Source organism: Eurosta solidaginis, chromosome 2 (genome assembly GCF_040869045.1).
Source record: "Eurosta solidaginis isolate ZX-2024a chromosome 2, ASM4086904v1, whole genome shotgun sequence".
NCBI lineage: Eukaryota > Metazoa > Arthropoda > Insecta > Diptera > Tephritidae > Eurosta > Eurosta solidaginis.
In genome coordinates, this window is record NC_090320.1 from 15,454,984 (window position 1) to 15,527,072 (window position 72,089).

The 72,089-nt window shown below is 35.5% G+C and overlaps 2 protein-coding genes, 1 long non-coding RNA gene and 3 other non-coding genes across 10 annotated transcripts in view; 2 read left to right on the forward strand and 4 right to left on the reverse strand.

The window, feature by feature from the left end:
* Positions 1-6,843: 6,843 nt before the first annotated feature.
* Atg18b (Autophagy-related 18b) lies at positions 6,844-58,391 on the reverse strand. 5 transcript variants are annotated; one of them, XM_067764516.1, is made up of 5 exons: positions 57,875-58,391; positions 14,523-15,247; positions 14,014-14,442; positions 12,610-12,891; positions 6,844-12,535 (listed from the first exon to the last, which is right to left on the reverse strand). In XM_067764516.1, exons 1-5 carry the CDS (start codon positions 57,916-57,918, stop codon positions 12,435-12,437), a joined length of 1,581 nt encoding a protein of 526 aa, XP_067620617.1. In that variant the 5' UTR covers positions 57,919-58,391; the 3' UTR covers positions 6,844-12,434. The 5 variants fall into 5 exon arrangements, with proteins under 5 accessions (XP_067620617.1, XP_067620616.1, XP_067620618.1 ...); XM_067764515.1 differs by having other exon boundaries at positions 6,844-12,538; XM_067764517.1 differs by lacking the exon at positions 57,875-58,391 and adding an exon at positions 57,307-57,727 and having other exon boundaries at positions 6,844-12,538.
* On the reverse strand, positions 16,765-16,905 carry LOC137242942 (U4 spliceosomal RNA). The gene has a single exon (XR_010950412.1). It is a non-coding gene; the product is annotated as a U4 spliceosomal RNA (small nuclear RNA).
* LOC137242941 (small nucleolar RNA U3) lies at positions 22,175-22,381 on the reverse strand. The gene has a single exon (XR_010950411.1). It is a non-coding gene; the product is annotated as a small nucleolar RNA U3 (small nucleolar RNA).
* Positions 31,674-31,879, reverse strand: LOC137242940 (small nucleolar RNA U3). The gene has a single exon (XR_010950410.1). It is a non-coding gene; the product is annotated as a small nucleolar RNA U3 (small nucleolar RNA).
* On the forward strand, positions 52,488-53,637 carry LOC137241991 (uncharacterized). Its single transcript, XR_010950044.1, has 2 exons — positions 52,488-52,983; positions 53,054-53,637. It is a non-coding gene; the product is annotated as an uncharacterized lncRNA (long non-coding RNA).
* An 11,231-nt stretch (positions 58,392-69,622) lies between the features above and the next one.
* The window catches only part of Pez (protein tyrosine phosphatase non-receptor pez), a 47,902-nt gene continuing 45,435 nt past the window's right edge, over positions 69,623-72,089 (forward strand). Inside the window, exon 1 of the mRNA XM_067764520.1 lies at positions 69,623-70,600. Coding sequence (XP_067620621.1) covers positions 70,516-70,600 — 85 coding nt within the window. The 5' untranslated portion in view covers positions 69,623-70,515. The remainder of the gene's footprint in view (positions 70,601-72,089) is intronic.

Below are 72,089 nucleotides of genomic sequence, written 5' to 3' on the forward strand. Positions count from 1 at the left end.
TAGTATAAGGTGGAAGATTAAATGAAGAGTCCCATTGAAAATTCCTTAAGGCAAATAGTAAAAACTGTTTTTATATTGATTGGAGCCTGTCAGTATAGACTTGAAAACGCGGATTCCAGACAATTGAGCCATACTGTAATGAAAAGCATTCTGAGATCAGGCGTTCTTCAATCGAATTCTAATATAGGGCGTTTTTGTGATAAATCCTGAACTGGGAAATTTTTTTAAATATTTTGAGATAGGACGTTCTTTGAACCAGCAACCGACATGGGGTGATACGCCGTAATGAACTGACAAAAAAATAAAAGAAAATGGCTTATTGTCTTAGAACTTTATATCCGGCCTTGAATTTGACAGAAGAGTTAAGCCTTTGTGCGGTCCTGCTATACAGGGAGTATTCAGAAATTTCGGAAAACTCTTTTCCGTTTAATTATTCATGGAAGTGTTCCGGATAAAGCGAGGTCCGAATATATCAAATAAGTATATACATAATATTCCAAATATAAACCGATTTCACAAATTCTTAAATGGAGACGAATGTTCCCAACATACGGAATGAATAAGTTATCATGCTCAATGAGTGAATTTCGTTATGGCATCTCCATTATTTACTAATGACATTTTTACGTTAATCGATTTACTAGTCGAGTTTTTGACGTTGAACGATGAATTTTGAATTAGTTTAGGTTTCGTATGTTCATAGGGTTACGAAAGTGCACGAATCCTTCGTGTCCGTACTTTTCATAAAACCTATGTTCAGCCACACTAATAGATCATGGCATAGTTAATAAATTCATCATAAAATTTAAAAAAAATGTTCTAAGGAATTATGCAGTTCAGTACTTATCGGGTACTTGTAAACTAATTGCTTCCTATTTCTACTACTAATATTTTTCGAAAAATCGCAAAGAAGCAACACAGTTAACGGATGCCAATTCGATCTGGGAGCAAAATGGCTGCAATTGTCAAAAAGAATCTCGCGATAAGCCGTGTTCTTGATGTCTCGTTGAAAAATAAAATATTGCGAAAAAGATTCTATGTATAATAAATATGTTTTAAGTTATTGTAGCAATATAATCAACAAAAAAGTCACAAGTAAAAAACCAAAGTGTATAAATATTGTCCATACAGCGATTAAGTAGGAATATCGAGAAGCTCGAGAGATTTACGTGTACTTCGAGACGCGAGAATCTCGCGAGAAGTCGACAATTACTGCCGACAAACCCCATTTTTGTGTATATCTCTTGAACCAAGCAAAATTTCAAAACATTTGTTTTTGCATTATTACATAGGCACACACTTATAGATTAATCCGCATTTTGATTCAAGGTTTCACCATTAACGGTTTAGGCGCTAGAAGGATTTATCGTTTTTCCCATAACTTTTATGCCTTTTTTGATATCTTTTCAACCAAGAAGAATCACAAAGTGTTTGTTTTTGCAAATATATAGCTCCTTATTTGTAGATTAATCCACAATTTGTTATAAAGCTCCATCATTAAACCTTCAAGGCCAAATTTTGTGTCAAAAGAACACAATTGGACCTGCACCAAAATTGCCTCATATCTCTTGAACCAAACAAGATTTTTGAAATTTTTTGCTTGCATTATATAGCTGCTTAACTGCAGATTAAGACACAATTTGATTCAGTGTTCTATCGTTAACGTTTCAAACGCTAATTAGATATCCGTTTTATCGACAATTACCGCCGACAAATCCGATTGTTCTGTATATCTCTTGAACCATGCCAAAACATTTTTTTGCATTACATAGACACACGCATATAGACTAATCCACATTTTGATATATTTCTATGCTTTGTATACTTTTCTTCGGCATAGGGTTTTGAATAGCATAGTAGGCGAGTATATTTTTCACTCCCTGAGTTTTCGTTTCGTTATTCGATGTTATACTTCACAAGCGCTTTGTACGAAAGAATGTAGAAATATAAAAATTTTTTGACTTGACTTTAGTAGAAACAGATATAATAATTCTGAAAATAATTTTTGAATGGTTTGCGACTTTTCCGTTGCAAACCTATGATGGATCAATTTATTAACTCGACAAAAACTTTTAATTTTGTATAAATACATAGCCCTATATGTATTGAACCAAGCAAAGTTTTCGATTTTTTTCCTGAATTGCATAGCTACCTAACTGAGGCGTAAGCCCCAATTTCATTCAACGTTCTATCTTTAGCGGTTCAAGCGCTATGTAAGATTTCCGATGGACGACATATACTGCCGACAAAACGGATTGTTGTGTATATCTCTTGTGAACCAAGCATAATTTCAAAACAATTTTCTTTGCATGTCAAAGCTACCTACTTATAGATAAATTCACATTTTGATTCAAGGTTCCATGATTAACGGTTTAGGCGCTAGGAGCATTAATCGTTTTTTCGATAAATTTTGTGCCTTTGTGGATATCTTTTCAACCAAGCAGAATTAAAAATTTTTGTTTTTGTAATATATATAACTCTCTACTTGTAGATTAGTCCACAACTTGCTATAAAGTTCCATCATTAACTCTTCAAGGCAAAAAATTAAATATATTGGTACATAAATGACCCAGCACATAAATTGACATATCTCTTGAACCAAGCGACATTTTTTAAACTATTCTATTGTATTATGTAGCCACTTTCATGAGGATTACTTCACATTTAGATTCAATGTTGTATTACTAACGGTTGGATTTCTGCGTGCGATTTATCGCTTGATCGATCAGTGCTAACTACCAACAGATTTTTGTGTATATCTCTTCAACAAAGCAAAATTTAAATTTTTTTCTTTTACATCCATAGCAGCGACTAATTTAGAATGATCTACAATTTGATTCAAGTTTCTATCACTAACGGTTAAGGCGCTAAATGCATTAATCGGTTTTTCGATTAATTGTGTCCTCTTCTTGAACCAATGTAAATAGTAAAGTTTTTGTTTTTGCAATATATAGGTATTTGTAGATTAATCCAGAATTCGATATATCTTCTATCATTAACCCTTCATCCGTATACAATGACCCAGCACCTAAAACGCCCTATATCTTTTGAATCCAGCTAGATTTTTTAAACTTTTTTTGGTTCATTATATTGGTACCTATTTGCAGATGAAGACACAATTTGACTTAGGGTTCCATTCGGTTTGGGTCAAGAGATATACACAAAGGAACAGTAGTAATCGAAAAGCAATTAGTCCACTTAGCGTCTTAACCGTTCACAATAGAACCTGGAATGAAGTTGTGCCTCAATCTAAAGGTAGGTAGCTACATAATTCAACACTTTTTTTTTTTTTGAATTTGCTTGATTCATACACAAATATACAGTAGTCATCTGAGTCATTGCCCTTGGAACATATAACGTCGGCCTAAAAGTATGCAATGATCGTTTTGAGTTAGAGGAAGTAACAAAATTTGACACACACATTCACACTTATTAGTGCAAATTGTCTGCTTTTGTAGTTCTGCGAGCCTGGTAATTCATCAATGTGATCAATGTAGAAAAACGAAAACCGCGAATGGAAAAAAATTGTCCGCGGCGACGACCGCATTTTTTGAATCTGTGTTCTTGGTTCGTAAAGTTGCTTAGTGGAGATTCTAGGTTCAATTGTGAGGTGGATCTTGCACAATAAATGATTTGAAAATAGCAGACGGTCAAAACTGGTTATGCCATTCTTTGTTAAAAGTCTCCCATCCATTTTTCTTTTTAATGCAGACAATGCAAACTCGCTTTATCAATTCCACAATATTCTTCCAAATAACTCTGCTGCCTCCTTTCTGCTATATCCCGGATCCATCAATTGTGGTGTCACCAGTGGTAGGCTAAGCCTGACCATCGAGCAAAAGATCTGCTTTGACGACGTGGAACCCTATCAAAAGTTGGATAAGTAGAAATCGTAAGTGGGTCGAGTTCCTGATCCCTTCAAGATCAGTGTACAGGCGTGTAACCCAGTTTGAAAACTTCATTCTGCATGCACTTTGAGTACATTTCTGCAAAGAAAAGCTTCGGAACATGCCGTTCGGAGTTGGCATAAAAACTCAAGTGTGGATCAATGTGGATCGGTGTTAATCTCATACGAGTCTTCAATCTTCATATAATGGACTTTTTTAGTTTGGGCGGTCTGAGCCATCTAGAGATTTGAGTTATTTACTGACGGTAAGTAGCGCAATCTGGCGTGTTGTGTGACCTCAAGTAATCTTTACTCGTAAGTCGTAAGGAGACGGAGCCGCAGTATGTATGCGTATTTCACAGTGACCACCTTTAAATTCTCACTGATGTAAGCGGTACAACTGCAAGCTCTGGTCAATTTGAAGGCCAGCAGCTCGTTTGATAAATTTGGCAGCCGTATTCAGCGATTCCGAAACCTATTTATTGTGCTGAGTTTGGTATCCTTTAGCCACTTCAATGCGAGGAAACAGGCAAAGCGTTTCATTTTTATCTTATGACGCTGTAAAGGCTTAGCAACGCAACCAAGGCGTTAAGTACAAGATAAGTTGTTGTTGTTGTTGTAGCGATAGGGACACTTTGTCCTTTGGCGGATGCAGATCCAGTACGCTCCGGTACCAAGCAATATTAAGGTTCTAGCCCGACCAAGTCGGGAACGGTTTGTTATGACCACCTGCGACCTTCTAGGCCATACCGCCCTCCCACCCCCTAGATCCATGCGGGGTTCGGGGTCGCCAGAGCCTCGGCTGTTGAAACAGAATTCGCCACGGATAGGGGAGGTTGACAATTAGGCTTGGAGAAGCTATATATTGCGCTGGCAACCTGAATCTACAACATAAGTAGTACTTGGGCTTAAGAATTGCAACTACCAGAGATTGGTAGGCCGTAACATACACTAGAAGACGAACTCGTTCAACTGTTTTCCCAGTCTACAACAAATGCTCCAAAGCCGTAAAAAAATTCTCAGTAAAAGCATAAACAAACCATAAACGTCATAACTAACATCCCTGGCGGCTAATTTTTTTCCATTGGCGTTTTTCGTTTTTCTACATTGGTCACATTGATGAATTACCAGGCTCGCAGAACTACAAAAGCAGACAATTTGCACTAATAAGTGTGGATGTGTGTGTCAAATTTTGTTACTTCCTCTAACTCAAAACGATCATTGCATACTTTTAGGCTTATGTTCCAAGTGAAAATTACTCAGATTACTACTGTAAATTGGTATATATCTGTTGAACCAAGCCAAATGACAAAGTTTTTGTTTTTGCAATATATAGCTACCTACATCTAGATTAGTCCACAATTTGATACAAAGTTCCAACTTTAACCATTTAAGGACAAAATGCAGTTTATTTGTACACAAACGACCTAACATCTAAATTCCCCCTTATGTTTTGAGCCGAGGAAGACTTACTTAACTCTTTTGTTGCCCTACGTATATGTAGATTAAGACACAATTTGGTTCAAGTTTCCATCATTAACGGTTCAAGCGTTACGAGAGATATCGACAACTACTGGCGACTAAACAAATTACTGTGTAATCTCTTTAACCAAGCCAAATTTCCAATTTTTTTTTTCATTATGTAGCTACCTACTCGTAGATGGCGGCACAATTATACTCGAGGTTCTATCGTTAACGGTTGAAGCGCTAAGTGGATTAATCGGTTTTTCGATTATTACTGTTGCTTTTGTGTATATCTCTTGAGCCAAGTCAAATAGAATGCTGAGACAAATTATGTCTTAATCTATTTGTTGGTGGCTATAGAATGCAAAACAAAGTTTAGAAAATCTTGCTTGTTTAAGATATATAGGTGCTGGATCAGTTGTGTACCGAAAAGCTTTGATTTTCATCGGAAGGGTAATGATGGAACCGTATATCAAACAGTGAATTAAACTACAAGGTTATACCTACATACTGCAAAAACTAAAACTTTGTCATTTGGCTTCGTTCAAGAGATATACACAAATTTACAGTAGTCATATGAGGCATTTGCACTTGTGGAATCGGCCTAAAAGTATGCAATATTCGTTTTGAGTTAGAGGAAAGAACAAAATTTTACACACACACCCACACGTATTAGTGAAAATTGTCTGCTTTTGTAGTTCTGCGAGCCTGGTAATTCATCAATATGTAGAAAAACGAAAAACGCCAATGGAAAAAATTAGCCGCAGGGATGTTGTTATGACATTTCTGTTCTGTGTTGAGATAATTTTAGGAAATATAATATATTTATTTCTGATACCGCTGTGGAATAGTTGGTAAAGATGCTTCGCAGATATTCCGAGTTCAGTAGGGAGGGTCGCTTTCCACAAAGGATTTAAAAAAAGTTCAGAGTTGTGGAAAAGTACACATTTTGATGGTACTTCTCTTGCTGAAGTACAATATAATCATCTGGATACGGTACGAAAGCCGTCATAATATACATAAATAAGTATGTGGATCGAGCCGCTAAGGCCACCTACAGTATTTAAGACAAAGGATGATGGTATAACAAGAAGGACTGGATGCAATTGAGAAGTGTAAAGTGTTACCTAATGCCATTGAGGATATATTATAGATTAGTGCATGTGTAAACGTGGTATAAGTCTCTAAAACTTCCAGTATTCTGAATCACAGTTATTGAAGTTCGCAGTTTAAAATAGTAACGGTTAAGGCGCTACGTAGATTAATATGTTTTTCGATAACTACTGTGGCCTTGTGTATATCTCTTGAACTAAATCAAACGACAAAGTGCTTGTTTTTGCAATGTATAGGTATCTGTTCAGTGCCCACTTGGTACACAAATGCCAAGCGGCAAAAACTTCCCAATATCTCTTAAACCAAAGAAGATTTAAAAATTTTTTTTTTATAATATAGCTACCTAATTGTAGATTAACCACAATTTGTTATAAAGCTCCATCATTAACCCTTCATAAATCGTACGTAGAAATTGAACCGTTAGTAATAAAGATTGAATCAAGTTGTGGATTAATTCATAAATAGGTGGCTACATAATGCAAAAAAAGACTTTAGAAAATCTTGCTTGGCTCAAGAGATATGGGGCAATTTATGTGCATGGTCATTTATATACCGACAAATTTTAATTTTTGCCTTGAAAGGTTAATGATTGAACTTTATATCTAATTGTAGATTAATCTACAAAAGGGTACCTATATATTGCAAAAACAAAAACTCTGTCAGTTGGCTTGGTTCAAGAGATATACACAAATGAACAATAGTTATCGAAAAAATGATTAATTCACGTAGCGCGTTAACCGCTACAGTGAGAACTGATCGTTAGCTGGATAGTTCTTTGGAGCGCCCTTAATGGAATTGGTGTTGTGACGCAAGAAAATTTGCGTCCAGTGCAGGTTAGCCCTGTGGGGGTCGTTCGTTTAATCCAACAAAACTTGAATCGGTACAAACATGTAATAATAAACATTTTAAAGCAATAAAAGACATTTCTTGGGTTTTGTATTGTTTTTGGTTGCTTTATTTATTTATTTTTTTTTGATCTGAAGTTTTTTAGTAGATTTTATTTTTTATTTAGTTATATTTTTTTTTGTAGGCTGATTTATTTGCTTTATGGTGACAATGTTTACAAACAAATTGTTTTTAAACTAAGTGAATATTCTTCTTTAATTTATTTTCTCAAAATTTGGGCTTATGAAAAATGTTTCGTTTGTGTACAGAGAAATTATGCAAACCAGAATTTTTTAATGAACAATTTTTTTCTTTTTTTACTCTTTTTTGTAGCATTGAATATTTTGCGCTTTCCAAATTAAATTTAAAAATAAAATTAGTAAAATAAAAAAGAAATAAAAATAAAAAATACGGAATGCGAAAATGGGGAGGCACAAAAAAGAATATTAATAAAAGTAAATGAGACCAAATAAAAGTTAGAATAAATAGGATGTATATACTTTTCTTTAGAAAGTAAAGAAATATAAAAAATATGAGTGGTAACTCTTATTCATAAAAAATAAAGATTTATAAAGCTCATTTGATTAGAAATTATGGAAATGTTATCTTAAAAAGCTTTATAAACCATTGGTACTTGAATAAGTGGGTCACTGTTTAAACATTTTAAGCGTTTATGATTTTGCAATTTTTATATTCGATTCGCTTTTTTTTGATTGTTTATAATTTTTTTTAGTCTTGCATCTTTTATTTTTTTTTTAGTTGATATACAGTAATATTTAAATTATAATATACATATGTAGATATATTTTTAAAAATATTTTTTCTTAATATATATTTTTCATACATATTTTACTGATTTTTTTTTTTCAACATATTCTTGTAATTTTTACATCCTTTTGCAACTTTTTTAATTTATTTTCTTTTTGGCCTATTCTTAATTCGTTTTTTGTTTTTTTCATAAGCTCTTTGTGTTAATTATTTTCTTTTAAATATATTTAGGTACGTTTTCTTTGAACATTTTTCAATGCTGCAACTAATACTAATTCATCTATTAACACATGTGCGGATTAGAGTGAGTGTATATGTATGTGTATGATGTCTTCGCTTAACTTTTCATTTCAAACATGTTTGCAACGAGAATTGGTTATAAAAATACTGTTAATATTCATAAGAGCACTTTCTGTTTGGAATATGATTGACGATTTGTAGGAAATGCCCATATGTATAATAAAGAGTTGAGTGCTCGGCGACCTTGTTCTATTGAGCCATGCTTGTAAAGATAAGTCAATTTGAAAGTTAAATATATATTTTTTTTTAGTACATTTGTCCGTAGTTTATTCTTTACATCAGAGTTTCAAGACTTGGTGCTAGTAAAAAAGCTCAAATTTAATTTTCCATAATAAAAATTTTACAATACTTTGAGATTGTCGAAAGTATGGACGTTTGTAAAAAATTTACTATTTGTAATGGTTATGCTACCAAAATTTTCTAGTCTATATTTTTAACTCACTAACACACAAAACAGCAAAAGTAACTGTGCAATTCTATTTTTTTCTATTTCTATTTTAACAGCAACTAACAATAATGCTTTATATGATTTTTTGAACTGCAGAGAAAAACCAATTTAAAAAAATAAATATAAAAAAAAAAACGTTGAAAACAGTTTAGAGATAAATTTAAAAAAAATTTTAAGAAAAGCTTTGCACGAGTCCATTTTTTAGTAGACTCTTGGAAGTGCAAGTAAAATCACAAAGCCGCTGATGGCTGAACTCAAAAAATCTACACGCGTTTGTAACATTGTGTATCTTATGCGTGGCAGGTTGTTCATTATGACGGTGCATAAGATCGGCTATCTTTAGCTGTTGTTACAAAGAAACGCAGGATAAGAACACGATAGTAACTTCAAAAATTGTGTGATACAATATAGTGGTTACTTGGATTTCTATGCTGAAGATATCACACTTCTCTTATCCACAATGCTTTGGAAAGTGTTTTACATTTATTTTATTTTCTGAAAATTTCGGAATGTTTGAAATCAAATGGACCGAAAGTAACATCTTACAAAAGTAAATTATACCAAATAAAAGTTAGAAAAAATAGGATGTATATACTTTTCTTTTGAAAGTAAAGAAATATAAAAAATGTGAGTTGTAACTCTTATTCATAAAAAGTAAAGAAGATTTATAAAGCGCTTTTGATTACAAATTATGGAAATGTTACCTTAAAAAGCTTTATAAACCATTGGTAATTGAATAAGTGGGTTGCTATTTAAACAATTGATGCGTTTATGATTTTACAATTTTTAATTCGATTTTTTTTTAATTGTTTATAATTTTTTTTTTGCATCTTTTATTTTTGTTTTTTTTAGTTTATATACAGTAATATTTTAATTTTAATATACATATGTATGTAGATATATGTATTTAGAAAAATATTTTTTATTAATACATATTTGTCATACATAATTGATTGATTATCGTTTTTTTTACCATATTCTTGCAATTTTTACATCCTTTTGCAACTTTTTTTATTTATTTTTTGCCTATTCTTAATGCGCTTTTTGTTTTTTTTTTTAGATAAGCTCTTTGTGTTAATTATTTTCTTTTAAATATATTTAGGTACGTTTTTGAACATTTTTCAATGCTACAACTAATACTAATTTATCTATTGACACATGTGCGGATTAGGGAACGTACCCAAACTCCGTGACCCAATTTCTACAACTTTTTATCCCCCTCTCCCCCCTTCGGTGACCCCCGGTAGTATATTTTAAGACCCCACCCTCCCCCTTTAGTTTTCACGTAGTAGTTCATAAGTATGATTTTAAATTATTTTTTGCTAACTTAAAAAAAATGTATTTCATTTATATTTGTTGTTACTAATTCGGTACGCGCCGCGTTACGCGAAGCGTGCGTGCATACATATAATTATAAGTTAATAATATTAAGAAGAAAAAATGTATTTAAAAACAGATTCTAACAACAGCTTAATTTATAGTCTTTTTCTTTTTCATTTCTTTTCATCTAATTCAACTTTAACGAATACGCTTCCAGCATCAAGCCACTGGGATACATCGTAGATTATGGGAGCAGTAGCATCAGGAGTTTCCTCAGACGTGATAATTTTTTTCTCGTCGACAGCCTCGATGTCCATGCACTTCGCGCTTCGCTCCACGATACATAAGATCTCTTTTGGTCTCCTGTGGAGGACCTGCAGAGGTCGCACGCGAGACACGTCGTCCACTGCATTACCGTGCACGTTTTTCTGATGATTTTTTATGGAAATTTTGACGCGAAATAAATTCCACAAAAAAATCCAAGATTTTCTAGAGATTATTGACTACGTGACAAAGTCTTAATCCCTCCCCTCCCCCTGTGTAATACCTATAGAAACCCCCCTCCCCCCTAAAGGGGTCACGTAATTTGGGTACGTTCCCTTAGAGTAAGTGTGTATGTATGTGTATGATGTCGTGCCTTGTTTGAAATAAAATGGTTTCGTTCCATTTATCTTTTTGTTTCATGATCTGCATACCGAACATTAAAAAGATGTCGAAAGGGATTTTTTAGAAAATGCCAATTTTTTTCAAACAATCCAAATCTTAATGTTTTCCAAGTTTCATTTTCGTAAATTTCTTAAAAGCCACAATTGATGAAATGGTTTTTTCTTCATATTTCAATGTGTTGTTTTTGTTAACTCTTAATAAATCTGTGCATAATTTACTTATTTTTCATTTCTTTTCAAAATTATAGAGTATTAAAAAATTTCAAAATCTAAAATCTAACATAAGCTTGAAAATATACTAATGATATGTGAAAACATTATAAAACATAAACTTGAAAATTAAAAAAAAAAAAAATTATATACAGTGCCAGTCACTTTAACAGCACGCCCTTTTTATTCACATTATTGAATTACTTTTTGTTTAATTAACATACATACATTTTTTTTTACAAAGGTATATGAAAAACTAAAGCATTGCATAAATTTTGCTTTTAATTTTAAAAGCATATGGAAACTTGAACGAGTTTAAACAATTTTCTAAACTAATTTTTTTTTAACGTTATTGAAGCCATATGCGGTACATCTTAATATACTGGAAAACCCAAATCCCATCCTGCTGCAGCTGTATGGAGGTTGATGTGGTGGAATCATCGAGTCACTTTATGCTTGATTGCTTAGCTTTTGCAAGAACTAGGCGAACGTATTTCGGTAGCGATTGAGTTGGACCTGCGTAGGATTTATCCAAGGTTGAGATCGGTATCAGTAGAAGCTGTATCGTTGCTACGCAACGATTTTCTAAGTAGCTATTTCAACGTCACATTTAATTTATGTGGTATCATAACGGGCCTACATGCGGTCCAAGTGAGCTTCCTCTACCAGGGCAGCTACCACCAAACCTAACCTAATCAAGCCATGTGCTTAAGCGACTAAACTACATATGCTAAACGAAGTAAGTGTAACTTAGCCTTAAATTAGACATTATTACATAAGCATAGTCGTAGCGAAACGTAATAAGTTTTAATTTTGTTAAAAAGTAAACAAATATTTATAAAAAAAAAAAAAACAACAGAAAATCTACTGGGATTGAAAATAAGGCGTGGTCTAAGTGGCCAGCACTGTACATAGCAAAATGTTGTTATATTGCATTATATTATATTCATAATAAATAAATGCTTAGAAAACTCTTAAGCGTTAACCAATTCTTTTTTTTGCAGCGCTTTTAAGCTAATAACATATATAGTAAAATTATTGTTAATACTCTTATATATGCATGTAATATATATGTATGTATATTTTTTTTCTAACACTTAAGACATTTCTTATTACTTGTCATTGGAATTTTAAAGCATGGTTCTGGAAACAATAATTACAATTAATTTATTACTAATTGATACGTTCTTTTTTTGTTTTGAATTTACTGTCAAATTTAAATTTTTAATAAATGTCACACTTCAACCGCCGCTGCAACGGCCTACATTAAACAAGTAATAATCGTTTTTCATCCTCAAAAAAAAAAAAAAGGTGCTTAAGCTTTCGCTGCAGCAGTCAAACGTTCTTTCTCTACACTGCGCCGTCGTCTTGTTGGTCAATCGCGCGCCGCAATAGCCATTGGTGGGAATTGGCATTCATCATATAGTTTGGTTGGTGTATCAATGGCGTCACAAAGTTTGCGGAACTTGTCAGAATCTGCTAAAAAGGAATGAAAAAATAAATATAACAACGTTTTTAATTATAAAAAAAAAAAAAAAAATATTACTTACCAGTTAGTGTATTCGCCTCCCTTTGACCCTTTAATATACCCGCATAAGAGTTATCGGCCACTTGTTCAGGATTTTCCATGATGCAACGTGGTGCTGTGCTCTTTTTACCCTTTCCATCGGTAGCACTGCACAAATTTGTACTTGACGTTGTTGCTGTTATTTGCAATGAGCTATCAACTGGCGCACTGCCAGCAACATTTATGGTGGGTACGTGGCGCGGACTCGTCTCCTTGTCTAATGAATCTGTTGACATTTTGTTGAGGCTATCGTGAAGATTTAGTTCTGTAAAGAGAAATGAAGTGATTTTTAGTTAAATTGTACCGCAAAGAAACCACGCTAAAACAAGATTGCATCAAGTGACTAATGCATTAAGGGGTTAGAACACTCTCATAGTAAGTATGCCTGTCTAATAGTTGACGAAAATGCACAGACCTGGTTACCTATTGCGGATAACGGTCGAGTACTCAACTGCTAAGTCTTTACTGCCCTTCTTGCCCAGAGGAGAAGGCATTTGAGGCTTTTTTGATGTATAAGTTCTGCCTATACTTATCTTTTTGTCTTGAGGATTATAAATCGGCAGAACATTTGCTGTGCGTCTGCCCCGTCTTCGCTTGGGTATCTGCAAACAGCAGATTTTGACTGATTGGACAGAGGAGGTTCTCTATGGAAAATTGAAAAAATTTGCCTAATTAACCTATATGATTTTATGCCATAATCTCTGGACGAAAGAGAAAGAACACCTGACAGCAGTAGCTCTACAAAAATGGATCATGTGTTGTTGTAGCGATAAATGTATTCTATTCTATTAGTATTCCTATATGGATTACCTACCCCAATCTCTGCTTTGTGTTTGAGCAGTGTCTTTAGATTTTTTGGAAAGTACTCCACCAATCACCAATACTTGAAGTACTCCGAGCGGTTGTCCTGCCCTAGGACATCGCTATGTTTATTATACCCTTTTCGGAGTTCATAATAAACTTCCAATATTACCGAAAGTGCACAACCGCTGATCAAAACTAGATAAAATCAATAAACTAGGAAATATCTGGACACTTTACGATGCTGGGGTCTAGCTTGAAAAATAATAAAAGAAAATCCACCACCTGTGAGCTGGTTGTGTGCTGCGAAAATCTTTAGATCGAATCGGAATAGAATTTATTTAAAAGCCAAAGAACGAAAAATATAATAATAAGCAAATAATAATAATAATAATTACTTTAGTTTAGTGGACAAAAATCGAATGTGCATTTGGCTAAATTTTCCACCTATATCCAAGATAAGAAGACGCGCATTCAGGAGCATCAGAACTGGCATAGTTGGCCAAAAGAGCTACGTTTTCTTCAATTAACTTATTTGTAAAAGAACCCAAAATGAGAAATCTAAAATTTAATAAATCTCACTTACCCACGACACCGTCTAGTGCACCCCTCAAATCATGCACCGCCTGCAGTTTGCATACACCACCACGCTCTTTATTGAAATCGTGAATATAAAGGAAACCCTCTTCGCTGGCGATCAACACCTTTAGTTCTTTTTGTACATAAGTTATACCACAAATATGACGCATGCCTGGCTGTGCTAGTACTACAGTAGCGAAGGCACGGTCCTGCGCAAGCACATCGCTAACCTGTGTTGGTAAAAGATATGATGATACTGTCTTCGATAGATAGTCGGACCAGCCGCTACTCGGCGAAGTAGAGATGACCGTTGTGTCGGTGGGAGCAGTTTCAACAGCAGTTTCTGACTTTGCATCATCCGTACAGTGTGATGAATGCTTTTCTGCCTTTTCCAATTGCTTGGCGGCAGCAATTTTTGCTGCTTGTAAAGCTTCAGCTGTAATGCAAATAAATAGATGGGTTAAAATGGTAAATAGATGGGTTAAAGTGGTTTTCGTATGTTATGCAATAACTCACCCTCTAATGCCATAATCACAGCCTTCTCGTCGATTTTGAATATGTGTACTGTTTCCGTATTCGAAGTGGCTCCTAAGAAATATCCGTGTATCGAAAATACCAATGATGCTATACGCACACAACGCATTGTACCACGTCGAAACTCTTGCACACGCTGTCCATTCTTTACACAGAATACACGTATCACAGTACCACGCTCAGAGGCTGTGGCCAAAAGTTGACCACTTGGTGAGAAATTTAGTGCTGATAAGCGACTTTCATGAGCTTTTATTGTAATGCTTGGCTTCAGTTTGGTTGCATTGAATATGCGTAGCTCACCGCTAGTACTACTAATGGGATAAGCTAAATGGGAGTTCAACGATAGCGTACACAGACCCAGTTCATTTGGTGCAATATTTTCGATTTGATGTAACATTTTCATATCTCGTATATCATGAATATGTATACTATCAGCTAGGCAGACAATTAGGCGCGTCCGATTCATTCGTATACTGAGTATATTTGAGCCATACGCGCAATGGCAGATATTTTGATTCTTTTTGAAGTGTAACATTTGTAAACAATTGGGTTTCTCTGCTGTCACCTTCACCACTAGAGAGCTATTGAAGAGACGCTCGATCAAGATAATATGTGGCGATTCACGCGCATAGATTTCTTCGACCTTGTCAGAGTTATTGATGGAGAAAATTCGAAAACCATCTTTACCATCCAATACCGAAATTGATCTGTAAAGGAAGAAACATTTTATAAAATGCAATGAAATCAAAAATGATAGTTATGCCAAAAAGGGATAAAGTATTGTATGTAAAAGTATAGGAAAGGTTCAGAAACATGTACGAAGGCTTCTCGTAAGATAGGTATTTTAAATTGCCAACGCCTTTTTTGCAATAAATTCAAAAAACTTAGGTTCAAACCGAATGAAATTGAAAAGTGAGTGACAAATGCCATTGCAATACATATTTATAAATAGCCGCGGGTTTTTGAAGAAATTGAATTGAAAAATGATATAAATTCTTAATTTTTAATTTTAATAATATTCAAAAATATGTCGTGCTAAGCACTGTTCTAAAGAAAAGCGAGAACCCATCAAAACTTTATCAAAAAAAAAAAGAAAAAAGGGACACCAAATCCCGAAACAGGAGGGCAAAATGAAGCTCCTTCGCGGTCACACTTGTGGTTTTAGCTCAAGATATACCTTTTTATAGCCAAACTTTATACCCAGACATAAGCACTTCTGATTCTTCAGACGGGGAATATTTTATATAAATAATTAGTTTGTAATATTTTTTTTATAAATATACACATATGCATTCATTTAAAGTAATTCCATGTGCTAGTCAAAGAAAATGTGCCTGATATGTTTTGAAACAGGAAGTTATGTTTATAAGTTTTTATTTACAAATGTGTAAACTAAAATATAAAAAATAATTTTATGAATTATGCGGCAGTTACCCACGAACGTACGTAGAAAAAACGTGTCAGCTGACACGACCTATCTTATGAGTGTGCAATGTAAACGAAAACTCACCGACGTGCAACGCCCGTACGTACGTAGCCCGGAACGTAGAAATCAAAACAATTTTGATTAAGAACGTGTCAGCTGATCGCTCTCTCACTAGACAGAGTTGCCTAGTAAACTTTTGTGCGCTAATTTTTGACCGTTTGCAATTTTATGCAAAAACGCCTAATTAAAGTTTGAAAAATTGTGGAAATAATTCGAAATAATTATGTTAAAGTGCTGATTATAAATATTTAATCTATTTATACTTATTTAATATGTATTACGGCCTTTTACAATATCAAAAATTAAATTGGAAAAAGTTGATGTTTCCATAAGCATACATGCAAAATGGTCAATGGCAACAGTGCTTATCTGTAAACAATACACACACAAATATCTTATGTACATGTACACAGACGCACACATTGATTCCTACGGGCTTGAGAGTTCGGTCAAACGTGCTTCGTACGACAAACGTCCTTACGTACGGCACACGTCGGTGGGTAACTGCCGCATTAACCAAAAAATGTCTGGTTTTTTTTAGCTTCTTTTTTTTTGCATCACCTGGCAACACTGAAGGCGATGTTCCTCGCGTTTATTTCGCGGCGTCAGTTCATTGTTTCAAGCTTAAAATGTAGCTATGTTTTCTTAAAAAAAAAATTTACAAACTTTTCTTTTTAAAAATCCGTGCACTGATACTATAAAACCATTTTTAAATTTTTTGTATTTATTAGCAAACAAGCCTTCTCAGGCTTCCAAAAATTGCCTTGGCGGACGGTATTTCACGTCCTCCACGGCGGGGTATTGGTTAAAGTTTTCAACTAGCAATAATCGCACCTCGGTAGAACCTCATTGGTTACGATATCGCCTCTGCGCAAAGCTGATTTTGGTATGCCAAGAAATTTTATTAAATTCCAAATATTTATAAAACGTTTGAGAATTATGCGAGATGACTGTGCACGAAACGAGCGCCAGAGTTGCCGTGAATGAAATGGTAAAATAGAATGAATACACAAAGGCTAAGCAAAGCGAATAGCAGGTAAACATGTGTAGCATATTTTAGGGGGTTGGTTGATACGCGTTTGGTCTATTTTTAGCACAATAATGCACAACTCACCAGCCAATACTACACCAACAAAAATTAATGAGGTAAATAATTTTTTTAATGAAAAGAACTAAAAATGCTTGCTCTTGTGCTGATTATTATTATTATTTTTTAAATAAATATAAAATAATATTTCATTAAAAATAAAGTATATCATTGATAAACGAATGGAACCGAACCATCAACAACATACTACTCACCAAATTCACTACCGCCTGTGCTACTTTACATTAAATAATTTCGTTGTCGAATACTATACCTACTTGATTCTACGTATTCACGTTTCCAGCCTGCAAAAACCTGTTATTTGCCAGCGAGCATTCGCTTTTAATAATGCATTCGTACATATGTACATTAGACAGTTTCATTTTGAGCGGAATTTTTATCATCTGATATATGACCTGTGCTAGTGTGCCAAATTTTTCGCTGATCTATAAGTGTTTTAGGTTTTTTTCTTTTACTACTAGCGAACTTTTACGACGGTATGTGCTTGATCGTTTCCTCCTGCAACTCGCACTTCATACATCTGCTTACACTAATGAAGCCTTATTCGAAAGCATGATACGTCAGAAGGCTGTGCCTAGTCAGAATACCCATCGGAGTAATAACTGAATTCAGTAAGCCGTCTGTAGTCACTATTAGAGACTATTTGGGGTGAAAATCACTTTTGAGGCAATTTGCCATTCTGTAAGCTGTCTCGCGTCTCCAGCCTCACAAAAGCAATCACTAATTTGTGAGCTTGGCCGGGCAGATCACAAATGGGAAAATTTCAGAAAAAGTATGAAAATTATTTTCGAAAAACGCCTTAAATATATTGTTTTATTCCTCAAATTAAAATAAGCATAAAAAAAAAAAAATAAAAAACAGAAAATACTTAAAAAAAAACATAGAACTCTATGTGACTCCGCTGAGATTCGAACCTTTACGTTTTTTTCTATACAAAGTTATGAACAACGTCTTCGCAAGCTCAGCCACAATACCACCTTAACATATGTTGACAAAATGCAATGCTATATTATTTGTTCATTGCATGAGTAAATTGTCTTTTTGGTGAATTGTTTTTGTGACTTTCGTTTACTGAATACCGAAATCATCTCACAAGTCACAAAAATTGTCTCCAACGGAAATCTCAAATTTAGAGACTTGAGATGAGACTGAATTATTCACAAGAACTTGGGAAAAATAATCAACTCCTTTCCTCTACAGCAAAAGTATTAATTATTTATATTAAACTTAAAAAAAAAAAACATCAAAAGCAATTAAGTTTTTTGAAGATCAAGTAATTTTTTATTTGTAGTCAAAAAAAAAGAAATACTTTGTGCAAATGTACATAAGTTCTGCCCTAATAATTTTTAAAGGAATTCAATATATAATTGAATATTTTCGAATTATACAGATTTTACACAGAAACTTAATCGAATCACAATTTTGTTTTTGAAAAAGCCATATTATCTTTTCCTGCAAATGCAACGAAAATAAAATTTTTAATTTTAAGCATAGATTTTATCGCGGGCTTGGCGACTAAATCAAGAAAAACCGTAACGGATATTTGTCAAAAAAGGTCGTAAAGTTTCGAAAAAGGTTCGGTGTTAGCAACAGGCCAAATACATAAAATTGGATCTCTATCATAAAGTTAAAGTTAAGGTTAAAGTTGAAGCCAAATTTAAAGTTAAAGTTAAAGTGGAAGTTAAAGTTAGTGTTAAAGTTAAAGTGAATGTTAAAGTTAAAGTGAAAGTTAAAGTTAAGGTTAAAGTTGAAGTCAAATTTAAAGTTAAAGTTAAAGTGGAAGTTAAAGTTAGTGTTAAAGTTAAAGTGAGTGTTAAAGTTAAAGTGAAAGTTAAAGTTAAAAATAAAGTTAAAGTTAAAGTCAATATTAACTTCTCATTTATTCAATAAAAGTAAAAAATTTGTTTTCTTATCGGTCACCACGCTTAAAAAGTGTAACTTGAATTAATATCAAAGACAAAACTTGAATGTTATCTCATTCGTGTAGAAGCAGTTCGCAATGGCTCAAGACCAACCTTAATGACAGAAATTAGCATATTGTATAGCTCTTTTCTTTTGTCAATTTCCGAACTTAGTAAAGCAGTTAAATGCTGCTCTGAAATCAAAAACTTTAATTTCGCTCGCAAGTAGTTTTTAAGCAGATGGAACCGCCTATTGAATCGAATGGCAAGCACACGAAACTAAACCGCTATTAGATATTCCTCGATTTCTGCCTACTATAACGCTAACATTATCTGTTTTTACATGCCAACCTAATAAAACTGCACTGTGTTTTTTTAGCGCACGCAAACAACCGGCGTTTTTTTCCCTAACCCAAATATGCATGCGTTGCGACAATGTAAAGCATGTGTGCAAACGTCAAATCTAAATGTCACGCAGAACAAAAATTGGAAATCGAGTTATGCTTGAAACACAATGCCGAGCGACGATGATATACGCCGCGTCGGGCGATCACATTTTTCAAATTACGCCCAGACATTTCGTCTTCTTAAAACACAATGCCGGGCGAAAATGACGCTGTTTATTCAGAGTGGCCCTTATTTACTTTTTTAATTCTCTGCTTTAGCACTTGACTACTAAAATACGACCAAAATGTTAAGAAATTAACAAAACAAAACAAAAATGTTAAGAAATTAAATTAAAAGAAAAAAAAATGTGTTTTTGGATATTTTTTTCTTTTTTTATACTTAAAAAATTGAACAGCAGCAACCTTTGGGATGTTTGTCGTCATCGCCCGGCGGCGACGATAGAAATAAATCTATCGTCGCAAAATGACGTTGCGTACATTTCGCTCTTGGCGTTCATTGTGTTCACCTTCATGTAATTATGGGGATTCTATTTTTGACCAGGCGATGTGTTCGTCGCGTTTATTTCGCGGCGTCAGGGCATTGTGTTTCAAGCTTTAGGTTTTCACGCAGCAAATTCAATTTGGGTTGTTCTCATACAAGTTGTATGTGCATGAGACATTTTTGACAGAAAATGACTTGCGTGCGTTTATATTAGGTTGGCATGTTAAGCACCTCAAAGTTCTAAAATCCAGCACAAATTCATTTAATGTTCCTGAAATTTAACCAACACCAAATGTTCATCTAGATTTTCAAAAATTTCTGAAAAAAGTTTTAATCACAATTTTTCTAAGATAAACGGAGACAAAACAAGTAAGGAAGGTTAAGTTCGGGTGTAACCGAACATTACATACTCAGTTGAGACCTATGGTGACAACATAAGGGCAAATAACCATGTAGGAAAATGAACCGAGGGAAACCCTGGAATGTGTTTGTATGACATGTGTATCAAATGAAAGGCATTAAAGAGTATTTTATGAGGGAGTGGGCCATAGTTCTATAGGTGGACGCCATTTAGGGATATCGCCTTAAAGGTCGATCATGGTTGACTCTAGAATTTGTTTGTACGATATGGGTATCAAATGAAAGGTGTTAATGAGTATTTTAAAAGGGCATAAAGGTGGACCAGGGGTGACTCTAGAATGTGTTTGTACGATATTGGTATCAAATTAAAGGTATTAATGAGAGTTTTAAAAGGGAGTGGTGGTAGTTGTATATGTGAAGGCGTTTTCCAGATGTCGACCAAAATGTGGACCAGGGTGACCCAGAACATCAAATGTTGGATACCGCTAATTTATTTATATATGTAATACCTGCCAAGATTTCAAGGGTTTTTTATTTCGCCCTGCAGAACTTTTTCATTTTCTTCTACTTAATATGGTAGGTGTCACAACCATTTTACAAAGTTTTTTCTAAAGTTATATTTCGCGTCAATAAACCAATCCAATTACCATGTTTCATCCCTTTTTTCGTATTTGGTATAGAATTATGGATTTCGTTCATTTTTTATACCAAGATAAAGTGAGTTCAGATAAGTACGTGAACTAAGTTCAGTAAAGATATGTCGATTTTTGCTCAAGTTATCGTGTTAACGGCCATGCGGAAGGGCAGACGGACGACTGTGTATAAAAACTGGGCGTGGCTTCGCCCATTTTCACAGAAAACACTTAACGTCATAAAATCTATGCCCCTACCAAATTTCAAAAGGATTGGTAAATTTTTGTTCAACTTATGGCATTAAAGGTATCCTAGACAAATTAAATGAAAAAGGGCGGAGCCACGCCCATTTTGAAATTTTCTTTTATTTTTGTATTTTGTTGCACCATATCATTACTGGAGTTGAATGTTGACATAATGTACTTATATACTGTAAAGATATTAAAGTTTTTGTTAAAATTTTACTTTAAAAAAATTTTTTTTTAAAGTGGGCGTGGTCCTTCTCCGATTTTGCTAATTTTTATTAAGCGTACATATAGTAATAGGAGTAACGTTCCTGCCAAATTTCATCACGATATCTTCAACTACTGCCAAATTACAGCTTGCAAAAGTTTTAAATTACCTTCTTTTAAAAGTGGGCAGTGCCACGCCCATTGTCCAAAATTTTACTAATTTTCTATTCTTCGTCATAAGTTCAACTCACCTACCAGTTTCATTGCTTTATCTGTCTTTGGTAATGAATTATTGCACTTTTCCGGTATTTCGAAATTTTCGATATCGAAAAAGTGGGCGTGTTTATAGTCCGATATCGTTCATTTTAAATAGCGATCTGAGATGAGTGCTCAGGAACCTGCATACCAAATTTCATCAAGATACTTCAAAATTTACTCAAGTTATCGTGTTAACGGACGGACGGACATGGCTCAATCAAATTTTTTTTCGATCCTGATGATTTTGATATATGGAAGTCTATATCTACCTCGATTCCTTTATACCTGTACCAACCGTTATCCAATCAAACTTAATATACTCTGTGAGCTCTGCTCAACTGAGTATAACAAATTTAAATCTGCTAGGGGGGCCAGTAGTGAAACTGTATAAAAAAAAATTAAACCCTTGTTTGCGTTTTCCCAACAAACCAAGACTTTGTTGAATAACACTTCTTTACAAATAAAACAGGCGATACGTATTGAAAGATTATATATGATACATACTATATGTTAGATGAAATTTATTAAATTAAAAATTTTGTATGCTGACCACTCAGAAGTCGTTTTATCCGTAATACCGAGCGATCATCGAAGAAAACTTCATCTTTTTTCAGTTATGAAATGAGACGAAGTTCATAAACCTCACGCTACTAGATAAAACGATATAACTCCTCATCGCGGATGCAGATGCTTTCATTTTGTAATGAAAGTAAATGAAGACTGACTACAGAAATGATCCTTTGAAGTATAGTCTTAAAGTTGAAAACGTTCAATATCACATATAACAGGCAAACTATTTATAAAGTAAGTAAGAAGTGAAGTAAAAATATAGAACATTAAAAACAGCATAAAATCGCTAAAAGAAATTTTCATATAGAAATTAGTTAAACAACAACAAAGTATTCATATGCATAGAAACAGTCAAGACGAAAAGGCAAATAAACAAACAGACGCACAAACGCCACACTAGCGCGCTATTAAATTCATTGTGTCTGGCACAGAACAAAAACAGCACGAAGCACTTCAGAACAAATAGCGAATAGCTGTTAACAAGTAGGTAGATAGATGTTACGGGCAAAGGCCCGAAATGTCATCAATGACAGCTTAATCAATGGTTGGTAAGAAATTCTCTCTATCGACTATTTATTAGAGATGCCAGGAATAGTGAATTGACCGAATACCGAATATTCGGCAACGCTGTCGGCCGAAGCGCCGAATATTCGGCACGAAATACATGCTTGTCTGGGCGCGTTAGCTGGATTAAGACAAGTGGACACCTGTTTTCCTGCTTGTACATAACAGATCATGAAATTTTAATAAATCTGACAATGGGAAATATTGGAACAATGTATCAAACTCCTCAAACCATTCGAAGAGATTACAAAAATAACGAGCTCAGGTATCTGTTGCATCTCTGAAGTGATTCCACATGCAGAAAATTTATTAAAATATCTGGGAAAAGCAGAGACAGCTGAGAAAGTACCAAATTTAGTAACAATGAGATCTTCACTGCAAGGCGAGTTTGAAAAGCGATTCAGCTTCGATGAAAAAAACAAATATCTGGTCGCTTCAAACCGTGTTTCCTAAGATTGGTTCAAGCAGAAAGAGCAAGACAAAAAATTCTTCTAGAAGCCCTGAAAATAGTACCGATGACGATTCTTCTCCAATTCGTAAGAAAAGAAGCCTGAATGAAAATGATAGGAGTACTGAAATACACGACAGTTTCTGGAACTGCTTTGAGGAAGTCGCTACAGATAATTTGCGAAATGCTAATGATGAGGAGAACGTGGAGAAGAATGCTGTGGCAAAGTTTAAAAGTTTGCTAAAGTTTATCTTTCTTCTCCTGGAGACCTTATTTTCTGATGCTGGTAACATTTACGATGAAAAGCATAATCGTTTACTACCCAAAAATGATGAAAAGCTTATTTTTGTCTAACATAACTTACCACTGATCAATTTTAAATACTAAAGTGTTGTAGTTTGGAAATAAGTACATAATTTTGAGTAATATAGCGTGTCTTTTTTACATGATATGGTATTCGGTATTCGGCCGAATAGTAAGTATTATTCGGCCGAATACCGAATAGCAAAAAAAGTGGCCGAATACCGAATAGTTGCCGAATATTCGTGACAACTCTACTATTTATTCTATATATCGCACACTAACTACAAAAGAGTCACAACTTGAAAAAATGTAAATGTGTAAAATTTTTTTTACAGTGTATGTTTCGGAAGCCGATTCGAATACCTTTCCAATGGTACCAAGATCTTTGAAATCGGTTGAGCCATTCCTTAAGCTGGAGACATTGGTGCTTTATCGGTAACCGTATCGGTAACCTTTTAACAGCTGATTCGACCAAACTTACGAGAATCAATGCAATCGATTATTGGTGCCGCTAAGGTCGTAACCGTATCGTAGCCAACCAATTGGGTTTTGGTTTACCGTCGTAACGATAAACAGCTGATTACGTTAGGGATACGACTACAGCGATACGACATACGGCACCAATGACTCCGGCTTTAGTTATCATGGCCCAAAAGTACCTATTACCGTAATTTTTCACGCATTTTTCACAACTTTAGACACCTGTAATCTATTGCCCGTTTTGCAAAACTCAATATATACTTTGTTTTCTATCATGTATGAACTATAATGGTATTTTATTTTTCTCTTTGGGTCTTTATACAAATCAGGCTTATTTATATGTGTACATTAGAGTGCCTCATTAAAAAGATGTCGAGATTGTTTGTACAAATTATTTGAATTTATTTCATAATTTCGATTACGTTTGAGTGCCCCAGCAAAATATTACTAAAAAAATTTTAAGATTCGCATCCTAGTAAACATTCAGGCTTGATTCACTTTGAGCCCAAGTTGAGCCATAATATATTTCTCAAATATCAAGGGTTGTACCCCGACAACCCCTTAACCAATGATGAATGGATTTGCAACTCTTTGTATCGAGAGAGCGCTGTCAAAATGCACATTTTTTATAACATTTGTCAATGATGCCACTCCAAACAAAAATTAATAGATCTGAATATGGGGATTTTTGACATACATTTCGGCGATTATATTTTCAATCATTTAATAAAATGATAGTCGTAAAATATTCATTTCTTTAAACTTATTTTACAATAATACGACTAGTTAGAGTCAAATATAAACAAATCTAAGTAAAATTTACATTTTGATTAAATTAGTCAAATATTGTAACGCATTTTACTCACAGTGAAAACCATATATTCTTTTGAAATTTCAGTAAATCGGACCTATGATATAATAGTTAACATCATTTAATGGATAGGGCTTATCCTACATGTCTGACGTTCCAGGTTCTGTGGTCAAAATGGACTGGTTCCATCAAGACTTCATATTTACAAAACCTGTTTTTAGTGATAACTTTTGAATAGGAAATAATATTTACCCTCCGCCTTCGAACTAATAATATTTACACTAAAGCAAGTATTTTTATCCCTTTTCCCATAATTTTTGAACGCATTTCTACAGTTGTAGGTCAAACTAAAGTTTACCGAAATTTTTGGCCCGTTTTTCATTTTAGCTGGCACATTTTTTGATCTGGCACCCGCTTCAGCTGGCGCGAGGGATTTATCTGTGATTATTGCCAGCTCCGTGGTGGCCACCGTGGTGTGATGGTAGCGTGCTCTGCCTACCACACCGTATGCCCTGGGTTCACACCTCGGGCAAAGCAACATCAAAATTTTAGAAATAAGGTTTTTCAATTAGAAGAAAATTTTTCTAAGCGGGGTCGCCCCTCGTCAGTGTTTGGCAAGCGCTCCGGGTGTATTTCTGCCATGAAAAGCTCTCAGTGAAAACTCATCTGCCTTGCAGATGCCGTTCGGAGTCGACATAAAACATGTAGGTCCCGTCCGGCCGATTTGTAGGGAAAATCAATAGGAGCACGACGCAAATTGGAAGAGAAGCTCGGCCTTAGATCTCTTAGGAGGTTATCGCGCCTTACATTTATTTTTTTTATTTATTGCCAGCTCAAATTTGAGATAAATCCCTCGTGAGAGCGAAAAAAATTAGAGAGTTTCGTATCAAGTCATCCTTGCCCTTAACTTGAGAATCGTAGTGTTCTCAACGAAATGCACAATTTTTTATGGTAAAGAATGTTGTTTTAGAAAAAAAATATGGTTCTCAACTTGTACTAAAATGTGACTGTCTAATTGGACTCAACAGCTAGGATTCAATATTGTAGTAGACAAGCACCTTCATATAGTATATTACCAGTGTTAGTAGTTTTGTAAATGCCAAAAGGTTTTGGAGAAATTGTTAATTTTTTACTAAATATTTCATGATAAAGATATTGCTCCGTTATTAATTCAGAATTTGTTTCAATAACGCCGTACTTCAGAGTAATAATCTAAAAAGCCCTATCTCAGAATTTGTTTCAAAACGTTCCATCTGAGAACCATTTCAATACATTTGAAATGTGTAAACACCCTATGTTTATAAACAAATTCTGAGATATGTGATTATGACAACATAAGGGCAAATAACCATGTAGGAAAATGAACCGAGGGAAACCCTGGAATGTGTTTGTACGACATGTGTATCAAATGAAAGGCATTAAAGAGTATTTTATGAGGGAGTGGGCCATAGTTCTATAGGTGGACGCCATTTAGGGATATCGCCTTAAAGGTCGATCATGTTTGACTCTAGAATTTGTTTGTACGATATGGGTATCAAATGAAAGGTGTTAATGAGTATTTTAAAAGGGAGTGATCCTTAGTTCCATAGGTGGACGCTGCTTCGAGATATCGCCATAAAGGTGGACCAGGGGTGACCCTAGAATTTGTTTGTACGATATGGGTATCAAATTAAAGGTATTAATGAGGGTTTTAAAGGGGAGTGGTGGTAGTTGTATAGGTGGTCGCCTTTTCGAGATATCGCCATAAAGGTGGACCAGGGGTGACTCTAGAATGCGTTTGTACAATATGGGTATCAAACGAAAGGTGTTAATGTGTATTTTAAAAGGGAGTGGGCCTTAGTTCTATAGGTGGACGCCTTTTCGAGGTATCGCAAGAAAGGTGGACCAGGGGTGACTCTAGACTTTGTTTGTACGATATGGGTATCAAATGAAAGGTGTTAATGAGTATTTTTAAAAGGGAGTGGGCCTTCGTTCTATAGGTGGTCGCCTTTTCGAGATACCGCCATAAAGGTGGACCAGGGGTGACTCTAGGATATGTTTGTACAATATGGGTATCAAATGAAAGGTGTTAATGAGTATTTTAAAAGGGCGTGGGGCTTAGTTCTATAGGTGGACGCCTTTCCGAGATATCGCCATAAAGGTGGACCAGGGGTGACTCTAGAATGTGTTTGTACGATATTGGTATCAAATTAAAGGTATTAATGAGAGTTTTAAAAGTGGTGGTAGTTGTATATGTGAAGGCGTTTTCCAGATGTCGACCAAAATGTGGACCAGGGTGACCCAGAACATCATCTGTTGGATACCGCTAATTTATTTATATATGTAATACCTGCCAAGATTTCAAGGGTTTTTTATTTCGCCCTGCAGAACTTTTTCATTTTCTTCTACTTAATATGGTAGGTGTCACAACCATTTTACAAAGTTTTTTCTAAAGTTATATTTCGCGTCAATAAACCAATCCAATTACCATTTTTCATCCCTTTTTTCGTATTTGGTATAGAATTATGGCATTTTTTTCATTTTTCGTAATTTTCGATATCGAAAAAGTGGGCGTGGTCATAGTCGGATTTCGTTCATTTTTTATACCAAGATAAAGTGAGTTCAGATAAGTACGTGAACTAAGTTCAGTAAAGATATGTCGATTTTTGCTCAAGTTATCGTGTTAACGGCCATGCGGAAGGGCAGACGGACGACTGTGTATAAAAACTGGGCGTGGCTTCGCCCATTTTCACAGAAAACACTTAACGTCATAAAATCTATGCCCCTACCAAATTTCAAAAGGATTGGTAAATTTTTGTTCAACTTATGGCATTAAAAGTATCCTAGACAAATTAAATGAAAAAGGGCGGCGCCACGCCCATTTTGAAATTTTCTTTTATTTTTGTATTTTGTTGCACCATATCATTACTGGAGTTGAATGTTGACATAATGTATTTATATACTGTAAAGATATTAAATTTTTTGTTAAAATTTTACTTTAAAAATTTTTTTTTTTTAAGTGGGCGTGGTCCTTCTCCGATTTTGCTAATTTTTATTAAGCGTACATATAGTAATAGGAGTAACGTTCCTGCCAAATTTCATCACGATATCTTCAACGACTGCCAAATTACAGCTTGCAAAAGTTTTAAATTACCTTCTTTTAAAAGTGGGCGGTGCCACGCCCATTGTCCAAAATTTTACTAATTTTCTATTCTTCGTCATAAGTTCAACTCACCTACCAGTTTCATTGCTTTATCTGTCTTTGGTAATGAATTATTGCACTTTTTCGGTATTTCGAAATTTTCGATATCGAAAAAGTGGGCGTGTTTATAGTCCGATATCGTTCATTTTAAATAGCGATCTGAGATGAGTGCTCAGGAACCTGCATACCAAATTTCATCAAGATACTTCAAAATTTACTCAAGTTATCGTGTTAACGGACGGACGGACATGGCTCAATCAAATTTTTTTCGATCCTGATGATTTTGATATATGGAAGTCTATATCTATCTCGATTCCTTTATACCTGTACCAACCGTTATCCAATCAAACTTAATATACTCTGTGAGCTCTGCTCAACTGAGTATAACAAATTTAAATCTGATAGGGGGGCCAGTAGTGAAACTGTATAAAAAACAAGTAAGGAAGGTTAAGTTCGGGTGTAACCGAACATTACATACTCAGTTGAGACCTATGGTGACAACATAAGGGCAAATAACCATGTAGGAAAATGAACAGAGGGAAACCCTGGAATGTGTTTGTATGACATGTGTATCAAATAAAAGGCATTAAAGAGTATTTTATGAGGGAGTGGGCCATAGTTCTATAGGTGGACGCCATTTAGGGATATAGCCATAAAGGTGGATCAGGGTTGACTCTAGAATGCGTTTGTACGATATGGGTATCAAATGAAAGGTGTTAATGAGTATTTTAAAAGGGAGTAATCCTTAGTTCCATAGGTGGACGCCGTTTCGAGATATCGCCACAAAGGTGGACCAAGGGTGACTCTAGAATGTGTTTGTACGATATGGGTATCAAATTATAGGTATTAATGAGGGCTTTAAAAGGGAGTGGTGGTTGTTGTATAGGTGGTCGCCTTTTCGAGATATCGCCATAAAGGTGGACCAGGGGTGACTCTAGAATGCGTTTGTACGATATGGGTATCAAATGAAAGGTGTTAATGAGTATTTTAAAAGGGAGTAATCCTTAGTTCCATAGGTGGACGCCGTTTCGAGATATCGCCATAAAGGTGGACCAGGGGTGACCCTAGAATATGTTTGTTCAATATGGGCATCAAACGAATGGTGTTAATGAGTATTTTAAAAGGGAGTGGGCCTTAGTTCTATAGGTGGATGCCGTTTCGAAATATCGCCATAAAGGTGGACCAGGGGTGACTCTAGAATGTGTTTGTACGATATGGGTATCAAATTAAAGGTATTAATGAGGGTTTTAAAAAGGAGTGATGGTTGTTGTATAGGTGGTCGCCTTTTCGAGATATCGCCATAAAGGTGGACCAGGGGTGACTCTAGAATGCGTTTGTACGATATGGGTATCAAATGAAAGGTGTTAATGAGTATTTTAAAAGGGAGTAATCCTTAGTTCCATAGGTGGACGCCGTTTCGAGATATCGCCATAAAGGTGGACCAGGGGTGACCCGAGAATTTGTTTGTACAATATGGGTATCAAAAGAAAGGTGTTAATGAGTATTTTAAAAGGGAGTAATCCTTAGTTCCATAGGTGGACGCCGTTTCGAGATATCGCCATAAAGGTGGAGCAGGGGTGACCCTAGAATTTGTTTGTTCAATATGGGCATCAAACGAATGGTGTTAATGAGTATTTTAAAAGGGAGTGGGCCTTAGTTCTATACGTGGATGCCGTTTCGAAATATCGCCATAAAGGTGGACCAGGGGTGACTCTAGAATGTGTTTGTACGATATGGGTATCAAATTAAAGGTATTAATGAGGGTTTTAAAAAGGAGTGATGGTTGTTGTATAGGTGGTCGCCTTTTCGAGATATAGCCATAAAGGTGGACCAGGGGTGACTCTAGAATGCGTTTGTACGATATGGGTATCAAATGAAAGGTGTTAATGAGTATTTTAAAAGGGAGTAATCCTTAGTTCCATAGGTGGACGCCGTTTCGAGATATCGCCATAAAGGTGGACCAGGGGTGACCCTAGAATTCGTTTGTACAATATGGGAATCAAATGAAAGGTGTTAATGAGTATTTTAAAAGGGCGTGGGACTTAGTTCTATAGGTGGACGTCTTTTCGAGATATCGCCATGAAGGTGGACCAGGGGTGACTCTAGAATAAGTTTGTACGATATGGGTATCAAATTAAAGGTATTAATGAGAGTTTTAAAAGGGAGTGGTGGTAGTTGTATATGTGAAGGCATTTTCCAGATATCGACCAAAATGTGGACCAGGGTGACCCAGACCATCATCTGTTGGATACCGCTAATTTATTTATATATGTAGTACCTGCCAAGATTTTAAGGGTTTTTATTTCGCCCTGCAGAACTTTTTCATTTTCTTCTACTTAATATGGTAGGTGTCACAACCATTTTATAAAGTTTTTTCTAAAGTTATATTTCGCGTCAATAAAACAATCCAATTACCTTACCATGTTTCATCCCTTTTTTCGTATTTGGTATAGAATTATGGCATTTTTTTCATTTTTCGTAATTTTCGATATCGAAAAAGTGGGCGTGGTCATAGTCGGATTTCGTTCATTTATCATACCAAGATAAAGTGAGTTCAAGTAAGCATGTGAACTAAGTTCATTAAAGATATGCCGATTTTTGCTCAAGTTATCGTGTTAACGGCCATGCGGAAGGACAGACGGACGACTGTGTATAAAAACTGGGCGTGGCATCAACGGATTTCGCCCATTTTCACAGAAATCAGTTAACGTCATAAAATCTATGCCCCTACCAAATTTCAAAAGGATTGGTTAATTTTTGTTCAAATTATGGCGTTAAAAGTATCCTAGACAAATTAAATGAAAAAGGGCGGAGCCACGCCCATTTTGAAATTTTCTTTTATTTTTGTATTTTGTTTCACCACATCATTACTGGGGTTGAATGTTGACATAATTTACTTATATACTGTAAAGATATTAAATTTTTTGTTAAAATTTTACTTAAAAAATTTTTTTTTTTAAAAGTAGGCGTGGTCCTTCTCCGATTTTGCTAATTTTTATTAAGCGTACATATAGTAATAGCAGTAACGTTCCTGCCAAAGTTCATCATGATATCTTCAACGACTGCCAAATTACAGCTTGCAAAACTTCTAAATTACCTTCTTTTAAAAGTGGGCGGTGCCACGCCCATTGTCCAAAATTTTACTAATTTTCTATTCTGCGTCATATGTTCAACTCATCTACCAAGTTTCGTCGCTTTATCTGTCTTTTCTAATGAATTATCGCACTTTTTCGGTTTTTCGATATCGAAAAAGTGGGCGTGGTTATAGTCCGATATCGTTCATTTTAAATAGCGATCTGAGATGAGTGCTCAGGAATCTACATACCAAATTTCATCAAGATACCTCGAAATTTACTCAAGTTATCGTGTTAACGGACGGACGGACGGACGGACAATGCTCAATCAAATTTTTTTTCGATCCTGATTATTTTGATATATGGAAGTCTATATCTATCTCGTTTCCTTTATATATGTACAACCAACCGTTATCCAATCAAACTTAATATACTCTGTGAGCTCTGCTCAACTGAGTATAAAAATTAAACCCCTGTTTGCGTTTTCCCAACAAACCAAGACTTTGAATAACACTTGTTTACAAATAAAACAGGCGATACGTATTGAAAGATTATATATGTATGATACATACTATATGCTAGATGAAATTTATTAAATTAAAAATTTTGTATGCTGACCACTCAGAAGTCGTTTTATCCGTAATACAGAGCGATCATCGAAGAAACTTCATCTTTTTTCAGTTATGAAATGAAACGAAGTTCATAAACCTCACGCTACTAGATAAAACGATATAACTCCTCATCGCGGATGCAGATGCTTTCATTTTGTAATGAAAGTAAATGAAGACTGACTACAGAAATGATCCTGTGAAGTATAGTCTTAAAGTTCAAAACGTTCAATATCACATATAACAGGCAAACTATTTATAAAGTAAGTAAGAAGTGAAGTAAAAATATAGAACATTAAAAACAGCATAAAATCGCTAAAAGAAATTTTCATATAGAAATTAGTTAAACAACAACAAAGTATTCATATGCATAGAAACAGTCAAGACGAAAAGGCAAATAAACAAACAGACGCACAAACGCCACACTAGCGCGCTATTAAATTCATTGTGTCTGGCACAGAACAAAAACAGCACGAAGCACTTCAGAACAAATAGCGAATAGCTGTTAACAAGTAGGTAGATAGATGTCACGGCCAAAGGCCCGAAATGTCATCAATGACAGCTTAATCAATGGTTGGTAAGAAATTCGCTCTATCGACTATTTATTAGAGATGCCAGGAATAGTGAATTGACCGAATACCGAATATTCGGCAACGCTGTCGGCCGAAGCGCCGAATATTCGGCACGAAATACATGCTTGTCTGGGCGCGTTAGCTGGATTAAGACAAGTGGACACCTGTTTTCCTGCTTGTACATAACAGATCATGAAATTTTAATAAATCTGACAATGGGAAATATTGGAACAATGTATCAAACTCCTCAAACCATTCGAAGAGATTACAAAAATAACGAGCTCAGGTATCTGTTGCATCTCTGAAGTGATTCCACATGCAGTAAATTTATTAAAATATCTGGGAAAAGCAGAGACAGCTGAGAAAGTACCAAATTTAGTAACAATGAGATCTTCACTGCAAGGCGAGTTTGAAAAGCGATTCAGCTTCGATGAAAAAAACAAATATCTGGTTGCTGCTTTTCTGGATCCTCGCTTCAAACCGTGTTTCCTAAGATTGGTTCAAGCAGAAAGAGCAAGACAAAAAATTCTTCTAGAAGCCCTGAAAATAGTACCGATGACGATTCTTCTCCAATTCGTAGAAAAGAAGCCTGAATGAAAATGATAGGAGTACTGAAATACACGACAGTTTCTGGAACTGCTTTGAGGAAGTTGCTACAGATAATATGCGAAATGCTAATGATGAGGAGAACGTGGAGAAGAATGCTGTGGCAAAGTTTAAAAGTTTGCTAAAGTTTATCTTTCTTCTCCTGGAGACCTTATTTGCTGATGCTGGTAACATTTACGATGAAAAGCATAATCGTTTACTACCCAAAAATGATGAAAAGTTTATTTTTGTCTAACATAACTTACCATTGATCAATTTTAAATACTAAAGTGTTGTAATTTGGAAATAAGTACATAATTTTGAGTAATATAGCGTGTCTTTTTTACATGATATGGTATTCGGTATTCGGCCGAATAATACTTACTATTCGACCGAATACCGAATAGCAAAAAAAGTGGCCGAATTGGCCGAATACCGAATAGTTGCCGAATATTCGTGACAACTCTACTATTTATTCTATATATCGCACACTAACTACAAAAGAGTCACAACTTGAAAAAATGTAAAGGCGTAAAATTTTTTTTACAGTCTATGTTTTCGGAAGCCGATTCGAATACCTTTCCAATGGTACCAAGATCTTTGAAATCGGTTGAGCCATTCCTTATGCGGCAGTTACCCACGAACGTACGTAGAAAAAACGTGTCAGCTGACACGACCTATCTTATGAGTGTGCAATGTAAACGAAAACTCACCGACGTGCAACGCCCGTACGTACGTAGCCCGGAACGTAGAAATCAAAACAATTTTGATTTTTTCCGTAAGAACGTGTCAGCTGATCGCTCTCTCACTAGACAGAGTTGCCTAGTAAACTTTTGTGCGCTAATTTTTGACCGTTTGCAATTTTATGCAAAAAAGCCTAATTAAAGTTTGAAAAATTGTGGAAATAATTCGAAATAATTATGTAAAAGTGCTGATTATAAATATTTAATCTATTTATACTTTTTAATATGTATTCCGGCCTTTTACAATATCAAAAATTAAATTGGAAAAAGTTGATGTTTCCATAAGCATACATGCAAAATGGTCAATGGCAACAGTGCTTATCTGTAAACAATACACACACAAATATGTTATGTACATGTACACAGACGCACACATTGATTCCTACGGGCTTGAGAGTTCGGTCAAACGTGCTTCGTACAACAAACGTCCTTACGTACGGCACACGTCGGTGGGTAACTGCCGCATTAGTTGTCATAGCCCAAAAGTACCTACTACCGTAATTTTTCAAGCATTTTTCACAACTTTAGACACCTGTAATCTATTGCCCGTTTTGCAAAACTCAATATGTACTTTGTTTTCTATCATGTATGAACTATAATGGTATTTTATTTTTCTCTTTGGGTCTTTATACAAATCAGGCTTATTTATATGTGTACATTACAGTGCCTCATTAAAAAGATGTCGAGATTGTTTGTACAAATTATTTGAATTTATTTCATAATTTCGATTACGTTTGAGTGCCCCAGCAAAATATTACTAAAAAAATTTTAAGATTTGCATCCTAGTAAACATTCAGGCTTGATTCACTTTGAGCCCAAGTTGAGCCATAATATATTTCTCAAATATCAAGCGTTGTACCCCGACAACCCCTTAACCAATGATGAATGGATTTGCAACTCTTTGTATCGAGAGAGCGCTGTCAAAATGCACATTTTTTATAACATTTGTCAATGATGCCACTCCAAACAAAAATTAATAGATCTGAATATGGGGATTTTTGACATACATTTCGGCGATTATTTTTCAATCATTTAATAAAATGATAGTCGTAAAATATTCATTTCTTTAAACTTATTTTACAATAATACGACTAGTTAGAGTCAAATATAAACAAATTTAAGTAAAATTTACATTTTGATTAAATTAATTAGTCAAATATTGTAACGCATTTTACTCACAGTGAAAACCATATATTCTTTTGAAATTTCAGTAAATCTGACCTATGATATAATAGCTAACATCATTTAATGGATAGGGCTTATCCTACATGTCTGACGTTCCAGGTTCTGTGGTCAAAATGGACTGGTTCCATCAAGACTTCATATTTACAAAACCTGTTTTTAGTGATAACTTTTGAAAAGGAAATAATATTTACCCTCCGCCTTCGAACTAATAATATTTACACTAAAGCAAGTATTTTTATCCCTTTTCCAATAATTTTTGAACGCATTTCTACAGTTGTAGGTCAAACTAAAGTTTACCGAAATTTTTGGCCCGTTTTTCATTTTAGCTGGCACATTTTTTGATCTGGCACCCGCCTCAGCTGGCGCGAGGGATTTATCTGTGATTATTGCCAGCTCCGTGGTGGCCACCGTGGTGTGATGGTAGCGTGCTCCGCCTACCACACCGTATGCCCTGGGTTCACACCTCGGGCAAAGCAACATCAAAATTTTAGAAATAAGGTTTTTCAATTAGAAGAAAATTTTTCTAAGCGAGGTCGCCCCTCGGCAGTGTTTGGCAAGCGCTCCGGGTGTATTTCTGCCATGAAAAGCTCTCAGTGAAAACTCATCTGCCTTGCAGATGCCGTTCGGAGTCGGCATAAAACATGTAGGTCCCGTCCGGCAGATTTGTAGGGAAAATCAATAGGAGCACGACGCAAATTGGAAGAGAAGCTCGGCCTTATATCTCTTCGGAGGTTATCGCGCCTTACATTTATTTTTTTTATTTATTGCCAGCTCAAATTTGAGATAAATCCCTCGTGAGAGCGCAAAAAATTAGAGAGTTTCGTATCAAGTCATCCTTGCCCTTAACTTGAGAATCGTAGTGTTCTCAACGAAATGCACAATTTTTTATGGTAAAGAATGTTGTTTTAGAAAAAAAAAAATATGGTTCTCAACTTGTACTAAAATGTGACTGTCTAATTGGACTCAACAGCTAGGATTCAATATTGTAGTAGACAAGCACCTTCATATAGTATATTACCAGTGTTAGTAGTTTTGTAAATGCCAAAAGGTGCTTTTGAAAAATATGCTGGTATACTTTTTGAAAGATATTTAGAGATAAAGAGATTTCGAACTGGCAGGGTAGTCGACTAGATTGCACAAAAAAAAGCCTAGAGCTTTTAATTCAGGCTTTGACTTTGACACAGGAGCTCAGCTTGGCTCCGGTATTGATACAAATGTATTGCATTTTACCTATGTATTTTGAATCTTCGGAAAGCTCTTTTCCGTTTAAGTATTCACAGAATTGTTCTGGATAAACCTTTTATTTAGAATATTCCGAACACAATCCTTTGATCCTACCTCACGCGGCCTAAATATTTTAAATGTACATATACATAAACAATATACCAATAATAAAAACGATTATTAACGATATGAACTAATGACATTTTTACATGAGTTGATTTTCTAGTTGACTTTTTGAAATTCAACCACAAATTTTAACTTTGTTTTTTAGGTTTCGATGTTCGTTGGTTTACGGGGGTACATGATTCTTTATTGTCATTCAATTTCCTTTGTTCAGCCACACTAGTAGATCCTGGTTTATTTAATAAATTTAAGGAAGTTTTCGTAAAATTTTATAACGTTTTCATAAAATCATAAAAATAATACTTAGCAATTATGTAGTTACGTCTAATCTGGAAAATTTAAATTGTTTGCCTCCTAGTTTTACTAATAATTTTTTTTTTCATAAATTTGCAAAGAAACATTAGTTAATGGATGCCAATTCGATTTGGGATGATGGCTGCTGTCAAAAATTTTGTCAACCGAGCAAATCTTTAGTGATTGAATCATGACGCCAATCGATCTTTTGTATTTACATCAATTTAAATTTTTTTCTGTAAAATTTATAAATTTTTTTAAGATTGGAGAATAATTTCAAACTTATGTTAAGGATCGACTTCAAAACCAAAGTAGGAGATGAACTCGTGTACTATATATTTCAATTTACTTCTGCACGACAAAGTTGCACCATCTTTAAAATAACGAAACAAATCGAATTTGTTTAAAAAGTAGTTTTTGAAAAAAAAAGAACAAAAAAAAAAAAACACCTTAGATGATATATGCGTGAACGTCAAGTATTGAAAGCCTAGGAAAATGTCCTTTCGACATGAGAAGTGCTAGTTCGATAGCTTTAAGCCAAAATTATCTAAAAACTAGGCGCAATAAATCCAAGATGGCTTGGGCAGAAAATGTTTTCAATAACATTGGTCTTTCTTGGAAACTCTAGATATAAGTCAAATTTCGAACAGGCACTATTCCCATAACTGTCGATGTAGCACACCTGAGCACCAACCACAACAAATGCTAGAGGAATAATTCAATAACTTAATGCCCAATAGTGGCGAGATATTAGTTTTTGTCCTGGTAGAATATATAATAATCTGACTGTGAAGCCAAGTTATATAGAACAATACCCATAAATAGGCAAGCTTGTGCTTTCAATTCTTGAACCTGTCCAGGGATCCTTGGAATGCAAGTGCATTTATTTCGACAGTATTTTCTTTTAAGAAGAAGATTACTTGTACTTGAAATTCTTGTAAAACGGGCTCCAAATATTAGACAAAGTGTATCATATAGTTTATCTAGCCAGGGCATAGGGGATGTGTGTTTTTACTTAGATTCCAAGGTCAGCTTTGTTTTTACTCGGAAATACGATCTAAAACATTTCTTCAGTCCGTTTCATGATATTTAAGGATAGTATGGTATAACGAATTAAAAAGTTAATATCAGTAGGTATATGAATCATAATTTACAAGCTCTATAGAATTACAAGCTACAAATGAGCAAAATACAGTCTTCGTAATTTGGAATATCAATTTTGATTACAGGCCTAATCAGCTAAGCGAGTAATGCATTCAGATTTTTACAAACAGCTTAGTCTTTTTCTTTTTTTCTATAAAAAAAACAACGTCTAACAACAAAGCACCCTAATGTACATCCATACTTGTTACTTCCGATGTAAAAAAAAAATATATATAATGCCACTAATGAGACTTGAATATTTAATTAAACAACCTAATATAAGGCGATACCGTAATCTTATCTAAATAATATACATATAAATAAAATATGTAGTTTACATAAATGTATGCCAAATTACCCTGTATGAATATTTTTAATAAGTTAACAGGCAAACGTTGAAATAAATGTACAAAATTAGTTTGCATGAAAAATTAACAACATTGACCCTGTACATATACAACTGAAATCGAACAACTTAAATATAAAGCTCAAGCGTTAATCACACGCGACCCTGTTGCGATCAAGTTCATCAGCTGTTCATCAAGCATATGGCGTTGGCATACAAATATGGTATTGAATGGCATACTGAACATTAGAGCGTATCATTAATAAAAAAGGAAAATGTGCCAGGTTATTGTTGTTATGTTAACTGGGCTCGAATACTCCCTGGAGATTGCAAAAATTAAAACAAATTTTTTCCCCACCCTGCAAAAAACAGTGAAATAATATTTTTCTTCATAACTTATCTAATTGATAATTCATTGCAATGAGTGATACATTGTTGTAAAAGTGTTCAATCAGGGCACAATTCGTCCTAAGGAGTCATTAACACCTCATATTCAGCTTTTACATTTTTAGTATTTATCACAGTGCGAAAGTGAAAATCGAAAATTAGAAACAGAAAACAGAGAAACTTTGCTGCTTCTACAGAATGCTGTTGTTGTTGTTGTTGCTGCTGTAGTGAACAAATGCGGTTACACTGAAATGACAGCCCTTGGTCGGGAAAAATCCAGAGTCGCTCCGGTACATAGAACCGGCTGCCTTGGGAAGCGTCTACAGAATGTCGAAAATTTATTTTTTATATTTCTTCAACTCTGCATAAGGAATTGTACAATATCGAGGGAAACATATTTAACTTTTTACAGGTTTCATTTGACTGATTTTGGTCGAGTACAACAAAGAGTTTGTATAGGGGTTCATAAATCTTTCAGATGCTTGAAGGATCATCGAATGATATCATTGCAGGGCCCATTCGTTGGCTTAAGCAGTTTTTAAACTTTTTTTGCGTTTTTGAATTCCTTTTAGTTTAAATTTCAAACTTAACTGAACAATAAGACTAAAATCTTAAAATGGTTTTAAAACAATCCAAAAATTTAAAACAAAAACTAAAAATGGAAGCTTGTAGACATTTTCGGTTTTAAAATGAAATCAAATCCTTAAACTTTCTAATGGAAATTTAGCAAAAAAAAGTTTTGTTTGTATTATTTTGTGGATTGGTATAGAGAACGGCTTTGATCCAGAGAAATTCGAGTTAAAAAAGTTTTGGATTGCGTCTAACAAATACTAACAAAATATAGTTCAAAGAGTGAGATCACTCGCTAAACGTCGCTATCCATTTACAGCCAACGTTTTTATTGCGCATACGAGGATGAACCGATAAAACGCTAATTTAAGAAATGAAAAAATTCTTCTTAGCTAGGCCTTAATTAAAAGCTAAAGACTACAGCAAATAATGTAACAGCGTTGGTACACGAAGCTACTTAATTGTGTTATATCAAGCAGTTAAAAAATTCTAGACTTAGAATTGAACTTCCATCTTGGCGCTGCACCTTCTGGCTTAAACAGATACAATACGTCACTAACTTGGCGGACAAGGAATAATCGATAAGCAACGTATCAGTCATCGCATCCGTCATACTTTGCCGACTTTCGACATACGTTATACGTCAGCTACGTCACATATGTTGCACTTTTTCTTTGGCGTTTATAGTACACGATACGCAAAAATAGTGTTTAAAATTAAAAACTATTAGTCGACAAACTATTGTTATTTTGATAATGAAGTCTAAAAATGTATTGCTTAATAAAATTATTTACGACAGTCGTAATGTCTTATTTTATTCCAAGTACGTGCTGTCAGTGGAAAATTACGAACGTATTGTATCTGTTTAAGCCATTCCGCGTTTTGGGATAGGTTAGGTTGAACTGGCCAATAAATAAAGATCGCTTAATTACTAAACGTGTCTATTGTTTCACAGAATTCGTTTGACGCTCGAACAAAAGGTTTTTTCGGGCAGATCTACACTCAGAGTGCTTGCTAAATCACGCGACCCCACTTCGAAAAACTTTCTTCTAATTGAAAAAACTTGTTTCTAAAATTTTGATGTTGCTTTGCCCGAGGCGTATTTTAATACTAAAGAAAAAACTAGTAAGGAAGTCTAAGTTCGGGTGAAACCGAAAATTACATACCCAACTGTACACTTGAAATGCTTTTGTTTGTTTTGTGTGCTTAATAATGTTACAAGGCTGCGCAATAATACATATACACATGGTTCTATTATGAACTAATTTTCGTTTAAAAGAAGCAAAAAGGATACAGAGCCTAACACCAATGACCTTGAGCCGGTAATAATGCAGTTTTCCTTCAGATATGGGGATTTCCCCACTGTTTATTTTAAAATAAAGATATAACAGAACAATAAACATAAACACACAAGTGCCACTCTACTAAAAAGCGGTATTACAAAAAAAGGGCAGGGTTATTAGCGAAAGTTTCCGCTAAGATATAGCTTATTATTTTCGTCTAAGACTCTTTTAAAAATCTTTTATATAAAAGTGACCATGGTCTTTAACCGATCTCGCTCATTTTTTCTAGAAATATTTCCTGCTATAGGGAAAATTTGTGTACCCAATTTTATTACGATCCGTTAATTTTTCTTCGAGTTATGGCTTCCGAAACATAGAAAATTGCTTAGTCATAACAGGGGCGATGCCACGCCCATTTCTTAAATTTGAAGTTTTTCCTATTTATTGTTATAAATCCACGTGATATTGACAATTGATATAAAGCTCCTTTTTGCAAAGATATTGCTTATTTTATTCGTCCACGACCCTTTTAAAAGTCTTTTATATTATAGTGGGCGTGGTCCTTAACCGATTTCGTTAATTTTTCTTTAAAGCCTTATAGTAAAGGCAACCTCTCTGCCGAATTTTGTTACGATAGGTTTAACGTTTTTTGATTTATGATTAATAATATTTGTAAAATTGATTTTATCACAAGTGGGCGGTGCCACCCCCATTTAAAAATTTTTTTCAAATTTTTATCAAGAGTCAATATCAGTTCACACGTCAAGTTTCAACATTCTAGGTGTATTATTTACTAAATAATCAGGTTTTTTGTGTTTTCCAAAATGTTATATATATGTATAAAAAAGTCCACTTTTTATCATCCGATTTCGTTCATTTTCAATACCAATCTATTCTGGGTCCAGATAATCTCAAATAAAAAAGAAGATATCTCAATATTTACTCAAGTTATCGTGTTAACGGACGAACATGGCTCAATCAAATTTTTTTTCGATACTTATGATTTTGATATATGGAAGTCTATATCTATCTCGATTCCTTTATACCTGTACAACCAACCATTATCCAATCAAAGTTATAATACCGTGTGTACAAGTACAGCTGGGTATAACAAAGCACTGACACATCTACATAAATGTATGCCGAAAAATGTCCTCTTAGCAAGGAAAATAAAGATGATATTTCGCCCTAAAAAGATTGGTTTTTTATAGGGTTCCTTTTTTAGACTGTCGCATGGGTCTCTTTAAATTTTTCTTTAATTTTTAAGGGCTAACTGTTCCACCCTCATTGGTGTTGATATTATTGACTTTTAAGCCAGTGATGAGTTCATAGGTTTTTGTTAGACTCATTTATATGTATACTGGATAGTTGTATGTACTCGGAACGACGTCATCGAATTACCTTTCGGTTTATACTCGTATTATGCTTTTGTGAATTTTTTATGTTTACGTTATAGGTAGCTGTTAGATATTTGCAAAAAACCGTGTTTTTAACACAATTTGTTTTTTCCATATTTTTTTTCAAGATAAATACATATGTACACATGTATTTTGCGTTTTTATGAGACTATGTCATAATATACGCAACTGTTTAAATGTGATCTTTGTTAACACCTTTGATTTAAATGGCTCTTTATTTTTAATTAGAGTAGTTACTACTTAGATCACTTAACTATCTAAAACTGGTCCATTGGTTAGTTTTCAAAATTTCATATCTCATCTAGAGCAAGAACACAACACTCTTGGCTCCCTACAAGAAATAACTTTACTCGATGGAGTAACACGCAAAATTAGCACATCATGAATTACGTTGGCTTCACTATGGATCATACTCAAGCAAACGGTACAAAAATCAAATTCGTTCAGTACTGACCGGAAAATTTATTTAATAAATAAAATTGATAGCGTTGTTATTGTTTATCTCGGCCATTTAAAGTGTTTAAGAAAACATTTTCGAAAGCATCATCATCATTATTTGGCATCCCTTTTCGCGATAACTGACGCCAATCGTGAGCACCACTAAGATCAAGCTCTCCTTCATCTATCTCTCCCAACGCAGTGGATATCTGTTCTTCTTCTGCTTTCAAAATACGGGTGTCGACAAATATATTTCCTTGCCCGGAGCGTCTTCGGCAACTCGTATAATATGACGCAGCGAGCGGAGAATTTTGGGTTTTATTCGTTGCCCTCTCTTTAAATTTGCGTAAAGTTCATACTACTCATTATTATACCTATTCGATACTCGGAGCCGGCAACACGAACAGGCCAATTAATCTTTCGAAAATATTTACTCTTGAACACTCTAAAGGCCATCTCATATTCACTGACTTTTGTTCGTCGAGAAAGGACTTAACATTTCAATTGCCTGCTCAGTCCAAAGTAGCATCTGTTGGAAAGCGTTATTCGTTTGATTTCTAAGCTGACATGGTTTTCGCTGTTAATTAAAGTCCTTAATAGTCTCAAATTGATGTACGAAGTTATATGTTTGTTTAATTGTGTTATTATTTGTTTTTCTTCAATATTGTTGGATTGAATCGGTTTATTTTGTAGTCCCGGACGGTTTTTGTAATTTTCGTTGAAGTTGTTGTCGTATGTTAAGCCCTATTCCGCCAGACTTCTTGAGCACCCTTGGTCGATACTCTAGCCTTTCCTTTTTGTGAAAGTGTATTAGCAATGAGATCAATAAACTACGAAAAGAGCGTTACTGTTGCTCGTTCGTAGGCATTGAATTATTATTACGTATACGTTTAAAAGTTTGATCCTAAATCTGAAAATTTTTGCTATACATATATGACCAAACCAAATTTGATTTAAAATTTAGATTTTACTGTTCTTCCTGAAAAATAGAGAAGTCTCTAATTGTAGTTATATAAAAAGAAAAATCTAGTGGGCCGTAGCCTATTTTCTATCCGACGTGCCCCTGATTGCAGTAGCGTCACTTTTAGCAGTAAGTTTAAACTTTCGGATTTTTTTTAAACCAGAAGTATATACATAGGTATAAGTTTTTATATTTTTAGATTTTTGAATATTTTTGGTTTGGTTTCAAAGCCAGAAGTGTCTAAAGTTTCCACTTTTCGATTTTGCAAAGTTATTTGGTTTTGTTTTAAACAGTTTTGAAAATCTAGATTTATTGGTCAGTTCGGTTTACATTTTAAACTAAATAAAAGTAAAAAAATGCAGTAGTAAATGGAGAGGTTTCTAATTTAGGTCAAAAAAGTTTGAGAAATTGCTTAAGCCGATGAATGATTTAAAATTTTGGATCAAAACGTGTAGGTTAGTCTTGTCCTAAAAACCCAGTCCTTGTCAACACGGGACCACTTTGAGAACCACTGCGTAAATACTTGTGGTGTTTCAGTGACAAGTTAATGCTTACTCGTGCTTTTTGACGTACAATGAAATCATCAACAATGCGCGACAGCAACAAAAAAAAACAATAAAAAACTTAATTGTTTAATCAATTTTGCTGTTCGTTCCTCATTCGTCATTAGTAAATAAAAAGGTATACAAAATACAAAAATTTGTACACGAACTAAAGTTGAAAAAAAAAATAATAAACTAGTAACTGCGTCGAAAATGCGGAATAAGTAAATAAATAATAAACAATAACAAATTGGAAGGAAACGAGTGATAAAACAAATAAGGGACTGATTCGGGAATGTTTTCGCATTCAATGCCGCATTCTTTTTAGGGATAATTTCCGAACTATTTCGGTGTTATTTAAGGATTGTTTCCGGATCATTTTGGGGCTATATCCTACACTTTTCGATATTGTACTCGTTTCGTTTTGCGTCTATTTCGAGATAATTTGAGACCTGAAAACAGGTTCATAATACTTAATAATAATACTTAATATAAATAATTTATAGATCATATCATATATCAATAGGTCGGGGAACAAGCCATTTTGGAACTAAGGTATAAAAAAGTTTAACTTTTGGAAAAAATAACTTTCACGAAAATTTAAGTTTTGTTTTCCTCATGCGGATGGAGCTAGGATTTATATAACAAAAAAAGCAAAGATTGTGATAACAAAAATACAAGAAAATAAGCTTAGATTTTTTCATTAATTAACAAAGAGTTAGCGAAAATTATTTGTTTGCCTTTTATTCTGCAGATTAATTTCAATCAGCTGATTCATCAGCTAACGAAGTAGATATGTATAAAATAAGTCAATAAAAATATTTGTCATTACTCAGTCAACTGCATAGGGATGTTCCATCGTTACGGGTGGACAATTGGCAATATTTAATTTTTGTTAAAGCATTCTGATAAAAACGGCTGGAGATTTAAGGTTCTAATTGGTTGAGACAATTGACATTCCGTCAGCACTGTTATGTAAAAGCACTTACATTATCTTAGCATATATGCAAATTATAATAAGTTTTATTATTGTCACGGGTGGGACAAAAAAAAACGCTATCCGTTAATGATCTTATATATTATAAAAGCTCTGCGGATATATGAGTTGGTTTTTTTTAACACTTGTATGTAGGCTTGTTAGTAACTCTCTAGGCTAGTCTAGCAAAGGAGAGTTAGACCCATTTAGCTGTAATTATTGACGACTCGCGACAGTGGTTAAATAACTCGCAACAAAAGGAGTTGTGCTTAATAGCGGAGATCCGAACCTTTGTGCTACGTTTTTTAAACTATATTTATTACTTGAATACTTTAAGATATACGAACATTTGGGGAATCAAACGCTGTAAAAGTAATAAATTTTTCTTAAATGATTTTATGATTATAATCAAATATACTAGTGTCACGGGTGCGACAGCAGTTGTCACGGGTAGGACGTTTTCGAATTAAAAGCATTTAATACACTTTTTTATAGTAAATAAAGTATTCTAAAGGTTAAAAATATGGTTAATGTCATGAAATCATTTCATGGCCTACAAAAAATTGAGTCTCGAAAAATTTTAAGAATTTTCACTCTAAATCGTTGACTGAGATTCAAGCGCCATGAAAAAACCTACTTCATAGATGTCGTATTTTGTTTTAAACTTTCTACTTGACGTAATTAGTTGATATCACTATTAGGACTATAGGGCGTATTAGTAATGCCTACTCATTTCTAACAACTGTTTCTGCCTGGTTGTCACGGGTGGGACATACTTCATTCTTGAATAATTCCTTAACAACCTCGAAGAAGTAAAAACTGAACTGAATTGTTGGTTATATTTCAAACGAGTTTCTTACATTGTATAACAAGTTTGAAATAAAAGAACGACTTGCAAAATAACAACTTCCAACTGTTTTTGTCACTGGTGAGGCAAAGCTAATACCGCCCTATAAATCAAATAATAGGAAAACAGGGTTTTTATAATTTGGTATTTGAATCAGCTTCATTAATTAAATATGAGTTACGGTAGTTATTTTTCTTATTAATCACTCGAGTGGTAAATCACAAATCGTTTGACAGCTTTTTCAAAACGAACCATTTCAACTTAATTAAAATCGTTAATTAGGCACTTTTACTTGAAGCGTAAAAAAGGTATTGAAAATTAGTTTTAAGCTTAAATTTAATATTTTTGGGTTGATTGAAGATTTTAACAACAATAGTATCAACACCGTCTCCAGTTTTATAAGAAAAATTATCGTCGCCCCAAGGTTCACTTTCTTATGGAACCTCCCCATAGTAAATTTCGCAATTATTTGTAAACATTGCAAATATAAAATGAGAATAGCGTATGCAACTACAGCGCTACTAATGATATACGTCAACTCAATATTAGTAAGCAAAATAAACCACAAAGTATGTACATACTTTGAATAAATGAAAAATGACGACTCGTGTACAGGTAACCAGGTGCTAAATACATCTAAGATAGAAGTGCGAGGTTCAAGCGCAAAGTTGTGTAGGGGTGGAATGAAGAAGACGATATGCATTTGAGCTTTATAATCAAGTATGAAATAAATACGTAAATACTGCGGTTTGTAAATACATTTGCATGTAAATTGTTCATACAGAACTTAAATTAATAGTGTCACGGATATTACCACCCCTAAGTTATCCCATCACTAAGGCGATGCTAAGGCCATGCCAAGCAGTATTTACGTTAATAATCAAATCAAGTATACACATATATAAGGCAGCCCAGAGAGATGTCACACACAGATGCATTTACTTATACGGCTATGTGCGCGCGAGAGACTGTAAACTACAAACATTCACATCAATAATTCAATCTTTATGTGTTTACATAAACGAATAAATAATTGCGTCTACACATATGTACGTATACGAGCAGCGGAGCGGCAATGCACAAACACATGCATATATCTTATCTCAGTGGTCACAAGAGAGGGCAATAATTTGTGCACGTAGTTGTGGCTGGCGATTTTGTAGCCGAAACAACTAGTAACTTCTGGAAATCGAAGAGCCTAGAAGTATGCAGCGTAAACTATAAAAGCGGTGCAGGCGAGTAAGAAGTAATTCAGTTTGATTTGAATTGTCAAGCAGTTACGAGTAAGACGATATCTAGCGAGCAATAGCACTATTATTTTGAAAGTCAGTTTCCTTTAAGATATCAGTTTGGTTATTAAGCTATTCGTTGCACAGTTTGAGTGTTATTGTGAAGTATTTTAATAAAGGCCATTTTTCCGTTATTCAATATTGGAGTTATTTATTCAACAGTTTAGTGATTCGAACTTAGCAGAGGATTGCAAATAAGAGGATTTGCAAGTAAATTCGTTACAATTGGTGTCAGAAGAGGAATTGTTGAATAAATTCCGGAGGGCAACAAGGACATGACAAAGTTCAGTGAATTGAAGATCCAGCAACTAAAGAAGGAGTTGGAGAGCCGTGGATTGAATACAAGCGGCGTTAAACTTGAACTTCAGGCACGGCTACGAGAGGCAATGGAAGCAGAAGGAATTGATGTGGAAGAGTATGTCTTTCACCTTGATGGGGAGGAGACAACAAAAATTGAAGAGAAAAACGAAACATCGCAGACGGTTACCAGCACAGATTTGAACATGATTTTGGCTGCAATATCTGCTCAAACATCGACAGTGGTTTCTCAACTGGAATCGCAAAAGACAGATATAACATCTCAACTGGCATCTCAACTAGAAGAACAGAAAACGTATATGTCATCACAGATGGAATCCCAAGAGACACGAATAACATCGAAGATTGAAGCACAAGAAACGCGAATGTCAGAAATGTCGACACAGATTACATCCAAGATGGAAACGCAATTGGAAGAACAGAAGACATATATGGCATCCCAACTGGAATCGCAGGAGACACGCATAACATCAAAGATGGAAGAACAAGAGGAGCGCTTATCATTGCAGGTGGCACAAATGTCTTCACAGTTAGAAGCACAGGAAGCAAGGGTAACATCAAAGCTGGAAGCGCAGGATGCAAAAATCGCTCAATTTCAGGCAGAAGTCGATGATTTGAAGGGTCGTATGGAGCAGTTACAATTAAATCGTCCAGCAGTTTCAGCGAGTAATTCAAAGGTAAAAACACCATCCTTTGACGGTTCTGTTCCTTTCCAGGTCTTTAAGCTACAGTTTGAGAAGACCGCAGCAGTGAACAACTGGAATGCGGAAGATAAAGTTGCTGCACTGTTCGTGGCATTGAAGGGGCCAGCAGCGGAAATTCTACAGACGATTCCCGAAGGAGAGCGGAACAATTATGAAGCATTGATGGCTGCTGTAGAACGACGTTATGGAAGCGAACATAGAAAACAGATATTCCAAATTGAGTTGCAAAACCGCTACCAAAAAGCAAATGAGACATTGCAAGAGTTTGCTTCAGATGTTGAAAGGTTGGCTCATCTCGCAAATGCGGACGCACCCGTGGAATACACCGAGAGGGTAAAAATCCAGAGTTTTATAAATGGCATACGAGACGTGGAAACGAAGCGAGCCACATACGCGAACCCAAAGCCAACATTCGCAGAAACGGTGTCACAAGCTCTGATTCAGGAAACGGCGTCGCTTCTGTGTAAGCCAGTTTTCAAAGCACGCCGTGTGGAAGTAGAAAGGCCAGAGTGGGTAGACGCAATATTGGAGGCACTGAAAGGATCGCAAAAGCGAAGTGAAAAAGTTATCAAATGCTTCAAATGCGGGAAGTCCGGTCACATAGCACGTCATTGCGATGTTGGTCTTAATAGTTCCAACAATGTGGGTGGCCATAAACGCAAAGCTGGAGGAGATGAGCAAGAGCGAGTAAGAGGTAGAGAGCTAGATCCAGCTGTTGAATGTCCTGTGATATCTGTGTCGCAAATCGGAAGGAAATCAAGCAGTCTTACCGTCAGAGGGAATGTGGATGGTAAAGAGCGTGTACTGACTGTAGATACGGGGGCATCTCATTCCTTGATTCGATCTGATTTGGTCTACAGGAGAGTAAAGTCATTACCTGGAGCAAGGTTGCGTACGGTAACAGGCGAATATAATCAAGTCCAAGGCGAAGTGGTATGTGAGGTATTAATTGGAAAAGTCATGGTTCTACACAAATTCGTTGTGGCGGAGATCGTTGATGAAGTCATATTGGGAGTGGACTTCTTGGTTGACCATGACGTCAGGATCGATATGCGGAGGAAAATTATGCGCTATAAGAACCAGGACATACCACTTAACTTTAGTTTGGGAAAAGGGTTCAGCAGTAATCGGGTACTGGTGGAAAAGACTCGACAAAGACCACGAAAGTCAAAGGCAAAGGTTGATAGATCGAATGGGCCAAATAAATCAAAATCAAAAGTACCTACGAGAGAAACACTGGCATTGACAAAACCTAAAAGACGCAGGAAAACGAAGCAACGAATTTTCGAGAAAGAATGCGAGGGTAGTTTCAAGCCGGAGCGCACTACTCTTGTGAAATGTGGGAACGATACCGATTATGCAAAGCAAATCCGTCCAGCGCAAGCTCTACGAAGTGGTTCATTGACCAAACAACAGAGTGTGAAGGAACGGCCCAGGGTAATGAGTAGTAAGATGAAACACTGGCATGACAAGAACTTTAATTCGGAAGGTTTCTTGGCGGGAGATTTGGTACTGTTAAACAACCCACAACGTAAAAAAGGTTTGTCCCCGAAATTGCAGTGTAATTGGGAAGGCCCATACAAAGTTGTAAAACGGATCAACGATGTAGTGTACCGCATACAAACCATCGGTAAACCACGAACCAAAATGAAAGTGGTCCATTTGGAAAGGCTGGCAACGTTTAGATCGAGAGATTTGTCTGATCGGGACGATCAGACTTAGGTGGAGGGCAGTGTCACGGATATTACCACCCCTAAGTTATCCCATCACTAAGGCGATGCTAAGGCCATGCCAAGCAGTATTTACGTTAATAATCAAATCAAGTATACACATATATAAGGCAGCCCAGAGAGATGTCACACACAGATGCATTTACTTATACGGCTATGTGCGCGCGAGAGACTGTAAACTACAAACATTCACATCAATAATTCAATCTTTATGTGTTTACATAAACGAATAAATAATTCCGTCTACACATATGTACGTATACGAGCAGCGGAGCGGCAATGCACAAACACATGCATATATCTTATCTCAGTGGTCACAAGAGAGGGCAATAATTTGTGCACGTAGTTGTGGCTGGCGATTTTGTAGCCGAAACAACTAGTAACTTCTGGAAATCGAAGAGCCTAGAAGTATGCAGCGTAAACTATAAAAGCGGTGCAGGCGAGTAAGAAGTAATTCAGTTTGATTTGAATTGTCAAGCAGTTACGAGTAAGACGATATCTAGCGAGCAATAGCACTATTATTTTGAAAGTCAGTTTCCTTTAAGATATCAGTTTGGTTATTAAGCTATTCGTTGCACAGTTTGAGTGTTATTGTGAAGTATTTTAATAAAGGCCATTTTTCCGTTATTCAATATTGGAGTTATTTATTCAACAGTTTAGTGATTCGAACTTAGCAGAGGATTGCAAATAAGAGGATTTGCAATAAAATCCGTTACAATAGTTTTTTCAAATGTACGAATGTTTGTACATACACTAAACAAAATTTTCAAAATTGGATTTATTTTTCGCCATGGAAGTTTTTTCCATGAAAACTTTCTAAGGCAAGTTAATGGATTAATTAGCCAAGTCTTCTAAATTAAAGCCCTTAGTGAACTCAATCTTACAATCAAAATATAAATTTTTATTTATTTCGTTATTGCCTTATTGAATAGAAACGGTTGCTTCCGATTAAATAAAGGTTTCGTAAAATAACTAATATTTTCTTGGGGCTGCTTACCGATGTGCGTTAATGGAGTGGCACTGTGTGAAAAGGAAAAATTAATTATTTCATTTAACATATATAATTCTGATCCCATTAAGCTTTTGTGTGAAATTGGATATATATATATATATATATATATATATATATATATATATATATATATATATATATATGTCTACGGCGAAAAATCAATCGCATTTTCTATGTTCTGTGTATTTATTTTTCCACATACATTCATTGAAATTTATAGTATAGATGTATGTATGTATGTAGCTCAAAGCTTAGACTCGTGCTTGTTGTTCTATATTGTTACTTAGTTTTCTACAGCTTTATATCGGCTGCAATGAGACTTGAGACTTGAAGCCGATAATTTCGAGTACTTAGTATGTTGTTTTTTAATAATACAAATATATGTAAGTCTTCCAAATTTATGTAAGAAATGTATGCAAGCATAATTAGTACGTGAAAATATTTCAACTCATCTGTGAACGACATATTCCTAGAAGCAGGTTTAAAAGCTTGAGTCTTAATCTGAATTTTGCACTGCATACATATACATATATATGACGAAACCAAAATTAATTTAAAATGTAGGATATACCAGTTCTCGTGAATGTGCGATCCGTCGTTAAGTTCTAGGTCGACGTTGTCTGAATCAGGGTGGTGTGCTCTACATATTGAGCTATCAATCTGTTTAACAAAACATATCAGAACAAAATGTTGACTTGCAGCACTTTCCTCAAATGAAATTTTTTGTTTAATAATTTTGGAAAAATTTAAACAACATGACATCAGGACGGACAAGGCGACAGCTGTTTCGATTATACCTTGTAAATCCCTTGTTGTTGTTGTAGCAGTGTGTAAATCCCTTTTATACCCGGGAGTGGTATTCGAACCCAAATTCCTGCGATAATTTAACTGTTGACAAAGACATTGAGCCAAAGCCAAGCCGTTGTTTTTATGCAAGGTGCCCCCATTGCCTTTTTTTGCATGTTTGCTTGTACCAAAGCTACGCTTTGTTGTTGGCATGTTAATTTTATGAACTGGTCTTGCTTTGATCTAAAATTAACCAGTGAATGTTTTTTGTTTTTAGATTTTCAGCACCAAGCTTTAACTTTTGGGATTTGTATTAAAACCAGAAATGTATATAAATTTCTATTCAAGGCGAATTCAGTACGAGGTGTTGTTATCCCAACAGAAGATTGCTTTTTGTTGGTTATTTTCCATACAGTGCCTTGTACTGTAGTCAGTTAATCGAAATCCATTAAATTTTTCTTTTGACTTGACATTCTTCTGCACGGCTAATTGGTTGAATTCGCTATGCCACCGCCTGGTATGGATTCGCTTTGATTTCTATTATTAGATTTTTTAAACTTCTTGGTTTTGTTTTAAAACTAGAATGTCTTTAAGTTAATATTTTTAAATATTGCTTTCAATTAAGTTAAAAATTTACGTTTACGTAAAAACAGTAAATTGCGCGGTTTTAAATTAAGTGAAAAAAGTTTGAATAATTGGCTAAACCGAAATATTTAGGATCAACTTTTTAACCGAGTAACGTTGATAAATTAAATTGCTAGGCCGATACGGATCCAGATGAATTTTAGATGAGAAGCTTTTCATAGCAGAAACACATTTGGAGTATTTGACAAACAATTGTCGAGGTCGCACCCCCTTTAGAAAAAAACCTTTACCGCGACCACTGATACGAGAAAATTTTAGCTCTTTTCATAGTACTTCTTAACCTATTAGCTGAAGGCCAATGTATCTCCTACATTAATAATATTATTAATTAATAATACAATAATCCAAAGATCAAAAACGATAAGTTTCTGCATATCAGTGATCTATATTTCTCCGGTTTTCAGATACACGTGTTGATTTAAGTCATAAAGCAAAAATTGTTAGCCATGAACTAACCCAGTCCAATTACGATTAATATAAATAAGTCAACAAGTTTGTAGAGTAGAGTAAAAAATAAATATTTATATTTAAATAAATTAATTGTATTAAAACTGAAATTTAAATAATAATACCAAAGAGATAACTTGCCATTAGGAGGTGATTTGAAATTTCAGACGATAACAAATTGAGGCAATCTAAATCACGTGTCATTAAACTAGGAAATCATACATAACTCATCATTGCGGAAATTATATACGACTTTGTACATTATGAATGAGTTAATTATTAAGATTTGTATAGTTATACTCGTAGATGTACATATATGATCATTCGGATTGCTTGTTTTAGGAAAATAAAAAAATTATTAAGAATAGCAAATATAAACAATAGCACTAGAACCGACAATACCTGAAAGTTGAAAATGTTAAGCCAAGTGTCTACAGGTTACACCAAAGGAACTGTTGCATAAACTAGTCTTTAACACGTTATGTGTATATACATATATAAGACCAATAAAGGAATATTTTAGGTCAGTTAATTTAATGATTGAAAACGAAAGATTCACCCACCTCAGTCAATGGAAAGACCTTAACCAACGTCATCAAGTGATAAGCAATAGCATTTATGAAAATGCTTTAAATAAAATTAAAATAAATGAATAAAACATAAAAGGTACAATGCACGTAAACCCGCAATTTAAGACAGGTGCATTCGTCTTAGAAAGTTGATAGCTTGCGCGCTAGGTGAATTCGCATTGTATGTTTGACGATTTTTGTTTATACAATTGTTTGCTGTCTGTATTTGAATAATTCTTTTATTTTTTTAGATTGTTTTATGACGCCCATTACATTAAAATGAATTGTCGTACGAACTTCTGCACAAGCGTAGGATGCATAATGACAAGCTTTAACTGAATGTCAGACGAGTTTTCGACAATTGGTTAAAAATATGCAGTAGCGCCTCGCTGGCATAGCACTCCCCAAAACATTCTTGTAGTGTCTCTATCGCTACAACAACAACAACGAACGATTCGAATGGACTACTTGAAAGCATATCACGACATGGAGAAATCAATATTAAGCCTCTTTGAGTGCTTATTCGAGAGGCCGCGCAAAATTTGATTAAATAATAAGTGGCTCTACAAGAAAAGGTTAAAAGGAGTGAAGGCATCTTCTAGGCATTAAATTACATTCTTTGAAGCAGGGTCAATACAGTCGGGTGATTGCAGATAAGCATTCATCGTGCGAGGTAGGATGGAATTGGGTTATCAATGAGTTGCATGCTTAGACCAAACAAGATATACTTTCTTTAAATCCTCTGTAGTCTGTATATATGATTCCAAATTATGGAAGCATAATCTAGTTTCGAGCGTAATAAAAATAAATACAACTTTTCTGATATTTAATTTAATCACAATTGTGTAAAAATCAACCCCTAAATCAACAACGCTTCGTTTGCAGAAGGGAAGAATCTAATGAACTATTAATTTTAGACAAAAGCTCAATATCATCAGCACCGAAGGTTGTCAAATTAGACTTTTTGCGGATGACGCATTAATTATGATCGGTGAAAATAATATTAATATTGCAATTGCCAAAGTGCAACATGAACTAAATAACTTGTATAAATGGTTGTGTGGTAATAGACTGAAACTAAATATATGATAATAACAAGGAGGAATATCAATGAGGATGATATAGCCGAGCTAAAAATAAATGATGAAATCATACAAAGAGTTAACAGTATAAAATACTTAGGAATAACAATTGATAATAAACTCACATTTGAAGATCATATAAATTATACAATTGAAAAATTGTATTATACAATTCAAAAAAGTACAAAATCTAATATATAAAATTCTTGTGTCACGGTGTTAGAGGCTTAACTCCTCCGAAACGGCTGAACCGATTCTCATGAAATTTTGTGAGCATATTGGGTAGGTCTGAGAATCGGCCAACGTCTACCTTTTTTTCGCTATGTGCCTAGGGTGTTGAGATCAAAATGTGGACCCGGGTACCCCTAGAAGGTGCTTATACAATATGGATATCAAATGAAAGCTGTTGATGAGTGCTATAGTACAGGATAATTTTCATACCCCTGGTTGACTAGGGTCTGGAGATATAGGCCAAACGTGGGCCCGTGAACGCGTAGACAATGTTTTTACATTGTGGGTATCAAATTGAAGCTGTTGATGAGTGCTTTAGTACAGGGTAGTTTTCATACCTATTGGTGCCTACTTACTTACTTAATTTGCGCTTAACCGTCTAAACAGTTATGGCCGTCCAACAAGGCGCGGCAGTCGCTCCTTCGCTACGCCAACCGGCGCCAATTGGTCACACCAAGGGAGTTTAAATCGTTTTCCACCTGATCCTTTCAACGGAATGGGGCCGCCCTCTACCTCTGCTTCCATAGGCGGGTTCCGATAGAAACACTTTCTTGGCCGGAGCATCATCTTTCATTCGCATAACATGGCCTAGGCAGACTATGTTGATGTCTGCGTATAGCTCGTACAGCTCATCATTAAATGTTCTTCGGTACTCGCCATCGCCAACGCGTAGAGGTCCATAAATCTTTCGAAGAACTTTTCTCTCGAACACTCCCAAAGCCGCTTCATCTGCTGTTGTCATGTCCATGCTTCTGCCCCATATAGCAGGACGGGTACGATAAGTGACTTGTGGAGTATGATTTTCGTTCGCCGAGAGAGGACTTTACTTTTCAGTTGCCTACCTAGTCCAAAGTAGCATTTATTGGCAAGATTGATTCTTCGCTGGATTTCAGTGCTGATGTTGTTGCTAGTGTTGATGCTGGTTCCCAAATAAACGAAGCCTTTTACTATTTCGAAATTATGGCTGCCAACAGTAGCGTGGTTGCCAAGGCGCATATGCGCTGACTCTTTGCTCGATAACAGCAGGTACTTCGTTTTCTCCTCATTCACCATCAAACCCATCTTTACCGCTTCTTTTTCCAGTTTGGATGATGATATCAATGTCATCAGCATATGCCAGTAATTGCACGTTTTTATAGTATATTGTTCCAGTGCGGTTAAGTTCTGCAGCTAGTATAATTTTCTCCAGCATCAAATTAAAGAAATCGCACGATAGGGGGTCACCCTGTCTGAAACCTCGTTTAGTTTCGAACGGCTCGGAGAGGTCCTTCCCAATTCTGACTGAGCTGATGGGGTTGCTCAACGTCATTTTGCACAGCCGTATAAGTTTTGCGGGGAAACCAAATTCAGACATAGCGGCATATAGGCAGCTCCTTTTCGTGCTGTCGAAGGCGGCATTAAAGTCGACGAAGAGATGTGTGTCGATTCTTTTTTCACGGTTTTTTTTCAAGATTTGGCGCATTGTGAAAATCTGGTCGATGGTAGATTTACCAGGTCTGAAGCCGCACTGATAAAGTCCAATCAGCCGGTTCACGGTGGGCTTCAATCTTTCGCACAATACACTTGAAAGGACCTTATATGCGATATTGAGAAGGCTGATTCCACGATAGTTGGTGCATTTTGCAGTATCCCCCCTTTGCAATCTGGTTATTGCTATTCTAACTTCGCCATAATCGGGCGGGGGGACATATATTCCATCATCATCGATTGCGGGATCGGGTTCTTCATCTCTGCGCGGTGAATTGCTGCCTCCATTTAGGAGAACAGAGAAGTGTTCCCTCCATAATCTAAGCAAAAATAGCATTAGTTGAGCAAACTCACAACATAAATACGAGGAACAAACATAATTTCAAATTGCCGTTTTTTAGAACTGAAATTGATCAACAGAATATTTTCTACAAGGGTCTGAAAAGTTACAATGATCTGCCTATGGATATAAAAAGTTGCAACCAAATAGCAGTCTTTAAAACAAAATTATATGAATATCGTAAAACCTTAGCTATAAGATAAAACACTATAATATTTTCCAATTTACGAATTAGGCTTCTGGCCGTAATAAATAAATAATAATAAGAATAGAGAGGAAAACTAGCATGCTTGAAGTACGAACCTATATCATTGTTAAAAAGAGCAAACAGGAGAGGACTATACAGGACAGAATACACCCTTAAAGCACTGCTGAAGTGCCTCGCTAAACGAGTGAGATTTACATTATTCGATTTCGACACACAGGACTTTATTCGTCAATTAAGATTTCAACCAACATTAAAACATACTTCCCCTGTATACTCAAGTTTAATCTGGTGAGCGACTTGATGACAAATCTTTCAGTAATGGGTATATATGACATAAACCTGAAATCCATCCTTGAAGGCCCATATAGAGATTCACGACGGTTGACCGTCCGGCAACAAAAGCTAATTGGTGGGACTCAAAAATTCTCTGGATTTAAAAAAACATTTTCCCTTTTAAGATTTTTTCGAAAAGCTTCGTGCATACTGTTCCAACAAAAATCAAAAACTCACCATTTCATTTATATGGGACAAACGAAAGTGGTGGTTGTTGTTGTTGTAGCAGTGTACACTAAAATGACAGTCCTTGGCCGGGAAAAATCCCGAGTCGCTCCGGTACATAGAACCAACTGCCTTGGGAAGCGTCGCGGACAAGCACTGCTTAACATTAAAATTAGAAGCTAAATTGTTTACAGGCAAACTTTCTAAACAAAATTTTTACCAAGTGGAAATTTTTTTTTGTTTATTTGTGTTATCCTAATGAAATGTTATGAGCACCCATAGAGGGGCGCGTGTTGATTTGTACAAATGCGTTTGACGTCAAAAAGAACTAACAAATGGTTGTTGTTGTTGACGACTAGTCAGATAACAAAAAACATAAATAAAAACGAATGGCATGAACTAAAAAATAACAGATCCACAAACACGGCGCATTTGAGGCATTCAAGACTAAAACTTGTTTTTTTTTTAAATCAACGTAAGAAAACAAAACAAAAAAGAAGTGCTCAAGAACAACAAATGACTTGTTACTTAGTTTGTTTCATCAAGTCGTCGCTAACCAGCTGAGCAACAAATATGTAAGTACCATGGCGGTTATTCTATGGCATTCTGGTGGCCCACTCTAAAGAGTAATGGCGCTATATTGTTTGAAAAAAAAAAAAAAAAAATTCTTACGCTTACCAGTGGCGTAGGATGCCTATAAATGCAGTTCATTTTATTCCATTTAGAGACATGAGTGCTTGATTGCAGCTTACAAGACCGTTCTAAACTCTGTGTTGCGGATTGTAGATTAATCTTCATCTCGCTAATTACCGGAGGAATAAATCATAAATCCACAAGAAAAATCCGCTCATCGAATAGATAATGGCTGTTACATAGACGTCGGAGTATTTGCTGCGCATCTATCTTTAGGCTACGAAATTGAATGAACCACCAGCTCTTAGAGAAAGTGGGATTCAACTATGGCATAACTCACGTTCATAATTTGCCAAAAACTCCACCATTGCTTACGAGCTTTTGAGTACTTTAGTGGCCCGCTTAGACTTTCTGTGCACGTCTGTGTACATGCGAAGATTACTCGTTTGTTTTTTATTCAACTTGTTTACATTGCTATTCGCACTTATGCATATTTACGTTTTTCAAGGTTTTCACAAGCAAAAAAATAATATTCGAATGTAAATACGTGAAGCTATTTGTACATGACTGCATTTGCTTATTCTAGTTCGGAGTCAATTTTTTCTGCACTTACGTAAAATCCTGATTGAAATTTAATTTATATCCTGAGGTAGCCATAATTAATGATTTTTCTCGTGCTTGATCGTCCGCTGTTTATTTTTCAATAGCAATAATCAGCACTTTTATTGATTTCTGCTTTCACTTTTATGTATTCTCTTAAATTTTATTGCGCTTTCACTTTGCTTTTCGCACAAAAGTATAGTATTTTTTTGTTTAAATTGATATTGAATCACTGCAATTAAAATTTTCTGTATTTCTTTATTTACTTTGTGTTGTATTTCTTCTTCTTCGCTTGCTGTAAAATTGACTCTATTGGAAAATTCTCTGATGCTGCTTCTTCACACACAATTTTTGTTAAGTTCCAATTTTTTTATTTCTACTCGGAATGCGTGTGCTTTTTTGTTGTTTTACTACAAATGCTAATTGCTTAATTGTTTCCAATTGCACTTATCCGTTTATTACTTCGTTTGTACAATTGTTACCAATTTGTTTAAATTCACTCTTGTTTCTGAACGTCGTTCTGTATTTGATTATTCTCCGTTTTATTTTGAAGTCAGTTTCTATTTTGTAAAATTGTGTTTGTTTTATTCTTGTGTTCGTTTTGCTTGCACGCCACACTTTCCAACTGCGACTTTGTGTGTCGTGCTGCCACTTTATCATTCTTACTAAGCAAACTTCCACTATGCAGCTAAGAACAATGAGCGGCGCGACATGATCAACATTGCGGCTCATGGCCGCACACGCAGTGCCGCTAAACCCCTCGACGGTGATTTGGAAAATACATCGAGTATATTTCAGCCATGGAAAGCTTCCCGGTGAAAATGCATCTGCCTTAGACGAAATGCCAAATACTTTTATCAATATAATTGAATCGTATTTTTGAGCAATAAAATTAATTGTGTCTAAAGCCGCTTCACATATGCAATTTTTCAAATGGACGGGTTTAACGCATTCTTATGCATAACGAATAGATCGCACGTTTTTTTAATCGAGAGCAGCACATCGAGCTACACTGGCACCAAGTTTTGATGCAAGCAAAACATAAGAACATTTATTTAGTTAAATATTTTCCTAGCACAACAATTTGGTAAATTATTTTACAGTGCTAGTCAGGAATTGTAAATAGTTAAATTTAAAATGAATTAATACGAGTTTTACAGCTCCGGCTCACGCTCAATTCTCACGGGAATGCTCTGGATCATTGAGAGACTTGAGAAGCAGATGTCGTAAAATTTTCGCACACGTGAAATGTGATAGGCAGATGTCGCCGCTGTTTTTATACTCAGTTGAGCAGAGCTCACAGAGTATATTAAGTTTGATTGGATAACGGTTGGTTGTACATATATAAAGGAATCGAGATAGATATAGACTTCCATATATCAAAATAATCAGGATCCAAAAAAAATTTGATTGAGCCATGTCCGTCCGTCCGTCCGTTAACACGATAACTTGAGTAAATTTTGAGGTATCTTGATGAAATTTGGTATGTAGGTTCCTGAGCACTCATCTCAGATCGCTATTTAAAATGAACGATATCGGACTATAACCACGCCCACTTTTTCGATATCGAAAATTTCGAAAAACCGAAAAAATGCGATAATTCATTGCCAAAGGCGGTTAAAGCGATGAAACTTGGTAGATGGGTTGACTTTATGACGCAGAATAGAAAATTAGTAAGATTTTGGACAATGGGCGTGGCACCGCCCACTTTTACAAGAAGGTAATTTAAAAGTTTTGCAAGCTGTAATTTGGCAGTCGTTGAAGATATCATGATGAAATTTAGCAGGAACGTTACTACTATTACTATATATGTGCTAAATAAAAATTAGCAAAATTGGATGAAGAACACGCCCACTTTTTAAAAAAAATTTTTTTTTAATTCAAATTTTAACAAAAAATTTAATATCTTTACTGTATATAAGTAAATTAAGTCAAAATTCAACTCCAGTAATGATATGATGCAACAAAATACAAAAATAAAAGAAAATTTCAAAATGGGCGTGGCTCCGCCCATTTTCATTTAGTGTGTCTAGAATACTTTTAATGCCATAAGTCGAACAAAAATTTACCAATCCTTTTGAAATTTGGTAGGAGCATAGATTCTATGACGTTAACTGTTCTCTGTGAAAATGGGCGAAATCGGTGGAAGCCACGCCCATTTTTTATACACAGTCCACCGTCTGTCCTTCCGCTCGGCCGTTAACACAATAACTTGAACAAAAACCGATATATCTTTACTAAACTTAGCCCACGTACTTATCTGAACTCACTTTATCTTGGTATAAAAAATGGCCGAAATCCGACCATAACCACGCCCACTTTATCGATATCGAAAATTACGAAAAATTAAAAAAATGCCATAATTCTATACCAAATACGAAAAAAGGGATGAAACATGGTAACTGGATTGGTTTATTGACGCAAAATATAACTTTGGCAAAAACTTTGTAAAATGGGTGTGACACCTACCATATAAGTAGAAGAAAATGAAAAAGTTCTACAAGGCGAAATCAACAGCCCTTGGAATCTTGGCAGGAATACTGTTAGTGTTATTGAATATATAAATAAATTAGCAGTACCCGACAGATGATTTTCTGGATCACCTGATCCACATTTGGTCGATATCGCGAGAACGCCTTCACATATACATCTAAGGGCCACTCGCTTTTAAAACCCTCATTAATACCTTTAATTTGATATCCATATCGTACAAACACATTCTAGAGTCAACCCTGGCCCACCCTAATGGCGATATCTCGAAAAGGCGTGCACCTATAGACCTAATGCCCACTCCCTCTTAAAATGCTCAGTAACACTTTTCGTTTGATACCCATATCGTAAAAGCATTCTAGAGTCACCCCTGGCCCACCCTAATGGCGATATCTCGAAAAGGCGTCCACCTATAGACCTAATGTCCACTCCCTCTTAAAATGCTCAGTAACACCTTTCCTTTGATACCCATATCGTACAAACATTCTAGAGTCACCCCTGGCCCACCCTAATGGCGATATCTCGAAAAGGCGTCCACCTATAGACCTAATGCCCACTCCCTCTTAAAATGCTCAGTAACACCTTTCGTTTGATACCCATATCGTACAAACATTCTAGAGTCACCCCTGGCCCACCCTAATGGCGATATCTCGAAAAGGCGTCCACCTATAGACCTAATGCCCACTCCCTCTTAAAATGCTCAGTAACACCTTTCGTTTGATACCCATATCGTACAAACATTCTAGAGTCACCCTGGCACACCCTAATGGCGATATCTCGAAAAGGCGCCCCCCTATAGACCTAATGCCCACTTTCTCTTAAAATGCTCAGTAACACCTTTCGTTTGATACCCATATCGTACAAACATTCTAGAGTCACCCCTGGCCCACCCTAATGGCGATATCTCGAAAAGGCGCCCCCCTATAGACCTAATGCCCACTTTCTCTTAAAATGCTCAGTAACACCTTTCGTTTGATACCCATATCGTACAAACATTCTAGAGTCACCCCTGGCCCACCCTAATGGCGATATCTCGAAAAGGCGTCCACCTATAGAACTAAGGATTACTCCCTTTTAAAATACTCATTACCACCTTTCATTTGATACCCATATCGTACAAACACATTCCAGAGTCACCCCTGGCCCACCCTAATGGCGATATCTCGAAAAGGCGCCCCCCTATAGACCTAATGCCCACTTTCTCTTAAAATGCTCAGTAACACCTTTCGTTTGATACCCATATCGTACAAACATTCTAGAGTCACCCCTGGCCCACCCTAATGGCGATATCTCGAAAAGGCGTCCACCTATAGACCTAGTGCCCACTCCCTCTTAAAATGCTCAGTAACACCTTTCGTTTGATACCCATATCGTACAAACATTCTAGAGTCACCCCTGGCCCACCCTAATGGCGATATCTCGAAAAGGCGTCCACCTATAGACCTAGTGCCCACTCCCTCTTAAAATGCTCAGTAACACCTTTCGTTTGATACCCATATCGTACAAACATTCTAGAGTCACCCCTGGCCCACCCTAATGGCGATATCTCGAAAAGGCGCCCCCCTATAGACCTAATGCCCACTTTCTCTTAAAATGCTCAGTAACACCTTTCGTTTGATACCCATATCGTACAAACATTCTAGAGTCACCCCTGGCCCACCCTAATGGCGATATCTCGAAAAGGCGTCCACCTATAGACCTAATGTCCACTCCCTCTTAAAATGCTCAGTAACACCTTTCGTTTGATACCCATATCGTACAAACATTCTAGAGTCACCCTGGCACACCCTAATGGCGATATCTCGAAAAGGCGCCCCCCTATAGACCTAATGCCCACTTTCTCTTAAAATGCTCAGTAACACCTTTCGTTTGATACCCATATCGTACAAACATTCTAGAGTCACCCCTGGCCCACCCTAATGGCGATATCTCGAAAAGGCGTCCACCTATAGACCTAGTGCCCACTCCCTCTTAAAATGCTCAGTAACACCTTTCGTTTGATACCCATATCGTACAAACATTCTAGAGTCACCCTTGGTCCACCTTTATGGCGATATCTCGAAAAGGCGCCCCCCTATAGACCTAATGCCCACTTTCTCTTAAAATGCTCAGTAACACCTTTCGTTTGATACCCATATCGTACAAACATTCTAGAGTCACCCCTGGCCCACCCTAATGGCGATATCTCGAAAAGGCGTCCACCTATAGACCTAGTGCCCACTCCCTCTTAAAATGCTCAGTAACACCTTTCGTTTGATACCCATATCGTACAAACATTCTAGAGTCACCCTGGCACACCCTAATGGCGATATCTCGAAAAGGCGCCCCCCTATAGACCTAATGCCCACTTTCTCTTAAAATGCTCAGTAACACCTTTCGTTTGATACCCATATCGTACAAACATTCTAGAGTCACCCCTGGCCCACCCTAATGGCGATATCTCGAAAAGGCGTCCACCTATAGACCTAGAGCCCACTCCCTCTTAAAATGCTCAGTAACACCTTTCGTTTGATACCCATATCGTACAAATATTCTAGAGTCACCCTTGGTCCACCTTTATGGCGATATCTCGAAAAGGCGCCCCCCTATAGACCTAATGCCCACTTTCTCTTAAAATGCTCAGTAACACCTTTCGTTTGATACCCATATCGTACAAACATTCTAGAGTCACCCCTGGCCCACCCTAATGGCGATATCTCGAAAAGGCGTCCACCTATAGACCTAGTGCCCACTCCCTCTTAAAATGCTCAGTAACACCTTTCGTTTGATACCCATATCGTACAAACATTCTAGAGTCACCCTTGGTCCACCTTTATGGCGATATCTCGAAAAGGCGTCCACCTATAGAACTAAGGATTACTCCCTTTTAAAATATTCATTACCACCTTTCATTTGATACCCATATCGTACAAACACATTCCAGAGTCACCCCTGGCCCACCCTAATGGCGATATCTCGAAAAGGCGTCCACCTATGGACCTAATGCCCACTCCCTCTTAAAATGCTCAGTAACACCTTTCGTTTGATACCCATATCGTACAAACACATTCTAGAGTCACCCCTGGCCCACCCTAATGGCGACATTTCGAAAAGGCGTCCACCTATAGACCTAATGCCCACTCCCTCTTAAAACGCTCAGTAACACCTTTCATTTGATTCCCATATCGTACAACTAGAGACACCCCTGGTCCACCTTTATGGCGATATCTCGAAACGGCGTCCACCTAGGGAACTAAGGATCACTCCTTTTCAAAATACTCATTAACAGCTTTCATTTGATACCCATATCGTACAAACATATTCTAGAGTCACCCCTGGTCCACCTTTATGGGGATTTCTCGAAAAGGCGTTCACCTATAGAACTAAAGCCCATTCTCTTTTAAAATACTCATTATCACCTTTCATTTGATACCCATATCGTACAAACACATTCTAGAGTCAGCCCTGGTCCACCTTTATGGCGATATCTCGAAACGGCGTCCACCTAGGGAACTAAGGATCACTCCTTTTCAAAATACTCATTAACAGCTTTCATTTGATACCCATATCGTACAAACATATTCTAGAGTCACCCCTGGTCCACCTTTATGGGGATTTCTCGAAAAGGCGTTCACCTATAGAACTAAAGCCCATTCTCTTTTAAAATACTCATTATCACCTTTCATTTGATACCCATATCGTACAAACACATTCTAGAGTCAGCCCTGGTCCACCTTTATGGCGATATCCCTAAATGGCGTCCATCCATAGAACTATGGCCTACTCTCTCTTAAAATACTCTTTAATACCTTCCATTTGATACACATGTCATACACCCACATTCCAGGGTTACCCTAGGTTCATTTTCCTACATGGTGATTTTCCTTATTTTGTTTCCATAGCTCTCAACTGAGTATGTAATGTTCGGTTACACCCGAACTTAGCCTTCCTTACTTGTTCATTTAACTCATACGGCGAAAGGCTAAGCAGCGACATCTATTTTTGAAAAAGTAGGTTTATTAAAGGCAGCGTTGCCAACCTAAAAAGAAGTAATTAACAAATTATCTGGCTCACAAATTGAACCAGACAATCTGGCTTTATCTAAGCTAATAGCTATCATCCGGTGGCAAAATCCCGAGCCAGATAAATAATTTTGCATGTAAATGCAACAACAACGATTTGAGCCAGATAAAAATCGGACCTTATAGAGATTTTTATGCTGATTCCAACGGTATATTTCTTTTTTGGTGCAAATGAATGGTTTGGGGGTAATTCCATGTCAAAAGGCGAAATTATGAATTTTTCAAATCAAAATATGTCCGAAACTAGTGGATGGATTTCAAAAATTAAAAAATCGAAAAATAACTTATAAAAATACCTTTCATCTGATGTATATATATCTTTAACTTTTCTAGTCTTTATTTACAAAAAATTTGAAAAAGCTCTTTTTTGGTGGACATTTTTTAAATTTTAATTTTAATTCTGCGTAGAACACCTTTCTGCATAGGCGGTCTTCGGCCGCGCTTATAAAATATAACCCTGGGCTACGCCATGCCAAGTCCGGGTATCTGGTAATGTCCATCTGCGTAGTCTGCAGAAAACATACATTTGTCAAATTACAAAAATTTATATGATTATCGGTAGTGTTGTTTATGGTGAGTTCAACTGTATAATTTTTTTTGGTGTGCAAATAATAACTATAGGGGTAATTCCACGTCAAAAGGTACGTAGAAGGGTGTACTACGCAGAAGGACATCACCACGGTTATACCACACACCCGGACTTGGCATGGCGTAGCCCAGGGTTATATTTTATAAGCGCGGCCGAAGACCGCCTATGCAGAAAGGTGTTCTACGCAGAATTAAAATTAAAATTTAAAAAATGTCCACCAAAAAAGAGCTTTTTCAAATTTTTGGTAAATAAAGACTAGAAAAGTTAAATATATATATACATCAGATTAAAGGTATTTTTATAAGTTATTTTAAAATTTTTTAATTTTTGAAATCCATTCACTAGTTTCGGAGATATTTTCATATTCATATTCATATTCATATTCATATTTATTGAGTCAATGGCAGAAACCTTACTGACTAGATTTACAAGTTTGCAAATTAACTTAAAACTAAGCAACTAAAATTAATTAATTCAAGGATGAGATAAATTTTCTCGATAGTAAGACTCAATCCGTAACTTAAACAAAGGCCTGGGCATTGCAAAGTCAAGATTTAGCATTCTGGAAATTTTATTAAACTCTCCGAGACCTCTTGTGAGAGGGGCAAACCTAAGGTAATTGGTTCTCAGAACTTCACCGTAGAATATATTATGAGAGCGTAGAGATCTACTAGGAACTAGAAAATTTAACTGCTCCAACAGAGCTGAGCAATCAATAGTACCAGAGATAATATCGTAAATAAACATTAAATGTTGTACTGAGCGTCTGACATGCAGTGGCATAACATTTATAAGCATGCACCTGTTTATATAAGGAGGTAGGGGATTAACAAAATGAAGGGGTAGGAGGGCGAATCGAATGAATTTACGTTGAACCCTTTCAACCCTAAACAGTTTTAAATCATCAGCATAAAGTAAATAATTTGAATGCTTTAAATATAAGCCGACGTCATTAATGAAGATAACAAATAAGATTGGACCGAGAATACTACCTTGTGGCACCCCAGAAGTTGCCAAGAACTCATACGACCTCATATTCTCGATTTCAACAAATAAAATTCGGTTTGTCAGGTATGACTTTAACCATGACAGAAAAGCTGAATGGAAACCAATGTACTCAAGTTTCTGAAGAAGTATCTTGTGGGACACTGTGTCAAACGCCTTAGAGAAATCTGTATATATAGTATCAACTTGATACCCATCCTTAAAAGCAGAAACACAGTATTGCGAAAAAACAGCTAAGTTTGTCACTGTTGAACGACACGCAACAAACCCATGCTGACATGGATCGATTATTCCTTTAATAGCAAAAGCCAACTTCTCCTTTACTACTTTCTCAAACAGTTTTGAACAGGTTGATAGTTTAGAGATTGGCCTGTAGTTTGCTACCTCGCTCTTATTTCCAGACTTGAAGATTGGAGTAATAGAAGCCAATTTCCATCGATCAATGAAAACGCCAGTGGACAATGACACATTAAAGATATGGCACAACGGCACGCATAGCGAACTACTACATTTTTTAACCAAAAAAGAAGACAGCCCATCAATATCTTTTTTAAAGAAGATTGTAGGGACGAGATGCCAATAATAATATCTGATTCCGATACCAATAATGAGCCAAAGTCCAAGGAATTAGCTGTATCAGAACCAACCCTAACATCAGAAATATTAGAGTCAACAACAAAATTAGATTTGAAAAAATCAGCAAAAAGGTTCACTGTTTCCACTAAACTGTTTGAACTAATGCCATTAAAATTGACAGAGGTTGGAATATTGGAGCAACCTTTTTTTGTACGGACAAAGTTCCAAAAGGCCTTGGGATTTTGCTTTAACTCTTCTTCGAAACGGGAGATGTATTTATTATATAAAAACTTATCAAGCACATTGAACTGATTCATGTATAATAAATATCGATCTCTAAATGAAAAGTCGTTGGTTGCTTTGTACAACTTAAAATACTTATTTCTAAGATTTTTAAGCTTTTTTAACCTGGTATTGTACCAGGGTAATTTATGTATTTTGCCTCGAAGAAGGGGGAGATTTCTACTAAATATATCAGATAACTGCAGCAGAAAAATTTCAAAGCATTCAGAGGCATTTTTAGCACAGAAAATAGACTTCCAGTCAATTTCAGCAATACTCGAATTGAGTGCATCAAAATTTGCATCTTTGAAATTGTAGGAGGGAGTATTTTGAGTGGTATTGTTGTTAGGTACAAATTCAATGAAATTTAATAATAAAGATAAGGGTACGTGATGCATGTCCGATTTGCAGATAGGAAATTGACACTCAGATAAGTGAGAAATTAAATTTTCATCGACAAAAATAAGATCCAGTATGTTATTTAGCTGGTTCACAAATGAATTAATCTGAACAAAGTTGGCACTAAAAAGAGTATCTAAAAAATATATTTCATGTTGATGATTGACATTCATAGGTGTTAATAGATTGTCATTTAGCAATTTTGACCAAACAACCCTGTTCATATTAAAATCACCCAAAACGCAAAAATGACTGTTTACATTTTTTTCGTAAACTTCAAAAATATTATTCACATGCGCGCAGTACAGAGACTCATTACTACAAGGCGGAATATACGAAACACAAATAAACAGCTTTCCAAACAGCCCACAAATAGAGACACACAGTTGGTCCAGTAGCGAGTCAGTATTGGGGAGCTGAACGAAAGAAGAGAGGAGGGTACGTCTTACGGCAATTAGTACCCCGCCACCTCTTTGGCATCCCGTTTTGATTGGATCCCTATCCTTACGATAGGTATGAAACAAAGTAGTATCAAAAAATTCTGCGTCAAAGAAATCATTGTTGAGCCAGGTCTCAACTATGACATACACATCATATTCACAGCGCGAAGTGACTAAGAAAATATCCTTAGCTTTAGTTCTCATCCCCGAGATATTTTGGTAGTAAATATTTACATTATTAAAAATTGAATTTTGCGGATTATTTACTAGGGGTTGAGCGTTTGGCCTTTGCCCTTTTGAAAAAAACGAAACGGCTTTACTTTAACATCAGTTGGCCATATAGAAGAGTCTAGTAATTTACTATAGATTGAAGTCGAGACCCCAAGTTTGAAATTGCATCTTACTAACGAGCTAGAGTCTGTGTTTTTCTTTACTAACTTATAACAATGAATAAGAGATGGCGAAATATTCGCATTTTTTGATACATAACTGATAATATCACTTGCATTAACTGACGGCTTGAATGAGGATAAATGTAACCATTTTAGGCGAACAGCTAGATTAAGATCAGCATTTACATTACTGCCTACAACGATAGTAGCAGCCTTCTTGGATTTATTTGTCTTAATTTCAGAAGTTACGACATCAGATGTAGATTCCTTATTGTTGCCTTTATCCATAATAGTGACGCCAGCACAAGTAGGCACGGTCTCACTGGCAGAAGCAACGTCATCAGATGCAGAATGTTTATTATTACCTTTCACCATAATAGTGACGTCAGCATAAGTAGGCACAGTTTCACTGGCAGACTTCAACGGCATCACATTCTTTGCAGTCATAGTGTTATTGCTTTGCATGGCAGCCGATTGAGAGTCACTACTGGTTGTGTTTGTCAAAGACAAATCAATTAGAGGCTGATTTGTTGTTGCAGCCGAATTGGTATTTGCATTTTGTTTAGCTATATTAGCTAATTGTTTAGCTTTAGAGGCCGAGACATTGTTAGCCGCCGATTTATTTTGATTTGATAATTTCGCCTTTTGACATGGAATTACCCAAACCTTTCATTTGCACCAAGAAAGAAATATACCGTTGGAATCAGCATAAAAATCTCTATAAAGTCCGATATTTTTTTTATTTTTTTTTTTTTTGACAAATGTATATATTCTGCACTTAATCCATTTAAATTTATGTTGAGCCGCCACCGCCTTGTGTTAATCCTAACAGAGAACAACAAAAGTAATTTCCATCGTTGCTGAGCTGGCAACACTGTTCACTTTCATGTGTTTTCATTTGGACAGACATTTTTTGCAATGTTTGTGTTGATATTTTATAAGTAAATTTGTGAAATTTAACATGATTTTTTCGTTAATTCGTGCAAATTAGACTATGTTGATATACTAAATAAAAAAAGTTAAGTGACATATGCGCTTAAAAGATTGTAAACGTGCGGGAACAATATATCCATATATATCCATAATATCCATAACCATCTCCAAAGTCATCGATTAATGGTGCCTTAACCTAAAAATCGTGAAAATTTCATAAAAATCAAAAAATTACAAACATATTCCACAAAAAATAAGTTTCTTGGTCATAACGTATCCAAAACAATGAATAAAACTACAAAAAGTTATTAAATTCACGAACTCAAATATTTTTAAGTTATGGATATGGCGAGCGTTATGGTATGTCACCATTAATCAATTACATGATTTCCATAAGGTAGGTTCAATCAGCTGTTTTATCTGGTTATGGGTATATGGTTATGTCACCCATAATTGGCCCTTTAGCAATTCTAAGGTGCGCCCTATGCGAACAGTTTATATCATTTGATACTTGCCAACCATTCTTAAAAATGAAATATAAAAGAAAGGCAATGGTACGGGCAGAGGCAAAAAGGCATGTGATGAATGTCGTGGCAACTGTCAATATTGTTGAAAAATTTCTGTCGTCGATACAACACGCAACAAAATTCTTTCAGTTTTTCTGAAATTAATTTTAAGTTTTTTGTTCATAATTTTATTGTGTATGGCTTTCTGTTTCAATGTTAAATGAATAAAGAATACCAATAAATCCGCGTCGTAAATAAAATTAGTTAAAACGTGAAAAAGTAACTTAAACGGGAACGACAGTCGGCTGCAAAAGCGTGGAAAACCAACGAGATATTTTTTCTTTCAATTAGATTTAAGTTACGAAAATTTTGTTAAATACTTATATATGCATTAATTATTTGCATGTTGAATTGAGCAATAGCATAACGCAGTTTTTTTTTTGCAATAAGTTGAGAAAAATTTATTGAAATCGTGACTTGCTAACCAAAAATCCAACAAATACATAATTGGGTGGCTTGGAATTCTTTTGTGTGAAGGTGGATGTCAACGTGCGTACGTGTACACTGAATTTATTATCTAAAAATCCCTGCGCGCATATTACAGCCATTACAAAATTATAGAAACCCAGGGCAAAAGTAAATGTAATAATTGTGTAATTTATATACAAAAGGCAAAAGTAATTAACAAAAAGTGCGTGTGATCTGCTACAACTACTGCTGCTGCTACGTCGGCAGCAACGCCTAACATTTTTTGAAAAAGATCGTGTACGAAATCCACTCATGGGATTGTAGGCGTTATAGATGCCGATAAAGGCAAAAGTGATAAGATACGCGAAATAACAAAAAAAAAAAAACAACAGTACAGTAACGTTGCTCACGTGAAAAAAGCAAGAATCCCTCAACACATACAATTCCATCAGCAAATATCGACGTCGGAGCTTGGCAGTGGCCTATGCATAGAAATTCCAATTAGAGTTAGAAATGCCACTGAAATTTCTCAAAAAGTGTCGTCAATACAACGTGACATCGAAGAGCCTGTTTGTCATCTCTGTGCATCATTTGCTGGGTGAATATTTTATTATACCTATTTTTTTCACTTTTAAACTTTCATCTTTCTGTGGGTATGTGGTGTTCAGGTAATAAATTAGTACACCGCATAGTAGATGATGAAAACTAGCAGTTTAGGCGAACGCATATCTACTACATATTTGTTTATTATGCAATTATTTGCTGATAAAATCACTAAATTTATAAAGCAATTGAAAATCATATAAAAATCCCTTGCTTTCATGTAAAAAGAAGTGAATTAATGATAAAGTTAAATGTTTTTTAGTGAAACGATAGGGTAGTATTGTTGTTCTTGTGTTAAATCGTAAATTCCAATTGCATGATAAACGCGCAAACGCCCCTTCCTGTGGTCAGCTGCACAGTCATCACAGATAGTGTTACGAATTTTACGAAGTTCTGATTATTTATCACCTTCTGTTATAGTTAGAATCTCAGAACTGTCGAATAAATAACGCAAATATTCAGTATATTCAAACGTTCTTTATTTAGACTACTTTGGGAATTCACCATTACAATTATGGTACTTCACTAAATCGTGTTAAAATAAAAACTGTTCATTCTCGCTCGCACTGCGCCGTTTTTATACTCTCAGTTAGCCCCATTCACATATTTCTCCTAAGGTCTAGACTTTTCACGAATATGCCTTCTGGAACAGTTGTATCTCATACTTGGTTATTTAGCTATATACATGTACATTGTCACGGATATTAGCATCACTAAGTTATCCCATCACTAAGGCGATGCTAAGGCCACGATAAGCAGTATTTACGTCAATAATCAAATCATGTATACACATATATAAGGCAGCCGAAATAAGTCATACACAGATGCATTTACTTATACGCCTATGTATGCGCGAGAGACTGTAAACTACAAACATTCACATCAATATTTAAATCATTATCTATCTACATAAACGATTAAATAACTGCGTCTACACATATTTACGTATACGAGCAGCGGAGCGGCAATGCACAAACATGCATATATCTTATCTGAGTTGTCACAAGAGAGAGCAATAATTTGTGCACGTAGTTGTGGCTGGCGATTTTGTAGCCGAAACTAACTAGCAAGTTATGGAAATCGAAGAGCCTAGAAGTATGCAGCGTAACCTATAAAAGCGGGGCAGGCGAGTAAGAAGTAATTCAGTTTGATTTGAAATTTCAAGCAGTTTCGATTAAGCGCTATCTAGCGAGCTATAGCAGTATTATTTTGAATTGTAGAGTTCCATTTGAGCTATCAATCAGTTTGGTTATTAAGCTAGCTATTCGTTGCAAAGTATAAGTGTTATTGTGAAGCACTTTAACAAAGGCCATTTTTTAATTATTCAATATTGGAGTTATTTATTCAACAGTTTAGCGATACGAACTTAGCAGAGGGTTGCAAATAAAAGGATTTGCAAGTGAATTCGTTACAATTGGTATCAGAAGAGGAATTGTTGAATAAATTCCAGAGGACAACAAGGACATGGCGAAATTTAGTGAATT

What these genes read in the sequence shown, in the direction of transcription:
- Atg18b (XM_067764515.1), bottom strand. Translation starts at nt 57,918, where the DNA reads ATGGCTACCTCAGGATATAAATTAAATTTCAATCAGGATTTTAC. An exon ending in TGTGATTATGGCATTAGAGG is followed by an intron (nt 14,443 to 14,522) that starts GTGAGTTATTGC and finishes TTTGCATTACAG; the next exon opens with CTGAAGCTTTACAAGCAGCA. An exon ending in TGCACTAGACGGTGTCGTGG is followed by an intron (nt 12,892 to 14,013) that starts GTAAGTGAGATT and finishes TTCTCTTTACAG; the next exon opens with AACTAAATCTTCACGATAGC.